Consider the following 71,075-nt stretch of genomic DNA (forward strand, 5'->3'; position numbering starts at 1 on the left):
CCTTCCGTCTCCTCCCCGGCCATCTCGTAGGTCCTCTTGTTCAGCCCAAGCAAGAAGGAGCCAAGCCCACCTGCCAATCCAAGGTTCTCCACAGACAAGAACGGAATATTCAATCGCAAAGCTCAGCACGCCTCTTACGGTCTTACCTCCGACGGCGATGCTGACATGCTGTAGCAGGCGACGACGCATGTCTGGACGACGGTGTTCTCCTGGCGGGTGAACGGGCGCGTGGCGACGCCAGAGCGGGCGAGCACCTGCGTCCAGCCGCGGAGGACGACGAAGGCGATGAGCGCGGCGGAGACGTTGAGCGTGGGCCGTGGGGACAAGCGCGGCGGAGACGTTCATATTTTACCAAGCAAAAATGATTTAATTTTTCTTGAGAAAATGAAGCTCCTAAGCTAGTCTTTAAAAGAAAAAAAAAACAACGACATCTCTAATTGTTGACAGGCCAATACCTCATAGGAAACATCAAAAGGTAAATTCCCTACCTGTTTATGCTCTTCAGTATGAAGTGCTCTTCATCATCAAGGGAGAGTACACGCAAGGCTATGTTTAGAAGTGAAATTGTTTTATTATGTCATCGAGTTAAGTCTAATCTTAAAGAAGATATTGCATCTTGGTTACTCAATTTAGGGTTGTAATTTTCCCCCTCTGCTCCTCTTTCTTTTATTTCTTTGTATTTTTCCTCTTTTCTCTCTAAACTCAGTTCTTTTGATTTAATAATATTACTGTAGTACCTTTTTACAGTACCTTGACTTAAAAAAAAAAGGAGAGTATACGCAGGCTGCAGGCATAGAACTAAGGGAGAAGAGCCATCGTCAGCACACAATGAGATGCAGGGTTCCGTGCAAGAAATACTTCGTCACCCCGTCTAGGACGAGCCGATGGGATTAAAATTGTGTTCGTAAAAAGAATAAATTGATGTCAACACGGATAACAGAGGTGAAATCCTCCCGCTATATCGAACGATGATGACCTCAAGGAATTTGTTTATTGCAGTCACGGTGCCGGCTGGCATGTTCGTAATGGCCTAATCTCTTCCTATCCTCCTTTGTAACTCATTGGGGACCAAAGAACGAACAAATGTAGGTGCCCAGGCCTCCTCCATCCACCGGCTTGCCAGTATCAATGAAAAATATTCAGGTCACCCTGCAGTGAAGTCTTCAGAATAATGGTATCAGTGAGGTCGCCGCCTCTCGCCCATCTAGGCGCTCCGGGGTCGCCACCGCTCGCTCGCCCTGGGCCCCGACGTCGCTCGCCCTCCGGATCGTGGAACCGCCACTGCCGCGCCTCTGAATCTAGGAACCGCAGCCTCCGGGGTCCGCCGCAACCGCGCGCGCTCGGGCAACCGCCGATGTCGCAAGCACGGGTGGGCGCCGTCGCTCGTGCATCGGGGTGATGTATCAAAAACTGAGCACTAGTGCTCTGTGGTTTATTTTATAGACGTTCGGACTTAATCCGGTTCAACCAAATGACACGTCTAATCACGACTTTCTCTAATTATTACAAGCACATGGCTTATAATATAAACTATATATATACTTATTGATTTTTAGAGGTGGGTCTTTGGAACTAGATTTTATCGTTGTTGGAGAATCTTTGCAGTATTGTACACATATGTTTTATTATTTTTAACCTGAATATTTTGATTGGTGGTGAAAGTTTCGAAAATTTTAGTTTTTTTAGTACGAGGGAGGAAACGGACAAAAGGCCTTGTAAAAAAGAAGAAACCTGACAATTGCATTTAGTGGGCTCGGCCCACAGACTTATAAACCAGCACGCTAAAATTGTTGCCAACTCGGTGTTTGCTCCGATGGCGATACAGTGGTGGTGAGGTGAGGATGGCCAATAAACACGTGGCCCGTCACGGCCCGTCAGGTCGACATGAAGCTCGCTATTTAGGCTCGATGACTCGATCTGAGCTTGGTCCGGCACATCTAGGCCTAGTCCAGTACGAGGTGACTTGTTTTCAACCTGTCGGGTTAGCTCTAATATGGCATGTTTCTAAACGGACTAGAACTTGGGTCGTCTAATAAGGAAACATTATACAAGTAGCTATATCTTTAATTTAATGTCTATCATTTATTTGTGATATGTGTATTATTTTTTATATATGTTATTGTATTTAGTTATATTATTAAAATATGATTTTATAAATAAGTTCATTTTTTATAGTGATCTAATTTTAAGTTTGATTTATACGCTGGCAGGTTCAGACTGACACGATGTTCATTTTTGGGTAAGGCTCACCGAGCCAGCCCGGTATGGTTGGGCTCTTCCATGCCGGGCTCGTTCAGCGGTTTGAACCCGTCGAGTAACCCGGTTCAATCTGAATAATTATTCGGATCTAGCCGTGTGTCGTGCTTAAATGGGTCGTGCTTCAATATATCCGTTTCGGGTGGTCCGTTTGGATATCACCCTCACGCACAGGACGGTGTCACGGTGACTCACGCATGTGGACGTGGAGTTGACAGACGGGGGAAAAATTCGTCGGTCCTGCTTAGCCAGCTCTCCTCCTCAGTCGCCGGTGCAGTTGGATTGGATACAGCAGCATCTAGATTATTCTGTTCCGTTATCATGATAGTGCAAAACGATGCGCGTATACAGAGTCCCGATCTATCCGATTGCTCAGTGAAGCCTATCCCGCTACGACCACCGAGTGTAGCACGACAGCAACCTTCACTACCGACGGGAGGTTGATGGTAACCGGAGAATGTCCGTGCCCTCTTGTTCAGAGCTCCACAGCACCACCGAAGCAACGAGAGGGGCAAAGCTTGGGGACGTCTGTCACCGAGAACAGAAGTGACGGCAGAGACGAGGCACGCCGGCCACCCTTTTTGATGCATGCATCCTTCATCGAGCATCGATTCATTCAATGTGTCGAATTGTCAGCGAGTTTGGAACCTCTAGCCGCCTGTAGCCTGTAGGTAGCCGCCTGTAGCCTGTAGGTGGAGGTGGAAGGAAGCATCATCGTTGATGCCGACGGGTTAGGCGGGCGCGTACCGACGACTGTGCCATGCACTGCGCACGGAGATGCCGTGCTCAGTTTTCTCTTTCAACTTCCAAACGGTGCCGCTGAGTGAAGAAGCTGCTCCACTGCAGCGGAAGAGGGCTGAGCGCACCAGGATCTGCTGAACAGCGTTGGGGCATTGCAGTTGCAGTAACACTTTGTGTAAGATAAAGAGTTTTATTAGAGCATCTCCAACAGCTCATGTATAACTATAATCTATGGCGCCGAGCTCGGTACCACGTCGGCGCCACGACAGCTGTTTGTGCCAACGCAGCACGTACCTCGGCGCCATAGCCTATGGCGCCGAGCTGTGTTACCTCGGCGCCACAGGCTACGGCGCCGAGTAAAGGGTCCAAAAATGACATTAAAATTTTTTAGGGTCCAAACGTGAATTTTTTTCCGATGAAGGACCAAAATGCAAAAAATTCGGGCGAGAGCATAAGTGCGCGGGAGCGGGAGGGCGTGCTCGTGGGAGATGGCGAGTCACAACAGCTCGGGAAATATGGCTAGCGACGGGGAGGTGATGCCGAGCACGATGGAGAAGTGAGGACGAAGGCGAGTCTCTTGGAATTTGTTTTCACGACGATTTTCATTTTTTTACCGAGCAGAGACTGTTTACCGAGTCTATTGGACTTGCTCTTAGTGCTATGCTATAATAATAATAATATGCGTGCTACTAGACAACAGGCAATTCATCCTGTCATCCTTCAGATTTCCATTTTTACATATATATACACCGTACATTAAGCTCATATGGACATTAGAACAGGCCTGGTTGGTATGTAATTCTACTACACGGATTCCACCCCACAAACGACGAACGATGCCCTCTGTTCTGTACGCATCGTCAGCGCGCCCTCTAGCTCCCTGGCGTGAACTTCATGCAGATGGGCGGCTTGACCTTGGCCAGCGCGAGCAGAGACGACGGGAACGTCCAGATCCCGTCGCCGCAGATGAGCCCCGAGGCGACGGCCGGCACCAGCAGCGCGGCCTTCTTGCCGTCGAGCTTGTGCCACGCGAACACCACGAGGCTCCCCACGCACATGTCGACGGCGAAGCTGGCGCCCACGAGGAACGGCACGGCCATGGCCATGGGCAGCGGCACGAGCCGCGCGAGCCGGCGCGGCAGCAGGTCCCGCGCCAGGTTCGCCAGCACCGCGAACGCGAAGAACCCCGCGCACAGCTGCAGGCAGTGCCTGGGCAGCGCCGAGAAGCCCTCCACGCCGAGGATGGCCATGTTGCGGTAGATGAGCGCGTAGGGGGCCTTCCAGTACCCGTCCGGCTCGCCCACGTCGAACGCCCTGTAGAAGAGCATGAAGGTGAGCGGCGCCAGGACGCACCCCATCAGCGTGCCCACGGCCTGCCCCACCAGCATCGACCGCGGCGACGTCAGCGTCAGGTGCCCCGTCTTGAAGTCGTGCATCAGGTCGGCCGACACGAGCACCAGCTGCTTCACCAGCCCGCACCCCACCAGCCCGGCCACCACGCCGCTGTCCTTCCCCGCCCACGCCGCCAGCACGAACAGCGCGACCTTCCCGTAGTTGTACCCCATGTTCATGTCCGTCAGCCCGGTCCCGTACGCGTTGCAGAACCCCAGCGCCGGCGCCAGCGCGTACGCCACCACCACGTAGTACCACCTCACCTCCCGGAACATGATCGGGATGGCGATCACCGCGATCAGGCTCAGCGCCGCGTACCCCGCGTAGGACAGCCACGTCGGGATGTTGTCCCTGTTGAACACCTCGTCGCGCTGCATGTCGTCCAGCGCCATCGTGTCCGCGTCCGCCACTGCGCAGTATAAATTCCAACTCCCGATATAGTAAGGGCTTGGTTGGAAGAAGGGGAAGGGTAATTTCCCAATTACCTCTGTTCAGGTTCTTGCGACGTGATCTCTCGCGTATGTTCTTGACAGTGATAGCTATGACTTTGACGAAGTTGTAGAGACCGTCTCCCACGAGAAGGGCAATGCAAAGGAAGGCCTGATCGAATGGGGATCGGGGTTGAGAATTGAAGCTACGCTAGCTGTAGTAAGCACTGGTGAACCCACCAGTTTACCTTGTACCCGTAGATGCCTGTCATGCTATTCTGAGATGCATCTGCCGGATACCAGTTGCCCTTCTGCTTGCCGATGAGTGGCCACATGACGCCCCAGGAAACGACGGCACCGAACAGCAACGAGAGGTTGACGAGGTGCGAGCAGATCATCCCAGCACCAACGTACGTCAGGCTGAAGTCGAAGGAAAACCTGACGGTTCAAAGGGCCCAGAAAGGTGAACCTTTTTGCTGCCTTTGTACTACGCTGAAACATAAAGAAGAAAAAAACAACAACAACGAGAAAGGCAACAATGACTACGTCTGGTTAAAAGCCTGGAGCCCGAAAGTAGGGAACTGGGCGAATCCGCAGTGGTCGCCGGCGGTGTAGAACCACTGGAAGAAGCTCCACAGGAAGCTGATCCCGAAGTACTTGAGGAATCCACGGACCTGAATTCTGACATCACGGTGATGAAAGTGGTAAATAGTTCAGGTTTTGCCATTTTATTTTATGGTATATTGGCATGTTGGGGAGGGAGATTTCGGCAGAATGGCTGAAATAAAATAGCGTACTTTGCATTCTTATCTCCTTGAGGTGTGTGGAATCCGTTTATGAGAACCGCGGTGGCTGTTCCACTTGGATAAGTGAGTTTGTAGTCGATGACGAGCACCTGAAAAGTGTTTAGTTTGGAGCTCGATCTTTAGAAAAGGTGAGAAGTAGAGAAAACACCCAGGTTGCGTAGAAGTAGAACGGATAGAATTGACAAGTACGGCGAGCAACAGCAACCACAGAAAATTCAGATAGCGCGGTTCAAACAGTGAGTAAACGCTCGAAAAGGTCGGGCATGGAAAGATCAGAGAGAAGAGAGGACCGCGGGAGGGACAGGACCTTTCTGAGTGGAAGCAAGGTGAGGAGCCCCACGAAGCTGACGGCGAGGAGGAATCCGGTCATCCAGCCGATGGCAGGCTCCCTGTAGCTCCCCGGCACGTTGCCCGGCGTGCTCACCCCGGAGAGCTCGTACGTCTTCTTGTCCAGGCCCAGCAGGAACGACCCGAACCCACCTGCGGATTGGCAAGATGGTCAATAGCGACGGCGGGCGGACTCGTGACTGGGACAGGGCTCGTCGATTGGCAAGCAAGGCGTGACGGACTGGCTTACCGCCGAACCCTATGGTGTAGCAGGCGACGACGCAGGTCTGCACGACGGTGTTCTCCTGGCGGGTGAAGGGGCGGCATGCAATGCCTAGGCGGCCGAGGGCGCGCGTCCATCCGCGGAGCGCCAGGAAGGCGAGCAGCGCGGCGGAGACGTTCATGGTGGGGGTGAGCCCCGTGGTGAGGCTCAGCTTCATGACGATCACCGTGTAGACGAAGCCGATGAGCAGCGCCGCCACCATCCCGCGCGCGGTGACCTGCTCGCGCCACGGCGGCACGCGCTCCGGCTCCGGCACCGCCGCCGCGGGCTCCGACTCCACGTCCGGCGCCGCCGTCTTCTCGATCTCGTGCGCGCCCGCGGCCGGCTCGGGCCGGAGCTGGTCCATGGCGCCGGCGCCTCGGCCCCGGGGGACTAGGAGCTCGAGCTCCGAGACGGCGGCGGCGGCGGCTGCTGCTGCAGTATGGAGGCGTAGATGTGAGTTCATTTGTTTGTTCACACAAAAAAAAAAGAACCAGACCATGCCACTACGCCATCCATGTGCTCGTGCATTGGACTTGGACAGATGCAGAGGCGCGTGAGTTGTCGGATGGATCTCGGATTATTAAAAATCCATAACCTTTGGCCTTCTTTCTTCTCTTGGATATATTTTTTATTCAGTTTTGCAATGGAAACCGAAATTTCCCAAATGGGGATCCTCAAACGCTAACGTATATGTCACCAGAATCCGATTGGCGGAAAATATCCAATCCTGAATTGAAAACCACGCAAACGATGCCATAAATCACTCCAGCAGGACAGGAACAGGAACACAGGTGTGGGAAACAGAAGGAAAAAAAAAACAGAACGGACTATGACGATAACAGACACGGAAACGCAGAACTGACGCACAGGACAGCCAGAACCGAGCCAAAAAGGATCGAATTTCTCGACGCGGGCTGGAGAGCGGAGACCACGCATGGCACGCAGAGGCCGATCTGGATCCCTCACCTGGCTGGCTTGCCGGAACAGCAGCGCCTGGTGGACTGGACGAGCACGAGCGCTGGTCACCGCTGGCACACGAGCCGCGAGAGCGTGGAATGGCACGCACGCCGGTCACCCCTGGCACTGGAAGGCAGGGAGGGAGTATATGCAGCGGCGGCAGCCGCTCAAACCAGGCGGTGCTGTCTGTACTGCCTGCGCTTCGTAGCCAGGTCCGGGCCGCGCGCGCGTGTGGACGCGTGGGCGTGCAGTACAAAAGGCGAGCGAGGCTCCGCCCTGCAGTACAACGGGACGGGGTGCGGGCAGCGGACGCGCGCCGGTGCGCGAGTGTGAGAAAGGATGGCAGTGGCAGGTGAGGTTGAGGTGGGTGCGGGCCGGTCGTCAGATATGCGTGCGCGATCTTTTTAGGGTACCAGCCGGGGGCGGGCCGGGACGTGGACGGATGCACGCCTCGCTGCCTCCCTCTGACTTTGACTTTTGGGTCTTTGTAATTTGGTTTGGCGTGCGACGGCAACAACTGGGACTAATAACAGTGCAGTGGCTTGGAGTTTTTCTATCTCGATTGGGGTTCGCCGTTCACATGTTGACGGCCTTGGCTCGGCGTTGGCGATGACATGGTTTCGGTGTTGATCTTTTGTGCCGTCGTAGTCGTGTACGGTCACGCTAGCATCCCAGTAGCTCCAAAAACGAGTTATGAAAGTAATGTATTTTATATTTTAGTAAAAAGAAAGAAACAATTTCTCAATCAGGGTTGATTTGGTGACAAAGGGATCCCGGGAGGATCGGAGGGGATTGAGAGGAAATTTCCCGGATCGGAGGGGATTGAGGGGGAAATTAGTTCATTTCCCCCTCAATCCTCTTGAGGGTTGATTTGGTGACCCGAGATCCCGGGAGGATCGGAGGGGATTGAGGGGAAATTTCCCGGATCGGAGGGGATTGAGGGGGAAATTAGTTCATTTCCCCCTCAATCCCCTCCGATCCTCCCGGGATCCCGGGTCACCAAATCAACCCTCAAGAGATAATCTCATAGATCACTTCAGGCTATCACGTAGGTATAATCATACGATAAACTATTGCTAAAAGTTAATATCATTCGTGATGTCACGAAGGCGGTGTCACATTACTTACGCCGACGCTAATGATAGCGGAAGTTTATGCATAAGCATATGTTTGGTTCCAGAATAATGTGAGGAATAATGTGAGGCTTGAACCCGTCCTAATTTTATGATATGAGATTTGAACCTGTTTCCTATTTGATTTGAGAGAGAGTCGTTCCAGTTTCTTGTTTGGTTAGAGGGGTTGAGTGGGATAGAGCAATGTCATCGTATAACAACACCATGGTACCTTAGATATCCAAGGAGATTGATAGGTAAGGGATAGAGCGAGGGATATAGCCTCGAGACATGTTGATCTCGGGTAGTGCTACGGCCACCGACACATGAAAAAATTATAGAGTTTCGAGCCGTTGAATGTGTAACACTCTATATCGTCTTTTGTGTATGATGGATTGATGAATGCAGAGGAGAAGAACATTACATGCTCATATATTCCCTTAGCCTCATAGACGACTAGCCCTCCCTTTTTTTTGTTCTGTGAGAGTTATATGATTTCTGGTATCTAGTTCACCTTGGTCTTATGGAACACTATGTTCTTCTAGATCATGTTTCTTTCTACGCCATCTCTTTTATAGCTCGTGGGAGGAGAGAGTTACATGCATGTTAGACAGTGGATCCTGTATAACAAAGGCTCAACCTCTCCTATCTTATCTCTAACATGGAGTCGTACATGATTTGTGTCTTGAATGTGCTATAGTGTTGAGCATGTCTCATTGTAGTGGCAATATGTCTTATTGTAGTGGCAAGTACCAGAAGCCACACTATTAGTTGTAATGTAGTTGGCAAATAGTGTAACTGCTTTTACTTTATAATCCTTATAGGTATGCCAACATGTTCATGCATGGCCGTAGGAACCGTGGCAACACACCACACAGTGATAGTGGCCTCAAGTACACCTAGTACCCTTTGTTGTGGCTATAATGCACTTACTTGACCACAAACATCGTTCATTGCATTTAATGTGATGGACGAAATCCTTATCTAGATTACATCATGTCATGTGGTCGTCGTGAGCGAAGGTGCTCATGGCACTGGGGCCATATTGTTCGGGTCATTCTTCCCAAAGGCATTTTTATCCAAGGTTGTCTTGTCTCGGAGACATCTTGAAGGAAGTAAGAATGAAAGTATATATCTGAATCATTAGGACAAATTCTTTTTGTGTTTGGTAAATGGTACTTCATTCACATCCATTGTTCAAAGCATAACAATTTAGGGTTTTGGAAAGCCAAGACAAACAATAATGTTTACATCTTCCGCATATAAGTACAAGTGTTGTTAAACAATTTTAGAAGTGTGTCACAAGCTTAATGCGGGAGGGTATCTGACAAGTTATGCTCACTCCTATGATTGTTGAAACAAGCAGAATGATCCTTGACATCCATGCCAAACTTTAAGAACAAGTGTCAACGAAGCCATATCTTTATTCTTGCTTGCACCTTGTAGCTAATGTGCAGTGAAGATGGTGCGACAATTATGGATCCTAAGGATGACGGAGCCTCCTTTGTTGTTATTACCAGCCCACCATTTTCCCCTATTCAGTTGTCATAGCCAAAACAAATTGTCATCGGTGTACATGTTATGTTATATTCAAGGTATAAAAGGTGCATTACTTTGCAACAGGTAACAACTCTATTGTTTGAAACTAGTGAGTGTAAGTTTTCATCCAACATCACTAGAGATGAATTCTCTAAAGGAGGGACCAAAATTCTCTATACATTTGGAAACAAAACACAAGTTATATATGAAACAACAACAATTATAAAACTAGTTAGGTGCACGTATGTTGCTACGATTTTTTATAATTATTGTAAAGCTATTGATGAGGTGGGCATTTTGTTGAACAACATACCACACAATTGTCGTCGCAATGTGGCCTCGCCCACACCCCGACTGCGGTGCCCATGCGGCCATGTCGTACCCGTCCCAGCGCTCATCTAGGAGGTTGCGGTAAAGGTCGAGGACTCAAGGTGAGGAATTAGGTGTTGGTGGTCAAAGAGGAGCGCACAACATGGGAACGACGAGTGTGTGCCTAAAGCAACGCAGGGGAGGTGTTGGAGGCAGCGGACGGGGACAATGCTAATAAATACCTTGTCATTGTTAAGTACCGACATGCTTTTGGCATGCCTTGACCCGAATCTTCAGTTGCAACCCCATTAACAACGTGACCTAACCGTTTTTTGGGATTCAAAACAGAAATAACTAGATTCTAGTGTCTATGAAACAATAGTTGTTGCAGGGTAGACATGCCATTGTTGTCTTATAATGAGAGAATGGAACTCAATTGAAACTTGAAACTTGTAAGGCGCTAAATTATATCCATGATCTTAGATAACTACTAATGACATTCACATACATTAAAGAACAAAATGTTTCAAATTTGTTACTTCTTAACTATGGTGCTCCACTTAAGTTAAAAGGTAGAAAAGTACACAATGTTTTTTTGAAATAGATGCATTTGCATGCTAAGTAAATATAAAATGCATGTAGATTTACCATCTGAATGTCATGGGGATCTAGGTAGAGTGCCCTGTCATCCTGATGTCTTAGGGTTTCCACCTAAAATGCCTAAGCTTTGTGAGAATGTAAACGTCTCCTTTTGTAATGAGATGTACCTGATAGAAAGGAAACATGTAGTAATTAATTACATATCCATATATCAACAGAAACATCATTCACTGATTTTAAGTTCCAGCTTAAGGAAATTAAAATGGACTTTTGCTGGTAAGTAATGCAACTATAAGGAAGCATCCTTGTGTTTGGACAGTTCACTTTGCACATAACTCATTTCCCTCGGTAGTGATGACACCAGAGCTTTAAATTCTGAGATAACCTGGTTCCGACCTAACAGATGAAAAAGTATAAAACAATATGATAACTGCAGTACAAGACCTAACAAAAAATTACAAAGGAAGAGTTAACGAAGAATACAATAATTTTCCCTACTATCGTATCAACTTTTCTCTTAACATCCAATAATGTAAAGCATCCATGAAAAGTAACACTGACCAGAGTGGGTTTACATGATTGAGGAGAACAATGAACACCAATATGGCAAAACAATGTAAATCATTCATACAGTATTACTGTCTAAAGTCTCAACAAAACATGCAACAGAAATGGTGTATACTCCACACACAAATTAAGCCAACTAATGACTCAATACCAAACCACATTTAATGAAAATTTTGAAAATAAAAAAGGCCTATTTTTTTCCAGAAATCAATAATGAGGCCTACTGTTGCGGATCTAATCTGGATAGAAATCATATCTATTTCAGCTTCTTCTATCCAAACAGGTCCAGCTCGACGAGCTCTAGCTTCAAACAACTGAAACTAGAGGCCAGTTTCATGAAATTTTTGAAGCTCCTCAAAGGGTGCTTCAAAAACACCGTTTACGTGCCTCCCCATGAAGTTGCACAAAAATTACCCACCATGTCATTGGTTACATGACTTACCGATTCATATATCTTTCTCCACCCGCTAATCATCAAGAGTAATTAAGAAAAGTCACACAAGTTAATTGTATTACAGAAACTGGAGTCTATGTGGAAGCCAAACACTCTTGAACACTACCTTACCAATTTAAAATCGAAGTTGTAATTATTTGAAATGAAGCCCTCCCAAATAGGGCCTTAATTGAAGACATCCAAACACCCCTAACTTATAGTCTTTTTTAAAGAAGGGGCGAAGCCCCCTAGGCGCATGGAGGAGAACACCAAGCATTCTCTAAGCATTCCTAAGCACCAAGACTTCAATTCCGCGCATTCGATTCTTTGTGATAGCAACTAGAGCTCCATTTGAGTAGAGAACTCTTTGAGTTGTGTTGAGAGCTCGTGTTGTGACTTGTGTGCGTATTGTCGCTCTGATTTTGTGTCTTCTGTGCGTTGCTCATCCCTCCTTTACTCCGTGCTTCTTTGTGAACATCAAAGTGTAAGGGCGAGAGGCTCCAAGTTGTGGAGATTCCTCGCGAGCGGGATAAAGTAAACAAATCAAAACACCGTGGTATTCAAGTGGGTCTTTGGACCGCTTGAGAGGGGTTGATTGCAACCCTCGTCCATTGGGACGCCACAACGTGGAGTAGGCAAGTGTTGAACTTGGCCGAACCACGGGATGAACCACTGTGTCTATCTGTGATTGATCTTCTTGTGGTTATCGTGTCTTGCAAGGATTCTTCTCTAGCCACTTGGCTTTATTGTGCTAACTCCTAATCAAGTTTTGTGGTATTAAAGTTCAAGTTTTACAGGATCACCTATTCACCCCCCTCTAGGTGCTCTCAATTGGTATCAGAGCCGTTCTGTTCAAGAAAGGGACTAATCGCCCGAAGAGATGGATCCTAGGGGCAAGGGGATGGTGGTCAATGATAAGGAGAAGGAGTCCTTCGTCAATGATCCAAAATACGACAAGCCTACTGACTCGGGCTCAAGCCACAAAAGAAAAGACGGGAAGAAGAAGAAAACAAGGCGCATCAAGGAGATCGTCTACTACGACGACAACGACGAGTCCTCTTCTTCCCAAAAGGACGACGACAACTACGAGAAAAAGAAAACGGTCAATTCAAACTTTTCTTTTGATTATTCTCGTATTCCACGAAATACAAATGCTCATTTACTCTCCATTCCACTTGGTAAACCTCCTCACTTTGATGGAGAGGACTACGGATTTTGGAGTCACAAAATGTGTAGTCACTTGTTCTCTCTCCATCCAAGCATATGGGAGATAGTAGAGAGTGGAATGCAATTTGATAGTACTGATAGTCCCAGATTTATCAATGAGCAAATTCACAAAAATGCACAAGCTACTACTGTTCTTCTAGCATCTTTGTGCAGGGATGAATACCATAAGGTGAGCGGCTTGGATAACGCCAAGAAGATTTGGGACACCCTCAAGATCTCTCATGAGGGAAATGACGTCACCATGCTCACCAAGATGGAGTTATTGGAGGGCGAACTTGGGAGATTCGCAATGATCAGGGGCGAGGAGCCAACCCAAACGTACAACCGGCTCAAGACCCTCGTCAACAAAATAAGGAGCTATGGAAGCACGCGATGGACGGACCACGACGTTATCCGCCTAATGCTAAGGTCCTTTACTATCCTTGATCCACATCTTGTGAACAATATTCGTGAGAATCCTAGGTACACCAAGATGACGCCCGAGGAGATACTTGGAAAATTCGTAAGCGGGCGAATGATGATCAAGGAGGCTAGATACGTTGATGAGGCGTTAAATGGCCCAATCCATGAGCCTCAAACCGTAGCTCTCAAAGCAACAAGGAGCAAGGAGGCGCTACCTAGCAAGGTGGCACAAGTCAAGGCGGCGGGGCTCAATGAGGAAGAGATGGCCCTCATCATCAAGCACTTCAAGACGGCGCTAAGGGGTCTGAAAGGGAATTAGGCTTACACCTAGTTCCTATATAATTTTGGTGGTTGAATTGCCCAACACAAATCTTTGGACTAACTAGTTTGTTCCAGTGTATAAGCTATACAGGTGTCAAAGGTTCACAACATAGCCAATAAAATGACCAAGTGTTGGGTTCAACAAAAGGGCAAAGAGCCAACCGTAGGCCCTCTGGTCTGGGCGCACCGGACTGTCCGGTGTGCCACCGGACAGTGTCCGGTGCACCAGGGGACTCCAGCTCGAACTCGTCACCTTCGGAAATTTCCAGGGGCTCTCGCGCTATAATTCACCGGACTGTCCGGTGTACACCGGACAGTGTCCGGTGCGCCATGGAGAAGCGGCCTCAGGAACTCTTCAGCTTCGGGAAAAGCCAACGGCTCGTCCGCTATAATTCACCGGACATGTCCGGTGTGCACCGGACTGTCCGGTGTGACTCCAGCGCAACGGCTATCCCGCGCCAACGGCTACCTGCAGAGGCATTAAATGCGCCGCAGCGCGCGCAGACGTCAGGTTTGCCCATACTGGCGCACCGGACAATGAACAGGAGCTGTCCGGTGCGCCACCGGACATCAAGGGTGGCCCACAAGTCAGAACTCCAACGGTCAGATTCCAACGGCACTGATGACGTGGCAGGGGCACCGGACATGTCCGGTGTGCACCGGACTGTCCGGTGCGCCATCGAGCAGACTGGCTCCCCAACGGCCACATTTGGTGGTTGGGGCTATAAATACCCCAACCACCCCACATTCATTGCCATCCAAGTTTTCCACTTCTCAACCACTTACAAGAGCTAGGCATTCAATTCTAGACACATTCAAAGAGATCAAATCCTCTCCAATTCCACACAAAACCCTAGTGACTAGAGAGAGTGATTTGCCGTGTTCTTTTGAGCTCTTGCGCTTGGATCGCATTCTTTCTTTCTCTTTCGCTCTTGTGATCAACACTCAATTGTAACCAAGGCAAGAGGCACCGATTGTGTGGTGGCCCTTGCGGGGAAGTTTTGTTCCCGGTTGATTGAGAGGAAGGAAAGCTCACTCGGTCCGAGGGACCGTTTGAGAGAGGGAAGGGTTGAAAGAGACCCGGCCTTTGTGGCCTCCTCAACGGGGAGTAGGTTTGCAAGAACCGAACCTCGGTAAAACAAATCCACGTGTCACTCTCCTTATTTGCTTGCGATTTGTTTTGCGCCCTCTCTCGCGGACTCATTTATTATTACTAACGCTAACCCCGACTTGTAGTTGTGATTATTTTTGTAAATTTCAGTTTCGCCCTATTCACCCCCCCTCTAGGCGACTATCAATTGGTATCGGAGCCCGGTGCTTCATTAGAGCCTAACCGCTCGAAGTGATGTCGGGAGATCACGCCAAGAAGGAGATGGAGACCGGCGAAAAGCCCACTACAAGCTACGGGAGCACTTCATCGGAAGAGTCCCGCACCAAAAGGAGGGAGAAGAAGAAGAGCTCCTCCAACAAAGGGAAGGAGAAGAAATCTTCTTCTCACCACAAAGAGAAGAAGGAAAAATCCTCTTCCCACAAGCCGCATCGGAAAGGCGATAAGCATAAGAGGATGAGGAAGGTGGTCTACTACGAGACCGACACTTCATCAACTTCTACCTCCGACTCCGATGCGCCCTCCGTCACTTCTAAGCGCCAAGAGCGCAAGAAGTATAGTAAGATCCCCCTACGCTACCCTCACATTCCTAAACATACACCTTTACTTTCCGTCCCATTAGGCAAACCACCAACTTTTAATGGTGAAGATTATGCTATGTGGAGTAATTTGATGCGATTTCATCTAACCTCTCTCCACAAAAGAATATGGGATGTTGTTGAGTATGGTGTACAGGTACCATCAATAGGGGATGAGGACTATGACACGGACGAAGTGGCCCAAATCGAGCACTTCAACTCCCAAGCCGCAACCATCCTCCTTGCCTCCCTAAGCAAGGAGGAATACAACAAAGTACAAGGATTGAAGAACGCCAAGGAGATTTGGGACCTACTCAAGACGGCGCACGAGGGTGATGAACTCACCAAGATCACCAAGCGGGAAACGATCGAGGGGGAGCTCGGTCGCTTCCGTCTTCGCCAAGGGGAGGAGCCACAAGACATGTACAACCGGCTCAAGACCTTGGTGAACCAAGTGCGCAACCTCGGGAGCACAAAATGGGATGACCACGAAGTGGTTAAGGTTATTCTGAGAGCCCTTATTTTCCTTAACCCTACTCAAGTACAATTAATTCGTGGCAATCCTAGATATACACAAATGACCCCCGAGGAAGTCATCGGGAATTTCGTTAGTTTTGAATGCATGATTAAGGGCTCCAAGAAGATCAACGAGCTTGATGAGCCTTCCACATCCGAGGCGCAACCCGTGGCCTTCAAGGCAACCGAGGAGAAGAAGGAGTCTACCCCAAGTAGACAACCAATTGACGCCTCCAAGCTCGACAACGAGGAGATGGCCCTAATCATCAAAAGCTTCCGGCAAATCCTCAAGCAACGGAATGGGAAGGACTACAAATCCCGTTCCAAGAAGGTTTGCTACAAGTGTGGTAAGCCCGGTCACTTTATTGCTAAATGTCCATTATCAAGTGATAGTGACAGGGACAACGACAAGAAGGGCAAGAGGAAGGAGAAGAAGAAGTACTACAAGAAGAAGGGCGGCGATGCCCATGTTTGTCGGGAGTGGGACTCCGACGAAAGCTCAAGCGACTCCTCCGACGACGAGGACGCCGCCAACATCGCCGTCACCAAAGGCCTCCTCTTCCCCAACGTCGGCCACAAGTGCCTCATGGCCAAGGACGGCAAAAAGAAGGTAAGATCAAAGTCCTCCACTAAATATGAAACATCTAGTGATGAGGATGATAAAAATGAGGAGGATAACTTGCGTATTCTTTTTGCCAACCTTAACATGGAACAAAAAGAAAAATTAAATGAGCTAATTAGTGCTATCCATGAAAAGGATGATCTCTTGGACTCCCAAGAGGACTTCCTAATCAAGGAAAACAAGAAACATGTTAAGGTTAAAAATGCTTATGCTCTAGAAAGAGAAAAATGTGAAAAATTATCTAGTGAGCTAAGCACTTGCCATGAGATTTTAGACAACCTTAGAAATGAAAATGCTAATTTGTTGGCTAAGGTTGATTCTCATGTTTGCATTGATCCTAGAAATAATGATGTTGATTTGCTTGCTAGGATTGATGAATTGAATGCTTCCATCGCTAGCCTTAGAAATGAGAATGAGAAATTAATTGCTAAGGCTAAGGATTTTGATGTTTGCAATACTACTATTTCTGACCTTAGAACTAAGAATGACTTGTTGCATGCTAAGGTTATTGAATTAAAATCTTGCAAACCCTCTACATCTACTATTGAGCATGTGTCCATTTGCACTAGATGTAGAGATATTAATGTTGATGCTATCCATGATCACCTTGCCTTAATTAAAAAACAAAATGATCACATAGCACAACTTAATGCTAAAATTAGAGAGCATGACATAGAAAATGAAAAATTTAAATTGGCTAGAAGCATGCTCTATAATGGGAGACGCCCGGGCATTAAGGACGGCATTGGCTTTCAAAGGGGAGACAATGTCAAAATTAATGCCCCTCCTAAGAACTTGTCTAACTTTGTTAAGGGCAAGGCTCCCATGCCTCAGGATAACGAGGGTTACATTTTGTACCCTGCCGGGTATCCTGAGAATAAGATTAAGAAAATTCATTCTAGGAAGTCTCACTCTGGCCCTAATTATGCTTTTATGTATAAGGGTGAGATATCTAGATCTAGGCAACCAATCCATGCCAAGTTGCCTAGAAAGAAAACTATTAATGCGTCAAATGATCATGCCATTTCATTTAAAACTTTTGATGCATCTTATGTGTTGACTAGCAAATCTGGCAAGGTAGTTGCCAAAATTGTTGGGGGCAAACACAAGGGCTCCAAGACTTGTGTTTGGGTACCCAAAGTTCTTGTATCTAATGCCAAAGGACCCAAAACCGTTTGGGTACCTAAAACAAAGAACTAAACTTGTTTTGTAGGTTTATGCATCCGGGGGCACAAGTTGGATACTCGACAGCGGGTGCACAAACCACATGACCGGGGAGAAAAGGATGTTCTCCTCATATGAGAAAAACAAAGACCCCCAACGAGCTATCACATTTGGGGATGGAAATCAAGGGTTGGTCAAAGGTTTGGGTAAAATTGCTATTTCACCTGACCATTCCATTTCCAATGTTTTTCTTGTTGATTCATTAGATTACAACTTGCTTTCTGTTTCCCAATTATGTCAAATGGGCTACAACTGTCTTTTTACTGATATAGGTGTCACTGTCTTTAGAAGAAGTGATGATTCAATAGCATTTAAGGGTGTGTTAGAGGGTCAGCTATACTTAGTAGATTTTGATAGAGCTGAGCTCGACACATGTTTAATTGCTAAGACTAACATGGGTTGGCTCTGGCACCGCCGACTAGCCCATGTTGGGATGAAGAATCTTCATAAGCTTCTAAAGGGAGAGCACATTTTAGGACTAACCAATGTTCATTTTGAGAAAGACAGGATTTGTAGCGCATGCCAAGCAGGGAAGCAAGTTGGCACTCATCATCCACACAAGAACATAATGACGACTGACAGGCCACTGGAGCTCCTACACATGGATCTATTCGGCCCGATCGCTTACAAAAGCATCGGCGGGAGTAAGTACTGCCTAGTTATTGTGGATGATTATTCTCGCTTCACTTGGGTATTCTTTTTACAGGAAAAATCTCAAACCCAAGAGACTTTAAAAGGATTCTTGAGACGGGCTCAAAATGAGTTCGGCTTAAGGATCAAGAAAATAAGAAGCGACAATGGGACGGAGTTCAAGAACTCTCAAATTGAAAGATTCCTTGAGGAGGAGGGGATCAAGCATGAGTTCTCTTCTCCCTACACGCCACAACAAAATGGTGTAGTGGAGAGGAAGAATCGAACTCTATTGGACATGGCAAGAACCATGCTTGATGAGTACAAGACACCGGACCGGTTTTGGGCCGAAGCAGTCAACACCGCCTGCTACGCCATCAACCGGTTATATCTTCACCGAATCCTCAAGAAGACATCATATGAACTCCTAACCGGTAAAAAGCCCAACATTTCATATTTTAGAGTTTTTGGTAGCAAATGCTTCATTCTTATTAAAAAAGGTAGAAAATCTAAATTTGCTCCTAAAACTGTAGAAGGCTTTTTACTTGGTTATGACTCAAACACAAGGGCATATAGGGTCTTTAACAAGTCCACTGGACTAGTTGAAGTCTCTTGTGACGTTGTGTTTGATGAAACTAACGGCTCTCAAGTAGAGCAAGTTGATCTTGATGAGATAGGTGAAGAACAGGCTCCATGCATCGCGCTAAGGAACATGTCCATCGGGGATGTATGTCTTAAGGAATCCGAAGAGCCTCCAAGTACACAAGATCAACCATCCTCCTCCATGCAAGCATCTCCACCAACTCAAAATGAGGATGAGGCTCAAAATGATGAAGAGCAAAATCAAGAAGACGAGCCACCTCAAAATGATAGCAATGATCAAGGGGGAGATACAAATGATCAAGAAAAGGAGGATGAGGAAGAACCAAGACCGCCACACCCAAGAGTCCACCAAGCAATCCAACGAGATCACCCCGTCGACACCATCCTCGGCGACATTCATAAGGGGGTAACTACTCGATCTCGGGTTGCTCATTTTTGTGAACATTACTCTTTTGTTTCCTCTATTGAGCCACACAGGGTAGAGGAAGCTCTCCAAGATTCGGATTGGGTGGTGGCAATGCAAGAGGAGCTCAACAATTTCACGAGGAATGAGGTATGGCATTTAGTTCCACGTCCTAACCAAAATGTTGTAGGAACCAAATGGGTCTTCCGCAACAAGCAAGATGAGCATGGTGTGGTGACAAGGAACAAAGCTCGACTCGTGGCCAAAGGGTATTCACAAGTCGAAGGTTTGGATTTTGGTGAAACCTATGCACCCGTAGCTAGGCTTGAGTCAATTCGCATATTATTGGCCTATGCTACTTACCATGGCTTCAAGCTTTATCAAATGGACGTGAAGAGTGCCTTCCTCAATGGACCAATCAAGGAAGAGGTCTATGTTGAGCAACCTCCCGGCTTTGAAGACAGTGAGTATCCTAATCACGTCTATAGGCTCTCTAAGGCGCTTTATGGGCTCAAGCAAGCCCCAAGAGCATGGTATGAATGCCTTAGAGATTTCCTTATTACCAATGGCTTCAAAGTCGGCAAGGCCGATCCTACACTCTTTACTAAAACTCTTGAAAATGACTTGTTTGTATGCCAAATTTATGTTGATGATATTATATTTGGGTCTACTAACGAGTCTACATGTGAAGAGTTTAGTAGGATCATGACACAGAAATTCGAGATGTCGATGATGGGGGAGTTGAAGTATTTTCTAGGATTCCAAGTCAAGCAACTCCGAGAGGGCACCTTCATTAGCCAAACGAAGTACACTCAAGACATTCTTGCTAAGTTTGGGATGAAGGATGCCAAACCCATCAAGACACCCATGGGAACTAATGGGCATCTCGACCTCGACACGGGAGGTAAGTCCGTGGATCAAAAGGTATACCGGTCGATGATTGGTTCATTGCTTTATTTATGTGCATCTCGACCGGACATTATGCTTTCCGTTTGCATGTGTGCAAGATTCCAATCCGACCCTAAGGAATCACACCTTACGGCCGTAAAACGAATTTTGAGATATTTGGCTTATACACCTAAGTTTGGGCTTTGGTACCCTCGGGGATCCACGTTTGATTTAATTGGTTATTCGGATGCCGATTGGGCGGGGTGCAAAATCAATAGGAAGAGCACATCGGGGACTTGCCAGTTCTTGGGAAGATCCTTGGTGTCTTGGGCTTCAAAGAAGCAAAATTCGGTCGCTCTTTCCACCGCCGAAGCCGAGTACATTGCCGCAGGACATTGTTGCGCGCAATTGCTTTGGATGAGGCAAACCCTGCGGGACTACGGTTACAAATTAACCAAAGTCCCTTTGCTATGTGATAATGAGAGTGCAATCAAAATGGCCGACAATCCCGTCGAGCATAGCCGCACTAAGCACATAGCCATTCGGTATCATTTTCTTAGGGATCACCAACAAAAGGGGGATATCGAGATTTCTTACATTAATACTAAAGATCAATTAGCCGATATCTTTACCAAGCCACTTGATGAACAATCTTTTACCAGACTTAGGCATGAGCTCAATATTCTTGATTCTAGAAATTTCTTTTGCTAAGCTTGCACACATAGCTCATTTGAATACCTTTGATCATATCTCTTTTATATGCTATGACTAATGTGTTTTCAAGTTTATTTCAAACCAAGTCATAGGTATATTGAAAGGGAATTGGAGTCTTCGGCGAAGACAAAGGCTTCCACTCCGTAACTCATACTTCGCCACCACTCCGAGCAACTCTCTCTTCTTTGGGGAAGAAATGAGCATCAAGGAAAAGGACTTCATCCTTGGGGGAGAGAGTAAAAGCTCAAACGCAAAAGGCCTTCGTCTTTGGTATAATCTTAACTCACTTATTTATGACCAAAGGGGAAGATTGCACTTCCAGGGCTCTAATGATTCCGTTTTTGGCGATTCATGCCAAAAAGGGGGAGAAATGAGCCCAAAGCAAAAGGACCGCACCACCACCACCAAATTCAAAAACTTAGTGCTTTCCAAAAGTCTTTATCATTTGGTATCCTATTGTGTTAAAAAGGGGGAGAAAATAGTATTTCAAAAATAGTATATCAAAACCCTCTTGAACACTAAGAGGTGGATCTGTTTTAGGGGGAGTTTTGTTTAGTCAAAGGAAAAGCATTTGAAATAGGGGGAGACAATTTCAAATCTTGAAAAATGCTTTGCAAACTCTTATTCATGTACCTTTGACTATTTGCAAAAGATCTTTAAAATGGATTTACAAAAAGAATTTGCAAAAACAAAACATGTGGTGCAAACGTGGTCCAAAATGTTATATAAGAAAGAAACATTCCTTGCATATCTTGTAAGTAGTTATATTGGCTCAATTCCAAGTAACCTTTTCACTTACATTATGCAAACTAGTTCAATTATGCACTTTCATATTTGCTTTGGTTTGTGTTGGCATCAATCACCAAAAAGGGGGAGATTGAAAGGGAATTAGGCTTACACCTAGTTCCTATATAATTTTGGTGGTTGAATTGCCCAACACAAATCTTTGGACTAACTAGTTTGTTCCAGTGTATAAGCTATACAGGTGTCAAAGGTTCACAACATAGCCAATAAAATGACCAAGTGTTGGGTTCAACAAAAGGGCAAAGAGCCAACCGTAGGCCCTCTGGTCTGGGCGCACCGGACTGTCCGGTGTGCCACCGGACAGTGTCCGGTGCACCAGGGGACTCCAGCTCGAACTCGTCACCTTCGGAAATTTCCAGGGGCTCTCGCGCTATAATTCACCGGACTGTCCGGTGTACACCGGACAGTGTCCGGTGCGCCATGGAGAAGCGGCCTCAGGAACTCTTCAGCTTCGGGAAAAGCCAACGGCTCGTCCGCTATAATTCACCGGACATGTCCGGTGTGCACCGGACTGTCCGGTGTGACTCCAGCGCAACGGCTATCCCGCGCCAACGGCTACCTGCAGAGGCATTAAATGCGCCGCAGCGCGCGCAGACGTCAGGTTTGCCCATACTGGCGCACCGGACAATGAACAGGAGCTGTCCGGTGCGCCACCGGACATCAAGGGTGGCCCACAAGTCAGAACTCCAACGGTCAGATTCCAACGGCACTGATGACGTGGCAGGGGCACCGGACATGTCCGGTGTGCACCGGACTGTCCGGTGCGCCATCGAGCAGACTGGCTCCCCAACGGCCACATTTGGTGGTTGGGGCTATAAATACCCCAACCACCCCACATTCATTGCCATCCAAGTTTTCCACTTCTCAACCACTTACAAGAGCTAGGCATTCAATTCTAGACACATTCAAAGAGATCAAATCCTCTCCAATTCCACACAAAACCCTAGTGACTAGAGAGAGTGATTTGCCGTGTTCTTTTGAGCTCTTGCGCTTGGATCGCATTCTTTCTTTCTCTTTCGCTCTTGTGATCAACACTCAATTGTAACCAAGGCAAGAGGCACCGATTGTGTGGTGGCCCTTGCGGGGAAGTTTTGTTCCCGGTTGATTGAGAGGAAGGAAAGCTCACTCGGTCCGAGGGACCGTTTGAGAGAGGGAAGGGTTGAAAGAGACCCGGCCTTTGTGGCCTCCTCAACGGGGAGTAGGTTTGCAAGAACCGAACCTCGGTAAAACAAATCCACGTGTCACTCTCCTTATTTGCTTGCGATTTGTTTTGCGCCCTCTCTCGCGGACTCATTTATTATTACTAACGCTAACCCCGGCTTGTAGTTGTGATTATTTTTGTAAATTTCAGTTTCGCCCTATTCACCCCCCCTCTAGGCGACTATCAGGGTCGCAAGGAGCATCCCAACAAGACCAAAACAAAGGGGAAGCGCTCTGAAGCGTCCCGATCCTTTGGGACCCAAATGTGATACAATTACTAGTCCCAGGAGGCTAGTAACCACATTCATTACTTCAAATAGTTACAGAGTCTGAATAATGTTATTACAATACCGGGGATACAAGCTCGGAAGTGAGACGAAAATCATAAAGCGTAGTGGAAGATAAAATAGCCCAGGCCACAGGCAGAACTCGATGAAGACACAGCCCCATCAATCAAGCATAGCAGAAAAGAAGTCTTCAGCTGCTGAAAAGCATAAATAAATCTGGGTGAATACACTAGGTATTCCGCAAGCCCACCCGGCTCCCATAAAGAGAAAGTGACATATATTGTACATGCTTTATACGGTGGAGTTGAATTCACTCATACTTTTGCAGAGAAAGGCAGTACTCATTGTTTGAGGTTTTCCCAAGACAATAGAAGTAACACTTGCTTAACCACCACTGAGCTTCCCGCTCTCGTGGTACCACTTTCTTTCCAGAACATACACACACATTTCCTTGTGCCCAGTTGTAGTAGAAACACTAATTGTCATACCATACCAGACTCGTCCATACCAGTGGACACGGACTATTCGAAGGTTTAGACTCTGCGCAGAGGGGTACACTTTACCCACTAGTCCGGCTCTGCGATTTCATGGCCAATGAGATCTGAATCCGAAACTCTTTCCTTCCTTGCACGTCCTAACCTTAACGGTTATACCGGAAGGAGTCAGGCCACCACCATGCCCAAACCGGACAAAACTTCCCCCCTACTTATCCTCCCGGTGCTCCCTAGCCTTCATAACCCTAGGGTTGGACCGTACGAGTTTAGATTGAGTGACTGCCCACACAGTCTCGAGTGGTTGTACTTTTTGTGAGTACAGGTAATGAAAGATGACAAACCAGTCCTTATATGAGAGGACAATCCTTCTGCTCATGCCTAAACCAGCTGAGCCAACACCTTAGGCCCTCCCCTAAACCAGGGAGTCCCTGATCATCCTACTCACCAGGTGATGAGGGTGAATACCCTTCATCGCACACTTTTGGAAAACATGCCACTTGTACCCTTTTTACTTGCCCCATATCTTTTAATCAAAGTAATAGTTAATGCGGGCTCTCTCATGCTCACCATGCAATTTGATTCCCAACCCATAATCCAGGCTTAGGCAGTGGTAGAGAGAAATAGGTAAATAATGCATCAAGGGAAGGATGGACTTGCCTTCGTCGAAGCTTTCCTGGCACAAGAGGTTTAACTCGGAGGGGTCGGGTTCTTGCCCTTCTTCCGGAGCTATAAGTTCCGGGGGATCGGATCCCTCTTCCGCTAATCAAACACAGATAATAACAATACATCAAACATAGTGACCTTTGTGGGGGTGTGCAAGTTCTTATACTTTATTATTTTTGTGCCCTATAATTTATTTAGACTATTTTTGGTGCATAAAATATTAGCATCTAAATATATATGTGAAAATGGGAAAAAGAAAAAGAGAAAGGAATTTCTAGCCAGCTGGGCCGGGGGGGGGGGGGTTCAGCCCAGTTAGCGCAAGCGCGCGCGGGCGGGCGCGCTTTCGGCCCACTTGGCCCAGCCGCGCGGGGCGACGGCGGGGAACGGCGCTGCAGCGTGGGCCCACATGCCAGAGGGGGGGAGGGCGGACGGCGTTAACAACACGGAGGGAGGGGCGGGAGCTCGACCGGGGTTCGGTCGGCGGCGAGCCCTGCGGCGGTTCTCCGCTGTCGGTCCGGTTTTGCGGTGGGGAAACGGTGGCGAAGCATGGGCGGTTGATGGGGGTCACGGGGGTGGGGCGAATTTTGCCTGCGGGGGCCTATGGCGGCCGGTCCGCGGCACGGTGGCGGGTTCCCGCGGCGATGATGCCGCCGGTGAGGTTGTCGGCCACAATAGAGGGGGAGGAGTGGCGCCCTGTGACCGTGAGAGTGTGGCGGAGCTTCTGGCATAGCTTAATTGGACAGAGGATCGCTAGAGAGGGGGAGGGGAGCTCACCGGAGCGATGAAGGGAGCACGACGGCGCTAGCTCGAACGACTCGAGGAAGAGGGCAGTGGGGGTGGTCGGAGCTGTGTGGCGAAGACGGGGCTCGGGCGGGTCCTTTTATAGGCGCTCGGGGGAGGGAGGGGGATGGAGGAGACGGCGAGCACCGGCGAGCTTGCCATGATGGCGGGAATGGCGCTAACGCCGATGCGATGGCTCGGGCAGGCGGGGGGGTGAGGGGACGCTCAAGCACAGTGGCGGGGTTGTCGCGGAGGCTGGGCGAGCATTAATGGCGAGGCGACGAGGCGAGGGGGGGCTCGGCGGTGGATGCGCCGGTGAGGGATGGGCGAGAGGGACGAAACTGATAGGTGGGCCCTGGCTGCCAGCGAGAGGAAACGACGCGAGAGGGAGGGGGATGAGGTGCTGACGGGCGGGGCCCGGGTGTCAGCGAGAGGGAGCCGCGCGCGGGGTTGGGCCGCCTGGGCCGGGGAGATAGGAGGGGAAGCGCGGGCGCGTGGGGTGGGTTGGGCCGGAATTCGGCCCAGCCGAGGGAGGGGGGAAGTTTCCTTTTTCTTTTATTTTTCTAATTCTAATTCCTTTCTTCTCCTTTTTCTATTTTTGTTTCTTTTTGTTTCTTTTTCTTTGGAGACCAAAAATATTTTCTAGGTGATCTTGAGTGAGAAGTATAGTCTATGTGAGGTGCTCTAATTATTTCAAGTGTATGCACATGAGAAGGGGTTCTAAGGGTAGGGTTAAGGGAGAAAGGTAAAATAAGGGGGGGAATTAGGAGGTTAGGGTTTCAAACCTTAGATGGGATTTTGGGATGTTACAAACCTACCCCACTTAAAGGAATCTCGCCCTCGAGATTTAGACTGGATTTGAGAAAAGATAAGGGTATTCCCTCCTCAAGGAGTCCTCACTCTCCCAGGTAGCTTCCTCTTCTCCTTCTCTGCTCCACTGAACTTTACAGAGCTTCACCACTGAGGTGCGGGTCTTTCTGACTGGTGAATCAAGAATCTTCACTGGTTTTTCACGGTACTGAAGGTCTTTCTGGATCTGAACTGTCTCTTCTTCGATGTGACTTTCTGGTGCTTGCAGGCATTTGCGGAGCTGGGATACGTGAAACACATTGTGGATGTCGGACATGGATTCCGGTAACTCCAGACGGTATGCTGCGGGTCCTACCCTGCCAATGATGGGATAGGGACCTACGAAACGCGGGGCTAGCTTCCCTTTTACTTGGAACCTCCTGACACCACGCATTGGAGAAACCTTGAGGTAGACGAAGTCTCCTTCCTCAAATCGGAGTTCCCTCCGCCTGTTGTCTGCATAACTCTTCTGCCGACTCTGAGCTTCAAGTAACCTTCTGCGGATCAGTGCAACTTTCTCTTCCGCCTCTTTGACAAAGGCAGGTCCTTCTAGTGCTTTTCCCCCACGTTGGACCACATGAGAGGGGTCTGGCATTTCCGTCCATACAGTGCTTCGAATGGCGACATCTTGATGCTGGCCTGATAGCTATTATTGTATGAGAACTCTGCGTAGGGTAGACTGGATTCCCAACTTCTATCAAAAGCTAGCACACATGCTCTTAACAGATCTTCAAGGACTTTGTTGACTCTTTCTGTCTGCCCATCTGTTTGAGGGTGATAAGCGGTACTGAAATCTAGCTTGGTGCCCATAGCTTTCTGAAGGCTTGTCCAGAATTTGGATGTAAACTGGGTTCCCCTGTCTGACACTATCTTCCTTGGGATGCCATGGAGTCTGACTATCTCCTTGAGATAAATCCGGGCAAGGGTGGCTCCTCCAAAGGTAGTTTTCACTGGGATGAAATGGGCTACCTTGGTGAGGCGATCTATTATTACCCAGATGGAATCATTCCCTTTTTGCGTCCGGGGCAGTCCGGTTACGAAGTCCTTGCCTATTTCTTCCCACTTCCATTCAGGTATCGGGAGGGGTTGTAATAGGCCTGCAGGTTTTTGGTGTTCGGCCTTCGTTCGTTGGCAGATGTCACATTGGGCCACATACTGAGCTATTTCTTTCTTCATCCCTTTCCACCAGTATCTGGTTTTGAGGTCTAGGTACATCTTGGTAGTTCCTGGGTGGATGGAGTAGGCCGAGTTGTGAGCTTCCTTGAGTAGGACTTCTCGGGCCTCCCCTTTTGGTACACACAGACGGTATTTGAACCAAAGGACTCCTTGGTCATCTGTCTTGAGGTCCGAGAGTTGTTCCTTGCGGGCTTTCTCCACAAGTCTTGTTGTCTCTGAGTCTAGACGTTGAGCTTTGCATATGAGGTCTTCTAGCATTGGTTTGACTTCGAGACTGACGCTGTTTCCCAGACATGCATTTAGTTGCGCTGATTCTTTCTTCCAATCCTCTAAAAAGTTGGTTCCTTTTATTCCGAATGGTTTTCGACTGAGGGCGTCTGCTACCACGTTGGCCTTCCCGGGGTGATAGTGAATTTCTAGGTCATAATCCTTGATCAGCTCTAACCATCTTCGCTGACGGAGGTTGAGATCTGGTTGAGTGAATATATACTTCAGACTCTTGTGATCGGTGAAAATGTGGCATTTGTTTTCGATTAGGTAATGCCTCCATATCTTCAAGGCATGTACTATGGCTGCCAATTCCAAATCATGGGTGGGGTAATTCTGTTCGTGCGGCTTGAGTAGGCGCGATGCGTAAGCAATGACTTTCTCGTTTTGCATTAGCACACACCCTAAGCCTTGCCTCGAGGCGTCACAGAAGACGACAAAATCTTGATGAATATCTGGTAGTGACAGAACAGGTGCTGTTGTGAGTTTCTCCTTTATGACCTGGAAACTCCCTTCACATTTTGGGGTCCACACAAATTTATGGTCTTTCTTGAGAAGTTCTGTCATTGGTCTTGCTATGCTGGAGAATCCTTTGATGAAGCGGCGGTAATACCCTGCCATTCCTAGGAAGCTTCGAACTTCACTGACGTTGGTCGGCTGCCTCCATTTTGATACTGCTTCCACCTTGGAAGGGTCCACTTCTATTCCTTATGTGGTTAAGATATGCCCAAGGAAGGCTATCTTTTCCAACCAGAATTCACATTTACTGAGTTTAGCATAAAGTTGGTGTGCTCTGAGTTTTCCGAGGACGATCTGAAGGTGACGCTTATGGTCTTCGCGGTTCTTGGAGTAGATAAGGATGTCGTCAATGAAGACTACGACAAACTTATCTAGCTCTTCCATAAACACTTTATTCATGAGGTTCATGAAAAAGGCGGGTGCGTTTGTCAGTCCGAACGGCATCACTGTGAATTCATATTGCCCGTACCGGGTGACAAATGCAGTCTTTTGGATGTCTGCTTCCTTGATCCTCAATTGGTGGTAACCAGACCTTAGGTCTATCTTGGAGAAGTACTTGGCTCCTTGAAGCTGATCGAAGAGGTCGTCAATCCGAGGAAGTGGATACATGTTCTTAATGGTGACTTCATTTAGCGATCGGTAATCAATACACATTCTCATGCTTCCATCTTTCTTAGAGACGAACAGGACTGGTGCTCCCCAAGGTGATGAGCTGGGACGAATGTATCCCTTTTGCTGAAGATCTGCGATTTGAACTTCAGTTCTGCTAACTCGGTGGGAGCCATCCGGTATGGTCTCTTCGTGATGGGTGCCGTTCCAGGGATCAGATCTATGTAGAACTCCACTTCTCTTTCTGGTGGCATTCCTGGTAATTCTTCTAGAAACACATCCATGAATTCTTCTACTACTGATATACTTTCTGTTGCTAGATTGAACATCATTGGGTCACTGGCGGGTGGTTGTGCCTGACAAGAGACTGACTTTCCCTGCTGGTCGGTGAGGAGGACTGTCTTGTCTGCGCAACTGATGATGCCTTTGTGTTTAGTTAGCCAATCCATCCCTAGGATCACATCAATTCTTTGTCTGCGCAACTGACGGTTAAGTCTGCTAGGAATACTACCCCACTTAAAAGGATTCTGACTTGGGAGCATTTGAGCTGGCATAGAAGGTCGGACCTTGGGGTTCGGGTGACCAAGGGAATCTCTAGAGGAGTAGAGGGAATGCCATACTTTTCCACAAAACTAGTGGCTATGAAGGAGTGGGATGCTCCAGAATCGAAAAGTACGGTAGCGGGAGTAAATTCAACAAGGAGCTCACCGAGCACTACTCCCGGAGCTTGCTGAGCCTCCTGGACATCGACGTGATTCACTCGTGCCCTTCCTTGGTACGGAGCCTTGTTCTGCTGGCTGACGGAGGAGGGCGCCTTGGGGGCGGATGCCGAGGTATTCTTGGGGCCATTCACTGAGTTGGAGTAGGCGGGTCCTGGTGGCTTCAGCTGCGGACAGTTGTTCTTGAAGCGACTGGGATCACCGCAGTGCTAACATGCATTCGCCGGGGGTTGGTTGCTTGCCACTGAGGGGGAATGGAAAGAGCTCTGACTCTGCTGGTTGAACCGTGATGGGGCGGGTCCAGCTGGTCTACTGAAGTTTGGCCCCTTGGGTGGAAACCCAAATGATCGAGTCTTCTGGTGCCGGTCCTGCTGCTGTGCCCGGAGAACCTGGAACTTTCTTTTGAGATGCCCTTTTTCTTCCTCCTTTGCCCTTTAAACTTGCATGGCCTTGTTGGAAAGGTGAGAGAAACTGAGGAAGTCTTGGCTAGCCAGAATTGTCTTGAGTTCTGGCCTGAGTCCCTTCAGGAAACGGGCCATCTTCTTGCCCTCGGTGCTGACATCATCTGGCGCGTAGCGGGCTAACTCTGTGAACTTGTGCACATATTCGCTGACAGATCTTCCGTCTTGGGTCAATTCTCGAAACTCGTCCTCCTTAAGCTGTACAAGTCCTTGGGGCACATGGTGCTCCCGGAAAGCCGCTTCAAATTCTGCCCAGGTAGCATCTCTGATGGTGACGTTGAAGGTGTCCCACCAGGCTAAGGCCATCCCTTAAAGTTGGTGGGCAGCCAGTTGAACACGCTGATTTTCTGGGCAACCAATGGCTTCCAGTTTTTCTTTTGATCGTGCGCATCCAATCGTCTGCATCGAGGGGGTTGCTTGATTCGGCGAACGTGGGAGGTTTGAGTCTCAGGAAATCCCCCATTCTGTCTTGCGGTCTTCCACCATTTGGCCGTTGATTTTCCAGATTTCGAGTGAGGACCTCGATGAGTCGGGTTTGATTGGCTAGAACTTGGGCTAGGTCTAAGGGTAGTTGTAACGCCCCGAATTTCGAGTTGATTTTTTTTCTTTTTTCTATCGCTCGCTAAATTCGGGCGTTACCTCTCTTTCCCATTTCTTTTCGCTAAAACCTCAACTGTCTTCAAAACTTTAGGTTATGTGATAATAGTAAACCCTAGAGTTAATTTCTTTGATTTGCTGCATCATGCCGAACCATGTATTTTTTGGTTGTTTGAAAGTGTGAAAGCATTCATATAGAAAAATAGATATAAAAAGGAAAACCTTTTCTTTTTCTCTCTCCCCCCTTCTTCCCTTTTGGCCCAGCCGCCCCCTCCCCCTTCGCGCCGGCCCAGCTGGGCGGCCCAGCCGCCCCCCCTTCCCCCCTTCCCTCCCCCGGCGTGGGCCATCCCGGCCGGCCCAACCGCGCCCGCCCCTCCCCCTTTGGGCCCAAGCGGCCTAGCCGCCCCCTCCCCCCTTTCCCCAAAATTTCCCTCCCCGCGGGCCCCGCCCGTCATTCTCCCTCTCTCTCTCCCTCTCCCTAACCCTAGCGCCGCCGCCGCCGCTCCCTCCCCCGCCGCGGTGAGACCCCCCCTCTCCTCCCCTCTCCTTCCCCCTTCTCCCTCCTCCTTCCTCGCCCATCCGACCGCTCGGCGAGCCGCCCGGCTCGGCCGCCCTCGGCGTCCCCCGTCCAGCCTCGCCCGGCCGCCCCGCGTCGTCCTCGGCCGGCCCCGCCTCGCCGTGCCCCGGCTCGGCCGTCCCCATCCCCGGCCCCGCCGCGCCCGGCCTCGGCTTGGCTGCCCCGCGCCGCCCCGCCCCTTCCCCGCCCCCGTGCCCGGCTCGGTCGCCCCCTGGCGACCCGCCCGCCCCCGTGCCCGGCTCGGCCCCCCCCCCCCGGCGAGGCCGCCCGCCCCGTGCCTGGCTCGGCCGCCTCCCGGCGAGCCTGCCCGGCCGCCTCCCGGTGAGGCTGCCCGGCCGCACCCAGCCTCGCCGCGGTCGCGCCGGCCGCGCCCGGCCTCGCCCCTCGCTCGCCGCGGCCTCGCCCGGCCGCGCCTGCCGGCTCCGGCCGTCCCGGCCATGGCGGCTCGACGCGCTCCCCTGTCCGCGACGTCGCCGTCGCCCGTGTTCGCCCGCCCGTCCCGGCGTGCCCTGCTCGCGTCGTGATGGCCTCGGTGCGGCCTCGAGCTTGGCCCGGCGTACCTTTGGCGCGCGGCCTCGAGCTCGGCCAGCGCGCGGCCCCGGCGCGTGCGCGACTCGTTCGCGACACGATCGTCTACCCCGAGCCACCCGTCTACCCCCCCTTGCATTCCGTGCGTAGTGATCGTGTTATGTAATCAATAAATGGAAACCCAAATTAGAAATTGTTTACGTTAGTTAATACATGTAAGTAATTATCTACCTCATCCAATGTCGATCAACTGAAAATGGTCATGATTCAAGTTATGCATGTAGCTAATCCTTTTGTTAGAACTAATTGGAGCTAAGTAGAACTAAAGCACGTAGCGTCTAGTTATTCGTTTACCCGTAATGCGCCTCGAGCATAAGCCTTGACCCTCGCGAGACCCTTTCCCTGCCTCTTTCTAACCATGGTAAATTCATTATCGTATGTGATATTCTATGCATATTTACTTTATTTGTTCTTTTGTATGGTGTACTGTTTGTTTCCTAATTTGAATGGATGAATGTATGTATGCTTGCAATCGTATAGAGAACGATTCGGTCGAGGAGCCCGAAGAACTCGCAGGAGAAGCCCCTGAGCAGCAGTCGGTTGGTGGAGGCAAGTGTCCCTTGACCTATCTCTGTCCTCTTCATTCTTTAATTCACCTCCCGCATTACACATTTATGCCTAAGGATTGACTAGTTTTGTTATCCATGTCCTTGTTTACCTATTTGGGTTGGATTATTATTGTTTAGCTTTATGCTATTGCCCAACTATAATCAATGAACATGATGAGATTATCTATGATACGCTGTTTTCCCCTCCTTTATTATGATGTTATACTTGTGGCCTTTAAGGGGGCTCGAGCGGTTTCTCGAGTGCCTCTCCGTAAGGACCTGTTCTTTGGATGACCGCCCGGGAAAACAGTGCAACCATGAGGGTGGAATGGGGTGCCCTTAGCTGAATAATTAGAGGATCCGGGGTGTAGTTCGCTTAGCCGTTGTGCCGTCAATGGGGCTCGGTGTATGCGGCTCGCTCTGCCAAGTTTGGGTTCGCCCCTTGGGGAGGAGTGTGGTGCATTTAAGAAACCTAACGGGCGGCTACAGCCTCGGGGAATCTTTGTAAAGGCTACGTAGTGATGCCCTGCTGGGTCACCTTGGTAGTGATCAATGGAGAGTCATGATCTCCGGGCAGAAAGGGAATCACGGCTTGTGGGTAAAGTGTACAACCTCTGCAGAGTGTTTGAAAAACTGATATATCAGCCGTGCTCGCGGTTATGAGCGGCCAAGGGAGCTCCAGTGATTAGTGGTACTTGATAAGAGACATTTTGGGTTACAGGTGGCAATGAGACTGATGGTTTTGGTTATGACTATGGTGCTGGTAAGTGGTATTCTTTCCGTTTGGAAAGTGTACATCGGGCTAATAACTTGGGTTAATACTAAAACCTGGCTTTCTACTAGTAAATAATAACCTAACCAACTAAAAGCAACTGCTTGACTTACCCCCACATAAAGCTAGTCCACTACAGCCAAACGGGATACTTGCTGAGTATGTTGATGTGTACTCACCCTTGCTCTACACACCAAACCCCCCATCCCCAGGTTGTCAGCATTGCAACCACTGCTCAGGCGAAGATGAAGCTTTGGAAGGAGACTTCCAGGAGTTCCAAGACTACGATGAGTTCTAGGCGTGGGTTAGCGGCAACCCCCAGTCGGCTGCCTGTGAAGGCCGCGGTTATCTACATTTCTTTTTCGCACTTTGATTTATTGTAAAGACTATGTGGATGTCTCAGACATCATGATGTAATCGACTATTATTTCCCTTTTTTAATACTATTTGAGCACTGTGTGATGATGTCCATGTTATGTAACTACTGTGTACGTGAATTGCTGATCCTGGCACATACATGGTTAGCATTCGGTTTGCCTTCTAAAACCGAGTGTGACATAAGTGGTATCAAAGCCGTGCTGACTGTAGGACCGCTAACCTAGAGTAGAATGGTCGTTCTAAGGACTATAGACCTCTGTCCCTGCCTTGACTTTGATATCCCTTCAAAAGTTGGTCATACCGACCAAACCTATGTTCTACTATATGTTATACCTTGCTGAAAATTATGTTTATTTCTAATCCTTCATTTATTTATGGTTCATTACTTGCTGGTCATATTAATTCTGTTCTCAGTCTTTTGCTTGCGGTGTCTTTTGTAGATGGCTCGTCTTAGACACACTGCATGAAAGTCTGTCATCCCCTTCTTACCCTCCCGCCTTGCTGAGCGTCCGCTTCGCCGTCCCGTGGCCGGACAGTCCAGCCACTTGGAGAGACTGCACCACCGCCTGCATGAGGAGCAGCAGGGCTCTTCTTTCTCGCTCCAGCATGAGATAGAGTCCGTGAGGAGCTGCTCCCCTGTGCTTCCTCTGGAGGCGCCCCCTGCACCACCACTAGGCGCCCCAGCCTCTGGAGTAGTGAGAGCACCTAGAGGGGGGTGAATAGGTGATCCTGTAAAACTTGAAAACTTAAGCCACAAAAACTTGGTTAAGCGTTAGCACAGTAAATGCCAAGTGGCTAGAGAGGAGTCTCAACAAAACACAATAACCACAAGAAATCAATCACAGAGATGGCACGGTGGTTATCCCGTGGTTCGGCCAAGACCAACGCTTGCCTACTCCACGTTGTGGCGTCCCAACGGACGAGGGTTGCAATCAACCCCTCTCAAGCGGTCCAAAGACCCACTTAAATACCACGATGTTTTGCTTGCTTTTCTCAATCCCGTTTGCGAGGAATCTCCACAACTTGGAGCCTCTCGCCCTTACACTTGAAGTTCACAAAGAAGCACGGAGTAAGGGAGGATTAGCAACGCACACAAGACACAAGAATCAGAGTGTCAAGACACACACAAGTCGCAACAAGAGCTCGCAACACAACTCAATGAGTTCACAACTCCACTAGAGCTCTATATGCTATCACAATGAAACAAATGCGTGGAATCGAGCTCTTGGTGCTTAGGAATGTTGTGGGAATGCTTGGTGTTCTCCTCCATGCGCCTAGGGGTCCCTTTTATAGCCCCAAGGCAGCTAGGAGCCGTTGAGAGCAATCTAGGAAGGCTGATCTTGCCTTCTGTCGACTGGAGCACCGGACAGTCCGGTGCACACCGGACATTGTTCGGTGCCCGATTTCCTTCCAAAAATGGCACAGTCGACCGTTGGCAGCCTGAGAGTCGTTGGCGCACCGGACATGTCCGGTGCACACCGGACAGTCCGGTGTCCCCTTCTAGCCGTTGGCTCGGCCACGTGTCCCGCGCAGATTACGCGGCCGACCATTGGCCCGGCCGACCGTTGGCTCACCGGACAGTCCGGTGCACACCGGACAGTCTGGTGAATTATAGTCGTACGTCGCCGGTGAATTCCCGAGAGCGGCCACTTCGCTCGAGCCAGCCTGGCGCACCGGACACTGTCCGGTGCACCACCGGACAGTCCGGTGTTCCCAGACTAAGCAGAGTCTTGGCTACTCGAGCCAAGACATTTCCAATTGGATTTTTCCTGTTTCCAGCACTTAGACACAATACATTAGTCCATAAAACAATGTACTAAGTCTGAGAAACATACCTTTATCCTTGATTTGTACTTTGTCCACCTTTTTACACTTAGGCACTTGTGTTGGACACTAAATCACCAAAATACTTAGAAATGGCCCAAGGGCACATTTCCCTTTCAATCTCCCCCTTTTTGGTGATTTATGCCAACACAACATAAAGCAAGTACAAAATCAATTCAAATAAGAACTCAGAATTGTTTTGATTAAATTTTGACATATATGGATCATCCTTTGCCACCACTTGGTTTATTTTTGCAAATCAAACACAAATTTCTATCTCTAAGTCAAACATACTTGTTAAAACATAAAGAGAGTCATTACAAGAGAAATTGATTCAAGATTTCAAAAACTCCCCCTTTTTCCCATAATCAACATTTCTCCCCACAAGAAGCCAACTTTTGACAAGAGAGACAATAAAAGAGTTTTGACAATCCAAAAGCTCTATTTTACTATTTTCAAAATCTCTCAAGTGGTAGCTGATCCATTTATCGCTTTGGCCTTTATTTTCTCCCCCTTTGGCATCAAGCACCAAAACGGGATCAATCTTGGCCCTTTAACCCCATTGCCTCACCAAAACCTTCAAATGAGAATATAAAGGCAATAAGAGTACATGAGATGAACTTGGAATAATTACCCTCTCATCGGAGTGTAGTGGAAGTCTTTCATGGTCCAAGTCCACCTTTCCTTTTCAAACCTCCTTTGAGACTAAATCAAGCAAACTCAATCAAACGGTTAGTCTCAAAGGGTCAAGTTGTAGCACAGCTCCCCCTAAATATGTGCATCACTTGCAAAAAAAGGACTTGTGAGGTCCAGGGAGTGTTTGTACAACTTGAGCACCACAAGTAAGCAACAAAATGCATAAGGAACATGATCAAAGGCATAAATACATGTATGCTATAAATCAATCCAAGTTCCGCGAATCTAGGACATTTAGCTCACTACGCAGCCTGCAAAAGGTCTTTTCATCTAAAGGCTTAGTGAAGATATCGGCTAGCTGGTTCTCGGTGCTAACATGAAACACTTCGATATCTCCCTTTTGCTAGTGGTCTCTCAAAAAGTGATGTCGGATGTCAATGTGCTTTGTGCGGCTGTGCTCAACAGGATTTTCCGCTATTCGGATAGCACTCTCATTATCACATAGGAGTGGGACTTTGCTCAGATTGTAGCCAAAGTCCCGGAGGGTTTGCCTCATCTAAAGTAGTTGCGCGCAACACTGTCCTGCGGCAACATACTCGGCCTCAGCGGTGGATAGGGCAACGGAAGTTTGTTTCTTAGAGTTCCACGACACCAGGGACCTTCCTAAGAATTGGCACGTCCCCGATGTACTCTTCCTTTCGACCTTACATCCAACATAGTCGGAATCTGAATATCCAATCAAGTCAAAGTTGGACCCCTTTGGATACCAGATCCCGAAGCAAGGCGTAGCCACTAAATATCGAAGAATTCGCTTCACAGCCACTAAGTGACACTCCTTAGGATCGGATTGAAATCTAGCACACATGCATACGCTAAGCATAATATCCGGTCTACTAGCACACAAATAAAGTAAAGACCCTATCATAGACCGGTATGCTTTTTGATCAACGGACTTACCTCCTTTGTTGAGGTCGGTGTGTCCGTCGGTTCCCATCGGAGTCTTTGCGGGCTTGGCGTCCTTCATCCCAAACCGCTTTAGCAAGTCTTGCGTGTACTTTGTTTGGGAGATGAAAGTGTCGTCCTTGAGTTGCTTCACTTGGAACCCAAGGAAGTAGTTCAACTCGCCCATCATCGACATCTCGAATTTTTGTGTCATCACCCTGCTAAACTCTTCACAAGACTTTTGGTTAGTAGAACCAAATATTATGTCATCGACATAAATTTGGCACACAAAAAGATCGCCATCGCAAGTCTTAGTGAAAAGAGTTGGATCGGCTTTCCCAACCTTGAAAGCATTAGCAATTAAAAAGTCTCTAAGGCATTCGTACCATGCTCTTGGGGCTTGCTTAAGTCCATAGAGCGCCTTAGAGAGCTTACACACGTGGTCGGGGTATCGTTCATCCTCGAAGCCAGGGGGTTGCTCCACGTACACCTCCTCTTTGATCGACCCGTTGAGGAAAGCGCTCTTCACATCCATTTGGTACAACCTGAAAGAATGGTGAGCGGCATATGCTAGCAAAATACGAATTAATTCTAGCCTAGCCATAGGAGCGAATGTCTCCTCAAAGTCCAAACCTGCGACTTGGGCATAACCTTTTGCCACAAGTCGAGCCTTGTTCCTTGTCACCACCCCGTGCTCGTCCTGTTTGTTGTGGAACACCCACTTGGTTCCCACAACATTTTGCTTGGGACGAGGCACCAGTGTCCAAACTTCATTGCGCTTGAAGTTGTTGAGTTCCTCCTGCATGGCCAACACCCAGTCCGGATCTAGCAAGGCCTCTTCTACCCTGAAAGGCTCAATAGAAGAAACAAAGGAGTAATGCTCACAAAAATTAACTAATCTAGAGCGAGTAGTTACTCCCTTGCTAATATCACCCAATATTTGGTCGACGGGATGACCCCTTTGGATCGTCGCTCGAACTTGGGTTGGAGGTGCCTGAGGTGCTTCTTCCTCTTCAACTTGATCATCCTGTGCTCCCCCTTGATCATGCGCCTCCACTTGAGGTACCTGTTCGTCATCTTGGGTTGGGGGTTGCACCATAGTTGAGGAAGACAATTGATCTTGCTCCAATTGTTCCTGAGGCCGCACATCTCCAATCGCCATGGTGCGTATCGCGGTCGTTGGAATATCTTCTTCATCTACATCATCAAGATCAACAACTTGCTCTCTTGGAGAGCCATTAGTCTCATCAAATACAACGTCGCTAGAGACTTCAACCAAACCCGACGATTTGTTGAAGACCCTATACGCCTTTGTATTTGAGTCATAACCTAATAAAAACCCTTCTACAGCTTTGGGAGCAAATTTAGAAGTTCTACCTCTCTTCACAAGAATATAACACTTGCTCCCAAATACACGAAAATACGACACATTGGGTTTGTTACCAGTTAGCAGCTCATATGAAGTCTTTTTGAGGAGGCGATGAAGGTAGACCCTGTTGATGGCGTGGCAAGCCGTGTTCACGGCTTCCGACCAAAAATGCTCAGGGGTCTTGAACTCTCCAAGCATAGTCCTCACCATATCAATGAGCGTCCTGTTCTTCCTTTCTACCACACCATTTTGCTGAGGTGTGTAGGGAGCGGAGAACTCGTGCTTGATCCCCTCCTCCTCAAGGAACTCCTCCACTTGAAGGTTCTTGAACTCGGACCCATTGTCGCTTCTTATCTTCTTCACCTTGAGCTCAAACTCATTTTGAGCTCTCCTTAGGAAGCGCTTGAGGGTCCCTTGGGTTTCAGACTTATCCTGCAAAAAGAACACCCAAGTGAAGTGGGAAAAGTCATCAACAATAACTAGACCATAGTTACTTCCTCCTATGCTCAGATAGGCGACGGGTCCGAAGAGGTCCATATGCAGCAGCTCTAGAGGTCTTGAAGTGGTCATCACATTCTTGCTGTGATGTGCTCCTCCCACTTGTATACCTGCTTGACAAGCTGCACAAGGTCTATCTTTTTCGAATTGCACGTTAGTAAAACCTATCACGTGTTCTCCCTTTAGAAGCTTGTGAAGGTTCTTCATCCCCACATGTGCTAAGCGGCGATGCCACAGCCAGCCCATGCTCGTCTTAGCAATTAAGCATGCATCTAGACCGGCCTCTTCTTTTGCAAAATCAACCAAATAAAGTTTGTCGTCTAGTACACCCTTAAAAGCTAGTGAACCATCACATCTTCTAAAGACAGACACATCTACATTTGTAAATAAACAATTATATCCCATATTACATAATTGACTAACAGATAGTAAATTATATCCAAGAGACTCAACTAAAAACACATTAGAGATAGAGTGTTCATTTGATATTGCAATCTTGCCTAAGCCTTTCACCTTGCCTTGGTTCCCATCACCGAATATGATTGAATCGTGGGAATCCTTATTCTTGACGTAGGAGGTGAACATCTTCTTCTCCCCCGTCATATGGTTTGTGCATCCGCTGTCGATAATCCAGCTTGAACCCCCGGATGCATAAACCTGCAAGGCAAATTTAGGCTTGGGTCTTAGGTACCCAACTCTTGTTGGGTCCTACAAGGTTAGTCACAATTGTCTTAGGGACCCAAATGCAAGTTTTATCACCCTTGCATTTTGCCCCTAATTTCCTAGCAACTATCTTCCTATCCTTTCTACAAATAGCAAAGGAAGCATTTAAAGCATGATAAATTGTAGAGGGACCATTCATAACTTTTCTAGGAACATGAACAATATTATTTCTAGGCACATGATGAATATTTTTCCTAGGCATATCTCTACCATGCATATAGGAAGAACTGGGAGCAAACATAGCATAAGAATCATAGGCATGTGAATCAAAAGCATTACAACTCCTATGAGACTGTCTTCTATCATTGTACATAAAAGCATGGTTCTTTTTAGTACTACTTGCCATAGGGGCCTTCCCTTTCTCCTTGGCGGAGATGGGAGCCTTATGGCTTGTTAAGTTCTTGGCTTCCCTCTTGAAGCCAAGCCCATCCTTAATTGAGGGGTGTCTACCAATCGTGTAGGCATCCCTAGCAAATTTTAGTTTATCAAAATCACTTTTGCTAGCCTTAAGTTGGGCATTAAGACTAGCCATTTCATCATTTAACTTTGCAATAGAAGCTATGTGTTCACTACAAGCATCAATATCAAAATCTTTACATCTATTGCAAATAACAACATTTTCTACACAAGTTGTTGATTTACTAGCTATTTCTAACTTAGCATTCAAATCATCATTAATGCTTCTTAAGCTAGAAATTGTCTCATGGCAAGAAGATAATTCACAAGAAAGCATTTCATTTCTCTTAACTTCTAAGGCATGAAATTTTTGTGCTTCTATAAATTTGTCATGTTCTTCATACAACAAGTCCTCTTGTTTTTCTAAAAGCCTATTCTTATCATTCAAGGCATCAATCAATTCATTAATTTTATCTACCTTGGTTCTATCTAGTCCCTTAAATAAACATGAATAATCTATTTCATCCTCATCACTAGATTCGTCCTCACTTGAAGAAGCATAAGTAGAGTTTCGAGTACATACCTTCTTCTCCCTTGCCATAAGGCATGTGTGACGCTCGTTGGGGAAGAGGGATGACTTGTTGAAGGCGGTGGCGGCGAGTCCTTCATTGTCGGAGTCGGACGAGGAGCAATCCGAATCCCACTCCTTGCCAAGATGTGCCTCGCCCTTTGCCTTCTTATAGTTCTTCTTCTTCTCCCTCTTATTCCCTTGATCCTGATCACTATCATTGTCGGGACAGTTAGCAATAAAATGACCAAGCTTACCACATTTGAAGCATGAGCGCTTCCCCTTTGTCTTGGTCTTGCTTGGCTGCCCCTTGCGACCCTTTAGCGCCGTCTTGAATCTTTTGATGATGAGGGCCATCTCTTCATCATTAAGTCCGGCCACCTCAATTTGTGCCACCTTGCTAGGTAGCGCCTCCTTGCTTCTTGTTGCCTTGAGAGCAAGGGGTTGAGGCTCGTTGACGAAGGACTCCTTCTCTTTGTCGTTGATCACGATTCCCTTCCCCTTAGGATCCATCTCTTCGGGCGATTAGTCCCTTTGAGAAGAGAACGGCTCCGATACCAATTGAGAGCACCTAGAGGGGGGGGGGGGTGAATAGGTGATTCTGTAAAACTTGAAAACTTAAGCCACAAAAACTTGGTTAAGCGTTAGCACAGTAAATGCCAAGTGGCTAGAGAGGAGTCTCAACAAAACACAATAACCACAAGAAATCAATCACAGAGATGGCACGGTGGTTATCCCGTGGTTCGGCCAAGACCAACGCTTGCCTACTCCACGTTGTGGCGTCCCAACGGACGAGGGTTGCAATCAACCCCTCTCAAGCGGTCCAAAGACCCACTTGAATACCACGATGTTTTGCTTGCTTTTCTCAATCCCGTTTGTGAGGAATCTCCACAACTTGGAGCCTCTCGCCCTTACACTTGAAGTTCACAAAGAAGCACAGAGTAAGGGAGGATTAGCAACGCACACAAGACACAAGAATCAGAGTGTCAACACGCACACAAGTCGCAACAAGAGCTCGCAACACAACTCAATGAGTTCACAACTCCACTAGAGCTCTATATGCTATCACAATGAAACAAATGCGTGGAATCGAGGTCTTGGTGCTTAGGAATGTTGTGGGAATGCTTGGTGTTCTCCTTCATGCGCCTAGGGGTCCCTTTTATAGCCCCAAGGCAGCTAGGAGCCGTTGAGAGCAATCTAGGAAGGCTGATCTTGCCTTCTGTCAACTGGAGCACCGGACAGTCCGGTGCACACCAGACATTGTCCGGTGCCCGATTTCCTTCCAAAAATGGCACAGTCGACCGTTGGCAGCCTGAGAGCCGTTGGCGCACCAGACATGTCCGGTGCACACCGGACAGTCTGGTGCCCCCTTCTAGCCGTTGGCTCGGCCACGTGTCCCGCGCAGATTGCGCGGCCGACCGTTGGCTCACCGGACAGTCCGGTGCACACCGGACAGTCCGGTGAATTATAGTCGTACGTCGCCGGTGAATTCCCGAGAGCGGCCACTTCGCTCGAGCCAGCCTGGCGCACCGGACACTGTCCGGTGCACCACCGGACAGTCCGGTGTTCCCAGACTAAGCAGAGTCTTGGCTGCTCGAGCCAAGACATTTCCAATTGGATTTTTCCTGTTTCCAGCACTTAGACACAATACATTAGTCCATAAAACAATGTACTAAGTCTGAGAAACATACCTTTATCCTTGATTTGTACTTTGTCCACCTTTTTACACTTAGGCACCTGTGTTGGACACTAAATCACCAAAATACTTAGAAATGGCCCAAGGGCACATTTCCCTTTCAAGTAGCTGCTGGAGGAGACCCAGACGACGGAGGTGGCGACGATAGCTCGAGCCACGACACCGACTTCTCTGCTGACCAGGAGCCGGAAGGATGGGTTGCTCGACCCATCACTCGCGACGCTGCTCGCAGGTGTCACTTCCACGATGCGCTCGACACCCTGCTATGTCGAGCACTTAACCGGCGTACTTGGTCCATCGAGTATCGCTGTGTGGTCTACCAGCACAGTCGCAGGGTCTACCCGGACCGCTGGGAGGCGACCTGCTTGGTGCGCCGTCCAGAGAACAGTCTCCAAGGTGCTAAGGTCTGCTCAGAGCACTATTCTATCTCTGAGCGGGACTCAGCTGAGGCGGCCATGCAAGATGCTGCACGGCGTGCGCTTTCGCACTACTGCTCGGTTCTCGGTGGGGTAGCTGATGGTCTCAACCTGAAGTACTACCCTCGCCGTCCATCTGGCAGCACAGAAGGCGTGATTGTTTCACCTATCGGTGAGGACAATCCTAGGTTGAGCAGCACAGTCAACCTAGCCGCCGTGCTAAACACGGAGCTGGACCATGCACTAGACGAGCTGAGTAGGGCTCGTGCTGAGATCGCCCTGCTGCGGGCTGAGCGCGCGGAGCATCGTCACCTGGATGATGGTTCCCCCGCTCCCGTCGGGACTCAGCACCCGTACCGCTCACCTCGGCGTGGACACCAGTCTTATGGCAATCCCGACTGCAAGACCAAGATAAATCTAGAACCATAGATCGTTAGAGTTGAATCTTGTAATTAATACAAAATATATATGTAGAAGTTACAGTCTTAGCGTTAGTCTCGCCCTTAGTTAGTCTTAGTTAGACATGATAGTTTGCTATATCCTGTGCATTTATGTTTGTCATGATGAACTATGTTTGGTTTGGATCTTTGTAATGACTGTCACCAGAGTGTGGGTATCCCCTGCATTTTGGTTTACCTATTATGTTAATGGAGTTAGTTATATAGTTGGGAAACCTTTTATTCCACTTTCCTCTTTATCTGAGAAGCTGTGTGGTCTGTGTTGGAGATCAGTGAAGATGCTCATCTGTTTAGTGCTGTTGAAGGATTCTATACTCTTTTCTTATGCTGCAAGATTTGCCAGATCAGTTCTGATGTGTGGTTGTATTCTGCAGATGTCAGAGAACAGGCGTAGAGGAGGAAGGCGTGCTCAGCAGGAGCGAGCCGCTCAGCAGGATGAGGTGCCCCAGCAACAGTACCTGCCGCCCCCGCCCCCGATGTCCATCGAGCAGATGTTTCTGATGCAGACTCAGGCAGTTCAAGCCATCGGTCAGACTCTGGCCGCCATTCAGCAGCAGCAACAACAACAACAGCAGCAGGCACCACCTCAGCCTCAGATGCCTCAGATGCCCAGAGACAAGCGTGCTGAATTCATGAGAGGTCATCCCCCAACGTTCGCTCATTCTTCTGACCCCATGGATGCTGAAGACTGGCTGCGCACTGTGGAGCGGGAGTTGCATACCGCTTAGTGTGACGACAGGGAGAAAGTCATGTATGGTCCCCGTCTGTTGAGAGGAGCATCTCAGTCATGGTGGGAGTCTTATCTCGCCACCCATGCCAACCCCGACGCCATCACCTGGGAAGAGTTCAGAGGTAGCTTTCGTCAGTACCATGTTCCTGCAGGTCTGATGACAGTGAAGAAGGAGGAGTTCCTGGCCCTTAAGCAAGGGTCGATGTCAGTCAGTGAGTATCGAGACAGGTTTCTGCAATTGTCTTGCTATGCTCCTGAAGATGTCAACACCGACGCCAAGAGACAATACCGTTTCCTGAAAGGCTTGGTTGACCCTCTGCACTATCAGCTGATGAATCATACATTTCCGACGTTCTAGCACTTGATTGACAAAGCAATCATGACAGAGAGGAAGCGTAAGGAGATGGAGGATCGTAAGCGCAAGATCGGTGGACCCCAACCTGGAAGCAGCAACCGTCCTCGTTTCTCAGGCAATCAACCTCAGCAGTTCAGGCAGAACCAGCATCCACCTCAGCAACATCAACAGTTCCAAAGGCAGTATCCTCAGCACCAGTATCAGAATCGTCAGAGCAATCAGTCAGGAGGTCAGTTCCAGAGGCAGAATCAGCAAGCACCTCGTCTTCCTGCCCCAGCAAACCAGCAGAACAATCAGGCAGCACCAGCTCAAGATGGAAACAGGGCATGTTTCCACTGTGGAGAGCAAGGCCATTGGGTGATGCAATGTCCGAAGAAGGCAGCCCAGCAGCAGTCAGGCCCCAATGCCCCAGCGAAGCAGAATGTGTCTCAGCCTAGAGCAGGCAACCGCTCTCAACCGCGTTATAATCATGGGAGACTCAACCACTTGGAGGCTGAAGCAGTTCAGAAGACCCCCGGCATGATAGTAGGTATGTTCCCAGTCGACTCCCATATTGTAGAAGTGTTATTTGATACTGGAGCAACGCATTCTTTCATTACTGCATCATGGGTAGAAGCACATAATCTTCCAATTACTACCATGTCAACCCCCATTCAAATTGACTCAGCCGGTGGTAGAATCCGAGCCGATAGCATATGTTTGAATATAAGTGTGGAAATAAGGGGGATAGCGTTTCCCGCCAACCTCATAGTAATGGGTACTCAGGGAATAGATGTCATCCTAGGGATGAATTGGCTAGATAAGTACCAGGCAGTCATCAGTTGTGATACAAGGACAATCAAGTTGGTGTCCCCACTAGGAGAGGAAGTGGTGACCGAGTTAGTCCCGCCGGAGCCAAAGAAAGGAAGTTGTTATCAGATGGCTGTCGATAGCAGTGAAGCAGACCCAATTGAGAGGATCAAGATTGTGTCTGAGTTTCCAGATGTGTTTCCTAAGGACTTACCGGGTATGCCACCAGAGCGGAAAGTGGAGTTTGCCATAGAGCTTCTTCCTGGAACCGCCCCCATCTTTAAGAGAGCTTACAGAATATCCGGACCAGAGTTGGTTGAACTTAAGAAGCAGATTGATGAGCTGTCAGAGAAAGGTTACATTCGGCCAAGCACCTCGCCTTGGGCCGCCCCTGTCCTATTTGTGGAAAAGAAAGATGGCACCAAAAGGATGTGTATCGATTATCGAGCTCTGAATGAAGTCACAATCAAGAACAAGTACTCTTTGCCCAGAATAGAAGATCTGTTCGACCAGTTGAGAGGAGCCAGTGTGTTCTCCAAGATTGATCTGAGGTCAGGTTATCATTAGCTCAGGATCCAACCTTCGGACATTCCGAAGACGACATTCATTACCAAGTATGGTTTGTATGAGTTCACTGTGATGTCTTTTGGTTTGACCAATGCGCCAGCCTTTTTGATGAACTTGATGGACAGTGTATTCATGGATTATCTCGATAAGTTTGTGGTGGTATTCATTGATGACATTCTGATTTATTCTCAAAGCGAAGGAGAGCATGCAGATCATTTGAGGATGGTATTGCAGAGATTGCGAGAGCACCAGTTGTATGCAAAGTTAAGCAAGTGTGAATTCTGGATCAATGAAGTCCTATTCTTGGGTCACATAATCAACAAAGAAGGATTGGCTGTGGATCCGAAGAAAGTGGCAGACATTCTGAACTGGAAAGCGCCAACAGATGCTCGAGGAATCAAGAGCTTCATTGGAATGGTCGGATATTTTCGGCGATTCATTGAAGGGTTTTCGAAGATTGCGAAACCAATGACAGCATTGCTAGGCAACAAGGTTGAGTTTAATTGGACCTAAAAATGCCAGGAGGCCTTCGAAGCGCTGAAAGAGAAGTTGACAACAACGCCTGTCCTAGTCTTGCCTGATGTGCACAAGCCCTTCTCGGTGTATTGTGATGCTTGCTACACAGGTTTGGGATGTGTGTTGATGCAAGAGGGAAGAGTTGTGGCTTACTCGTCCCGACAGTTGAAGGTTCATGAGAAGAATTACCCAATCCATGATCTAGAGTTGGCAGCAGTGGTTCACGCACTAAAGGCATGGAGGCATTATCTGTATGGATAGAAATGTGATGTTTACACAGACCACAAGAGTCTGAAGTACATATTCACTCAGTCAGAGTTGAATATGAGGCAGCGAAGATGGTTAGAGTTGATCAAAGACTATGAGTTGGAGATTCACTACCATCCAGGCAAAGCGAACGTAGTGGCAGATGCTTTGAGCAGGAAGAGTCAGATCAATCTGATGGTCGCTCGTCCGATGCCTAATGAGTTGGCCAAAGAGTTTGACAGGTTGAGTCTCGAATTTCTAAATAATTCGCGAGGAGTCACAGTTGAGTTGGAACCTACCCTACATCGGGAAATCAAAGAAGCACAGAAGAATGATGAGAAGATCAGTGAGATCCGGCGACTGATTCTAGATGGCAGAGGCAAAGATTTTCGGGAAGATACAGAGGGTGTGATATGGTTCAAAGACCGCTTGTGCGTTCCCAATGTCCAATCCATTCGGGAGTTGATCCTCAAGGAAGCTAATGAGACAGCCTATTCGATTCACCCTGGTAGTGAGAAGATGTATCAGGATCCGAAGAAGAAATACTGGTGGTACGGAATGAAGAGGGAAATCGCAGAGCATGTGGCTATGTGTGATAGTTGTCGATGGATCAAGGCAGAGCACCAGAGACCTGCTGGATTGTTGCAACCGTTGCAAATTCCTCAGTGGAAATGGGATGAAATCGGTATGGACTTCATAGTCGGATTGCCTCGCACTCGAGCCGGCTACGATTCCATTTGGGTAGTAGTGGACCGCTTGACCAAGTCAGCCCACTTCATACCTGTCAAGACCAACTACAGCAGTGCAGTATTGGCAGAGTTGTATATGTCTCGGATCGTTTGCCTTCATGGTGTGCCAAAGAAGATAGTGTCAGACAGAGGAACACAGTTCACCTCTCATTTCTGGAAGCAGTTGCATGAAGCCTTGGGCACGCATCTGAATTTCAGTTCAGCCTATCATCCGCAGACAGATGGTCAGACCGAAAGAACCAATCAAATTCTGGAAGACATGTTGAGAGCCTGTGCGTTGCAAGATCAGTCCGGATGGGATAAGAGATTGCCTTATGCAGAGTTTTCCTATAACAACAGTTACCAGGCCAGTTTGAAGATGTCACCATTTCAGGCGTTTTATGGAAGGAGTTGTAGAACTCCGTTGCAATGGGATCAGCCTGGAGAAAAGCAAGTGTTCGGGTCAGACATTCTGCTTGAAGCCGAAGAGAACATCAAGATGGTTCGAGAGAATCTAAAGATAGCGCAATCAAGGCAGCGAAGCTATGCAGACACAAGAAGAAGAGAGCTGAGTTTCGAAGTCGGAGACTTCGTCTATCTGAAAGTGTCACCGATCAGAGGAGTCAGAAGATTCAGAGTCAAAGGCAAGCTAGCACCCCGCTACATTGGTCCGTACCAAATTCTCTCAAGGCGTGGAGAAGTGGCCTATCAGCTCAGTTTGCCAGAGAATTTGTCTGTCGTGCATGATGTTTTTCATGTGTCTCAGTTGAAGAAGTGTCTGCGAGTGCCAGAAGAGCAGTTGCCAGTTGAAGGTCTTGAAGTCCAGGAGGACTTGACCTACGTTGAGAAGCCAACGCAAATCCTTGAGACCGCAGACAGAGTCACTCGAAGGAAGACCATCAGAATGTGCAAAGTCAGATGGAGTCATCATTCAGAGGAAGAAGCAACCTGGGAGCGTGAAGATGATCTGATGGCTAAATACCCTGAGCTCTTTGCTAGCCAACCCTGAATCTCGAGGGCGAGATTCTTTTAAGGGGGATAGGTTTGTAACGCCCCGAATTTCGAGTTGAATTTTTCTTTTCTTTTTTCTATCGCTCGCTAAATTCGGGCGTTACCTCTCTTTCCCATTTCTTTTCGCTAAAACCTCAACCGTCTTCAAAACTTTAGGTTATGTGATGATAGTAAACCCTAGAGTTAATTTCTTTGATTTGCTGCATCATGCCGAACCATGCATTTTTTGGTTGTTTGAAAGTGTGAAAGCATTCATATAGAAAAATAGATATAAAAAAGGAAAACCTTTTCTTTTTCTCTCTCCCCCCTTCTTCCCTTTTGGCCTAGCCGCCCCCTCCCCCTTCGCGCCGGCCTAGCTGGGCGGCCCAGCCGCCCCCCTTCCCTCCCCCGTCGTGGGCCGTCCCGGCCGGCCCAACCGCGTCCGCCCCCTCCCTCTTTGGGCCCAAGCGGCCCAGCCGCCCCCTCCCCCCTTTCCCCAAAATTTCCCTCCCTGCGGGCCTCGCCCGTCATTCTCCCTCTCTCTCCCTCTCCCTAACCCTAGCGCCACCGCCGCCCTCTCCCTGCCCTAGCGCCACCGCCACCGCTCCCTCCCCAGCGCCGCCGCCGCGGCGGCCTCCCCCGCCGCGGTGAGACTCCCCTCTCCTCCCCTCTCCTTCCCCCTTCTCCCTCCTCCTTCCTCGCCCGTCCGACCGCTCGGCGAGCCGCCCGGCTCGGCCGCCCCCGGCGTCCCCCGTCCGGCCTCGCCCGGCCGCCCCGCGCCGTCCTCGGCCGGCCCCGCCTCGTCGTGCCACGGCTCGGCCGTCCCCGGCCCCGCCGCGCTCGGCCTCGGCTCGGCCGCCCCGCGCCGCCCCGCCCCTTCCCCGCCCCCGTGCCTGGCTCGGCCGCCCCCCGGCGACCCGCCCGCCCCCGTGCCTGGCTCGGCCACCCCCCCGGCGAGCCCACCCGCCCCGTGCCCGGCTCGGCCGCCTCCCGGCGAGCCTGCCCGGCCGCGCCCGGCCCCGCCGCGGTCGCCCCGGCCGCACCCGGCCTCGCCCCGCGCTCGCCGCGGCCTCGCCCGGCCGCGCACGCCGGCCCCGGCCGTCCTCGCCCCTGTCCGCGACGTCGTCGTCGCCCGTGTTCGCCCGCCCATCCCGGCGTGCCGCCGGCGTGCCCTGCTCGCGTCGTGATGGCCTCGGCGCGGCCTCGAGCTCGGCCCAGCGTACCTTTGGCGCGCGGCCTCGAGCTCGGCCAGCGCACGGCCCCGACGCGTGCGCGACTCGTTCGCGACACGATCGTCTACCCCGAGCCACCCGTCTACCCCCCCTGTGCATTCCGTGCGTAGTGATCGTGTTATGTAATCAATAAATGGAAACCCAAATTAGAAATTGTTTACGTTAGTTAATACATGTAAGTAATTATCTACCTCATCCAATGTCGATCAACTGAAAATGGTCATGATTCGAGTTATGCATGTAGCTAATCCTTTTGTTAGAACTAATTGGAGCTAAGTAGAACTAAAGCACGTAGCGTCTAGTTATTCGTTTACCCGTAATGCGCCTCGAGCATAAGCCTTGACCCTCGCGAGACCTTTCCCCGCCTCTTTCTAACCATGGTAAATTCATTATCGTATGTGATATTCTATGCATATTTACTTTATTTGTTCTCTTGTATGGTGTATTGTTTGTTTCCTAATTTGAATGGATGGATGTATGTATGCTTGCAATCGCATAGAGAACGATTCGGTCGAGGAGCCCGAAGAACTCGCAGGAGAAGCCCCTGAGCAGCAGTCGGTTGGTGGAGGCAAGTGTCCCTTGACCTATCTCTGTCCTCTTCATTCTTTAATTCACCTCCCGCATTACACATTTATGCCTAAGGATTGACTAGTTTTGTTATCCATGTCCTTGTTTACCTATTTGGGTTGGATTATTATTGTTTAGCTTTATGCTATTGCCCAACTATAATCAATGAACATGATGAGATTATCTATGATACGCTGTTTTCCCCTCCTTTATTATGATGTTATACTTGTGGCCTTTAAGGGGGCTCGAGCGGTTTCTCAAGTGCCTCTCCGTAAGGACCTGTTCTTTGGATGACCGCCTGGGAAAACAGTGCAACCATGAGGGTGGAATGGGGTGCCCTTAGCTGAATAATTAGAGGATCCGGGGTGTAGTTCGCTTAGACGTTGTGCCGTCAATGGGGCTCGGTGTATGCGGCTCGCTCTGCCAAGTTTGGGTTCACCCCTTGGGGAGGAGTGCGGTGCATTTAGGAAACCTAACGGGCGGCTATAGCCCCGGGGAATCTTTGTAAAGGCTACGTAGTGATGCCCTGCTGGGTCACCTTGGTAGTGATCAATGGAGAGTCATGATCTCTGGGCAGAAAGGGAATCACGGCTTGTGTTAATGTGCACAACCTCTGCAGAGTGTTTGAAAAACTGATATATCAGCCGTGCTCGCGGTTATGAGCGGCCAAGGGAGCTCCAGTGATTAGTGGTACTTGATCAGAGACATTTTGGGTTACAGGTGGCAATGAGACTGATGGTTTTGGTTATGACTATGGTGCTGGTAAGTGGTATTCTTTCCGTTTGGAAAGTGTACATCGGGCTAATAACTTGGGTTAATACTAAAACCTGGCTTTCTACTAGTAAATAATAACCTGACCAACTCAAAGCAACTGCTTGACTTACCCCCACATAAAGCTAGTCCACTACAGCCAAACGGGATACTTGCTGAGTATGTTGATGTGTACTCACCCTTGCTCTACACACCAAACCCCCCATCCCCAGGTTGTCAGCATTGCAACCACTGCTCAGGCGAAGATGAAGCTGTGGAAGGAGACTTTCAGGAGTTCCAAGACTACGACGAGTTCTAGGCGTGGGTTAGCGGCAACCCCCAATCGGCTGCCTGTGAAGGCCGCGATTATCTACGTTTCTTTTTCGCACTTTGATTTATTGTAAAGACTATGTGGATGTCTCAGACGTCATGATGTAATCGACTATTATTTCCCTTTTTTTAATACTATTTGAGCACTGTGTGTTGATGTCCATGTTATGTAACTGCTGTGTACGTGAATTGCTGATCCTGGCACGTACATGGTTTGCATTCGGTTTGCCTTCTAAAACCGGGTGTGACAGTAGTGGTGGAGGTGTGGGGAGGTGGGTTTCACTTTCCTCTCTAACGGCTTCCCCTTCAGCTCTCAGGGGAAACTCTGCTCCAATCCCGGAGGCGGTAGGCGTGGTTTTATCTAAAGCCATCTGCCAGGGAAGAGAGTCACTATTATGCACATGCAAATTGTTTTCAACCAAGTTATTTTATTCATTACACCAGCACATTACAAGCATAAGACTACTACTGGTGGAACTACACGAGAGCGTTCCCCGAGGTACTACCGAACTCCTTCTCTAAGGTGTCCCCAAATTCCTTGAGAAGATCATCAAGGCTTGCTAGGGATATATCCTCGGCGTCGGACCAATCATCTATTCTGGGGGGAGGTGGGGCTGGAGGGGTCTTCTTCTTCTTCTCTGTTTGGCATCCTCGGTTGGTGGTCTTCTTCTGGATTTTCTTCTTGGGAGCGAGCTTCCTTAGCTTCTTGTCATAGTCCATCTTTAAGGTCCGATAGGCCTCACGGGTGTTGGCTTCCTCGCCTTCTGCTATGTCAAGACTCTCCTGGAGAGATGCCTTCTCTTGCTTAAGCTCTTTGACCTGCTGCTCTAGGCTTTCCACTCGGGAATTTAGGTGGGTACAGTGGGAGGAGAGCTCATCGTAGTGGTTGTCGAGGGTGTGGAGGTATCCGGCCATGTAGACGATAGTGGGGTCATCTTCTGTGGGATCTCCTCCTGACAGAGCCTGGAGTCTTTTCCTCCAGGTGGGGGTGTTTTTGTTGCTGGGTGGAAAGTATCGAAGGGGGTCTCGGAGATCTCTCGGCTGTAGTTTTGGCACAGTTGTTTAAGGGCTTTTCGGGCAACGCCCTGGCAAGGGTCTGGGAAGCGGTGCCCGATGAAGGTAATTTTGAAGGGAGGGTGGTTTGGGTAGTTCCGGCTTTCTCCCAAGTAGACTGCCATAGAGCACTTTTCTATTCCATTTTCACGGTACTCCTTCCAGACATATTCGGGCTTCTTGTGGATCCCCATGCGTAGCGCGCAACTCCGAAGAAGGTGAGGAAAGCCTTCCTCCTCTGAGCAATAGGATGTCCTAATCACCCAGGGGTTTTCCATCTGGTAGACGAAAAGAAAGGTATATTAATTTCGGGGAAAAGGGGAAAGAGTGTTTCTTGGGGGTAAGAGGTGTTTTCTTGTTTAAGGCAACTTTTAAGGTCAGGGCTGTGGTCTACGGCCAGTCCTATAGGCTCTGATACCACCTGAAGCGTCCTGATCATTTGGGACCCAAATGTGATACAATTACTAGTCCCAGGAGGCTAGTAACCACATTCATTACTTCAAATAGTTACAGAGTCTGAATAATGTTATTACAATACCGAGGATACAAGCTCGGAAGTGAGCCGAAAATCATAAAGCGTAGTGGAAGATAAAATAGCCCAGGCCACAGGCAGAACTGGGTGAAGACACAGCCCCATCAATCAAGCATAGCAGAAAAGAAGTCTTCAGATGCTGAAAAACATAAATAAATCTGGGTGAATACACTAGGTATTCTGCAAGCCCACCCGGCTCCCGTAAAGAGAAAGTGACCTATATTGTACATGCTTTATATGGTGGAGTTGAAGTCACTCATACTTTTGCAGAGAAAGGCAGTACTCATTGTTTGAGGTTTTCCCAAGACAATAGAAGTAACACTTGCTTGACCACCACTGAGCTTCCCGCTCCCGTGGTACCACTTTCTTTCCAGAACATACACACATTTCCTTGTGCCCGGTTGTAGTAGAAACACTAATTGTCATACCATACTAGACTCGTCCATACCAGTGGACACGGACTATTCGAAGGTTTAGACTCTGCGCAGAGGGGTACACTTTACCCACTAGTCCGGCTCTGCGATCTCATGGCCAATGAGATCCGAATCCGAAACTCTTTCCTTCCTTGCACGTCCTAACCTTAACGGTTATACTGGAAGGAGTCAGGCCACCACCATGTCCAAACCGGACAAAACTTTCCCCCTCCTTATCCTCCCGGTGCTCCCCAGCCTTCATAACCCTGGGGTTGGACCGTACGAGTTCAGATTGAGTGACTGCCCACACAGTCTCGAGTGGTTGTACTTTTTGTGAGTACAGGTAATGAAAGATGACAAACCGGTCCTTATATGAGAGGACAATCCTTCTGCTCACGCCTAAACCAGCTGAGCCAACACCTTAGGCCCTCCCCTAAACTAGGGAGTCCCTGATCATCCTACTCACCAGGTGATGAGGGTGAATACCCTTCATTGCACACTTTTGGAAAACATGCCACTTGTACCCTTTTTACTTGCCCCATATCTTTTAATCAAAGTAATAGTTAATGTGGGCTTTCTCATGCTCACCATGCAATTTGATTCCCAACCCATAATCCAGGCTTAGGCAGTGGTAGAGAGAAATAGGTAAATAATGCATCAAGGGAAGGATGGACTTGCCTTCGTCGAAGCTTTCCTGGCACAAGAGGTTTAACTCGGAGGGGTCGGGTTCTTGCCCTTCTTCCGGAGCTATAAGTTCCGGGGATCGGATCCCTCTTCCGCTAATCAAACACAGATAATAACAATACATCAAACATAGTGACCTTTGTGGGGGTGTGCAAGTTCTTATACTTTATTATTTTTGTGCCCTATAATTTATTTAGACTATTTTTGGTGCATAAAATATTAGCATCTAAATATATATGTGAAAATGGGAAAAAGAAAAGAGAAAAGAAAAAGAGAAAGGATTTTCCAGCCAGCTGGGCCGGGGGGGATTTCAGCCCAGTTGGCGCAAGCGCGCGCGGGCGGGCGCGCTTTCGGCCCACTTGGCCCAGCCGCGCGGGGCGACGGCGGGGAACGGCGCTGCGGCGCGGGCCCACACGCCAGAGAGGGGGAGGGCGGACGACGTTAACGGCACGGAGGGAGGGGCGGGAGCTCGACCGGGGTCCGGTCGGCGGCGAGCCCCACGGCGGTTCTCCGCCGTCGGTCCGGTTTTGCGGTGGGGAAACGGTGGCGAAGCATGGGCAGTTGATGGGGGTCACGTGGGTGGGGCGAATTTTGCCTGCGGGGGCCTATGGCGGCCGGTCCGCGGCACGGTGGCGGGTGCCCACGGCGGTGATGCCGCCGGTGAGGTTGCCGGCCACAATAGAGGGGGAGGAGTGGCGCCCTATGACCGTGAGAGTGTGGCGGAGCTTCTGGCATAGCTTAATTGGACAGAGGATCGCTAGAGAGGGGGAGGGGAGCTCACCGGAGCGATGAAGGGAGCACGGCGGCGCTAGCTCGAACGGCTCGGGGAAGAGGGCAGTGGGGGTGGTCGAAGCTGTGTGGCGAAGACGGGGCTCGGGCGGGTCCTTTTATAGGCGCTCGGGGGAGGGAGGGGGATGGAGGAGACGGCGAGCACCGGCGAGCTCGCCATGATGGCGGGAATGGCGCTAACGCGATGCGATGGCTCGGACAGGCGGGGGGGGGGGTGAGGGGACGGCTCAAGCACAGTGGCGGGGTTGTCGCGGAGGCTGGGCGAGCATTAATGGCGAGGCGACGAGGCGAGGGGGGGGCTCGGCGGCGGATGCGCCGGTGAGGGATGGGCGAGAGGGACGAAACTGACAAGTGGGCCCTGGCTGCCAGCGAGAGGAAACGACGCGAGAGGGAGGGGGATGAGGCGCTGACGGGCGGGGCTCGGGTGTCAGCGAGAGGGAGCCGCGCGCGGGGTTGGGCCGCCTGGGCCGGGGAGAGAGGAGGGGAAGCGCGAGCGCGTGGGGTGGGTTGGGCCAGAATTCGGCCCAGCCGAGGGAGGGGGGAAGTTTCCTTTTTCTTTTCTTTTTCTAATTCTAATTCCTTTTTTCTCCTTTTTCTATTTTTGTTTCTTTTTGTTTCTTTTTCTTTGGAGACCAAAAATATTTTCTAGGTGATCTTGAGTGAGAAGTATAGTCTATGTGAGGTGCTCTAATTATTTCTAGTGTATGCACATGAGAAGGGGTTCTAAGGGTAGGGTTAAGGGAGAAAGGTAAAATAAGGGGGGGAATTAGGAGGTTAGGGTTTCAAACCTTAGATGGGATTTTGGGATGTTACACGCTCATGCTTCAAATGTGGTAAGATTGGTCACTTTATCGCTAACTGTCCCGATAATGATAGTGACCAAGAACAAGGGAACAAGAGGGAAAAGAAGAAGGCTTACAAGAAGGCTAAGGGCGAGGCACACCTTGGAAAGGAGTGGGACTCGGATTGTTCGTCGTCCGACTCCGACAACGAAGGACTCGCCACCACCGCCTTCAACAAGTCGGCCCTCTTCCCCAATGAGCATCACACCTGCCTCATGGCAAGGGAAAAGAAGGTAAGCACTCGTGATACTAGTACTTACGCTTCCTCAAGTGATGAAGAATCTAGCGATGATGAGATAGACTATTCATGCTTATTCAAGGGCCTAGATAGAACTAAGGTTGATAAGATTAATGAATTAATTGATGCCTTGAATGATAAAAATAGGCTATTAGAAAAGTAAGAGGATCTTTTGTATGAAGAACATGATAAGTTTGTAGAGGCACAAAAATCCCTTGCTTTAGAAATTAAAAGGAATGAAATGCTTTCTTGTGAATTGTCTACATACCATGACTCCATTTCTAGCTTAAAGAGCATAAATGATGATTTGAATGCTAAGTTAGAAATAGCTAATAAATCAACATCTTGTGTAGAACATGTTGCAATTTGCAATAGGTGTAAAGATATTAATGTTGATACTTGTAGTGAACACCTAGTTTCAATTACTAAACTAAATGATGAAGTAGCTAGTCTTAATGCCCAACTTAGCAAGAGTGATTTTGATAAACTAAAATTTGCAAGGGATGCCTACACGGTTGGTAGACACCCCTCAATTAAGGATGGGCTTGGCTTCAAGAGGGAAGCCAAGAACTTGACAAGTCATAAGGCTCCCATCTCCATCAAGGAGAAAGGGAAGGCCCCTATGGCAAATAGCGTGCAAAAGAACCATGCCTTCTTATACCATGATAGGAGATATTCTAGGAAAGTTCATCATGATAGAAGTTGCAATGATATTGTTTCACATGCTTATGATTCAAATGCAATGTTTGCTTCAAGTTCTTCTATGATGTATGATAGAAGTGTGGCTAGGAAAAATGTCATTCATCATGTGCCTAGGAGAAATACTCATGTGCCTAGGAAAACAAGTAATGGACCTTCTACAATTTATCATGCTTTAAATGCTTCCTTTGCTATTTGTAGAAAGGATAAGAAGGTAGTTGCTAGAAAATTAGGGGCAAAATGCAAGGGAGATAAAACTTGCATTTGGGTCCCTAAGGCTATTTGTACTAACCTTGTAGGACCCAACAAGAGTTGGGTACCTAAGACCCAAGCCTAAATTGCCTTGCAGGTTTATGCATCCGGGGGCTCAAACTGGATTATCTACAGCGGATGCACAAACCACATGACGGGGTAGAAGAGGATGTTCTCTTCCTACGCCAAGAACAATGATCCCCAAGATTCAATCATATTCGGTGATGGGAACCAAGGCAAGGTGAAAGGGTTAGGTAAAATTGCTATCTCATCCGAGCACTCTATTTCTAATGTGTTCTTAGTTGAATCGCTTGGATATAACTTGTTGTCTGTGAGTCAACTGTGTAATATGGGATATAACTGTTCATTCACAAATGTAGATGTGTCTGTCTTTAGAAGAAGTGATGGTTCATTAGCTTTTAAGGGTGTACTAGACGGCAAACTGTATTTAGTCGATTTTGCAAAAGAGGAGGCCAGTCTAGATGCATGCTTAATTGCTAAGACTAGCATGGGCTGGCTGTGGCATCGCCGTTTAGCACATGTGGGGATGAAGAACCTTCACAAGCTTCTAAAGGGAGAACACGTGATAGGTTTAACTAATGTAACCTTCGAAAAAGATAGACCTTGTGCAGCTTGTCAAGCAGGTAAACAGGTGGGAAGCTCTCATCATGCCAAAAATGTGATGACAACATCAAGACCCCTGGAGTTACTTCATATGGACCTCTTCGGACCCGTCGCCTATCTAAGTATAGGAGGAAGTAAGTATGGTCTTGTTATAGTTGATGATTTTTCCCGTTTCACTTGGGTATTCTTTTTGCAGGATAAATCTGAAACCCAAGGGACCCTCAAGCGCTTCCTAAGGAGAGCCCAAAACGAGTTTGAGCTCAAAGTGAAAAAGATAAGGAGCGACAATGGGCCCGAGTTCAAGAACCTTCAAGTGGAGGAGTATCTTGAGGAGGAAGGAATCAAGCACGAGTTCTCCGCTCCCTACACACCACAGCAAAATGGTGTGGTAGAAAGGAAGAACAGGACACTACTAGACATGGCGAGGACGATGTTTGGTGAATTCAAGACACCCGAACGATTTTGGACGGAAGCCGTGAGCACGGCTTGCCACGCCATAAACAGGGTCTATCTTCATCGCCTCCTCAAGAAGACTTCATATGAGCTTCTAACCGGTAACAAACCCAATGTGTCTTACTTTCGTGTATTTGGGAGCAAATGTTACATTCTAGTGAAGAAAGGTAGGAATTCTAAATTTGCTCCCAAAGCTGTAGAAGGGTTTTTGTTAGGTTATGACTCAAATACAAAGGCGTATAGAGTCTTCAACAAATCATCGGTTTGGTTGAAGTCTCTAGCGACGTTGTATTTGATGAGACTAATGGCTCTCCAAGAGAGCAAGTTGTTGATCTTGATGATGTAGATGAAGAAGACGTTCCAACGGCCGCAATGCGCACCATGGCGATCGGAGATGTGAGGCCACTGGAACAAAAGGAGCAAGATCAACCTTCTTCCTCAACAATGGTGCATCCCCCAACTCAAGAAGATGAACAGGTTCATCAAGAGGAGGCGTGTGATCAAGGGGGAGCACAAGATGATCATTTAATGGAGGAAGAAGCGCAACCGGCACCTCCAACCCAAGTTCGAGCGACGATTCAAAGGAATCATCTCGTCGACCAAATACTGGGTGACATAAGCAAGGGAGTGACTACTCGTTCTAGATTAGTTAATTTTTGTGAGCATTACTCCTTTGTCTCTTCTATTGAGCCTTTCAGGGTAGAAGAGGCCTTGCTAGATCCGAATTGGGTGTCGGCCATGCAAAAGGAGCTCAACAACTTCAAAAGAAATGAAGTTTGGACACTGGTGCCTCGTCCCAAGCAAAACGTTGTGGGAACCAAGTGGGTGTTCCGCAACAAACAAGACGAGCACGGGGTGGTGACAAGGAACAAGGCACGACTTGTGGCAAAAGGTTATGCCCAAGTCGCAGGTTTGGACTTTGAGGAGACTTTTGCTCCTGTGGCTAAGCTAGAGTCAATTCGCATATTGTTAGCCTATGCTACTCACCATTCTTTCAGGTTGTTCCAAATGGATGTGAAGAGTGCTTTCCTCAATGGGCCAATCAAGGAGGAGGTGTATGTGGAGCAACCCCCTGGTTTCGAGGATGAACGGTACCCCGACCACGTGTGTAAGCTCTCTAAGGCGCTCTATGGACTTAAGCAAGCCCCAAGAGCATGGTATGAATGCCTTAGAGACTTTTTAATTGCTAATGCTTTCAAGGTTGGGAAAGCCGATCCAACTCTTTTTACTAAGACTTGTGATGGTGATCTTTTTGTGTGCCAAATTTATGTCGATGACATAATATTTGGTTCTACTAACCAAAAGTCTTGTGAAGAGTTTAGCAGGGTGATGACTCAAAAGTTTGAGATGTCGATGATGGGCGAGTTAAGCTATTTCCTTGGGTTCCAAGTGAAGCAACTCAAGGATGGAACCTTCATCTCCCAAACAAAGTACACGCAAGACTTGATCAAGCGGTTTGGGATGAAGGACGCCAAGCCCGCAAAGACTCCAATGGGAACCGATGGACACACCGACCTCAACAAAGGAGTCTCAAAGGAGGTTTGAAAGGGAAAGGGTGGACTTGGACCATGCAAGACTTCCACTGCACTCCGATGAAAGAGTAACTAATTCCAAGTTCATCTTTGTACTCTTATTGCCTTTTTACTCTTAGTTGAAGATTTTGGTGAGGCAATGGGGTTAAAGGGCCAAAATTGATCCCGTTTCGGTGCTTGATGCCAAAGGGGGAGAAAATAAGGCCAAAGCAAGAAATGAATCAGCTACCACTTGAGAATTTTGAAAAGGTAGAGTTAGAGTTTTTTGTTTGTCAAAATACTCTTGTTTGTCTCTTATTGTCAAAAGTTGGTCTCTTGTGGGGAGAATATTTGATTATGGGAAATAGGGGGAGTTTTTGAAATCTTTGAATCAATTTGTTTTTGACAACTCTCTTTATGCCTCAACAAGTGTGTTTGACTTAGAGATAGGGAATTGAGTTTGATTTGCAAGAACAAAACCAAGTGGTGGCAAAGAATGATCCATATATGCCAAAATTGAATCAAAACAATTTTGAGTTCTCATTTGTATTGATGTTGCACTTCCTTTAGTTGCTTTTTATTGTGTTGGCATAAATCACCAAAAAGGGGGAGATTGAAAGGGAAATGTGCCCTTGGCCATTTCTAAGTATTTTGGTGATTGAGTGCCAACACAAGTGGACTAATGTTAATCTATGCAAAGTGATGGATAAAGTGCAAATCAAGTAAAAATGTACGATTCTAGACTTAGTACATTGGTTTTTATGTACTAACATGTTTGTCTAAGTGCTAGAATCAGAGAAAATTCAAATGGAAAAGCTTGGCTCGAAGCAGCCAAAAGTCTGCTCAGTCTGGGTGCACTGGACTGTCCGGTGGTGCACCGGACAGTGTCCGGTGCGCCAGGCCGGCGACTGTCAACTGGCTGCTCTCGGGAAGCAATTAACGACATACGACTATAAATCATCGGACTGTTCGGTGGTGCACCGGACTGTCCGGTGAGCCAACAGTCGGTCGGGCCAACGGTCGGCCGCATAATCCGCATGCGACGCGTGGCAAGAGCCAACGGTCAGAAGGGGCACCGGACTGTCCAGTGCGCCAAAGGCTCCAAAGTGTCAACGGTCGGCTTCGCCAAAGAAGGAAAGAAATCCGCACCGGACAGTGTCCGGTGGTGCACCGGACTGTCCGGTGCGCCAGGCGACAGAAGGCAAGAATTGCCTTCTTGGAATGCTCTCAACGGCTCCTAGCTGCCTTGGGGCTATAAAAGGGCCCCTAGGCGCATGGAGGAGAACACCAAGCATTCTCTAAGTATTCCTAAGCACCAAGACTTCAATTCCACGCATTCGATTCTTTGTGATAGCAACTAGAGCTCCATTTGAGTAGAGAACTCTTTGAGTTGTGTTGAGAGCTCGTGTTGTGACTTGTGTCCGTATTGTCGCTCTGATTTTGTGTCTTGTGTGCGTTGCTCATCCCTCCCTTACTCCGTGCTTCTTTGTGAACATCAAAGTGTAAGGGCGAGAGACTCCAAGTTGTGGAGATTCCTCGCGAGCGGGATAAAGTAAACAAAGCAAAACATCGTGGTATTCAAGTGGGTCTTTGGACCGCTTGAGAGGGGTTGATTGCAACCCTCGTCCGTTGGGACGCCACAACGTGGAGTAGGCAAGTGTTGAACTTGGCCGAACCACGGGATAAACCACTGTGTCTATCTGTGATTGATCTTCTTGTGGTTATCGTGTCTTGCAAGGATTCTTCTCTAGCCACTTGGCTTTATTGTGCTAACTCCTAATCAAGTTTTGTGGTATTAAAGTTCAAGTTTTACAGGATCACCTATTCACCCCCCTCTAGGTGCTCTCAGGAAGGAATAAGTTCTTCATCTTTGATGAATTCCTCCAGATCTTGGGAATCCAACAAATCATCCTCACTTTCATTATAATCATCTTCCTCATTACCCTGACTGTCTAGATATCCTTTGTCACCTTTAGAAATTTTCCCAGACTTCATACCTTCTGAATGTTCAGTATGAAAACCAACTTCATTACCATGTGCTGAGGGATCCTCCAAGGGAGTTTTTCCCTTATCATCCATGCCAGATTTTTCACCACCACTTTTGGCCTTTTTAACAGATTTCTCCAGAGAAGGGTCACCAAAACCCTGTCTATCAACCGGAGCCCTCTTGCCCAGATTTATGGAGTCATAATTCCACCCTTCATCATTTATATTGTCAATTTTAAAGTAGATGTCATACAGAAAAGGTTTGACACCTACTTCAATGATTGGAGGAATCATGGCAACACTTTTGACATGAACTTTGAATCTCACAATATCTTTAGAATCTAAGGACAAAATGTCCACTTCTTCTACAACCCCAATTGTGGAGCCCAACTCATAGATAGCCTGGTAGTTCTGAAGTTCTTCAGGCACATTTTCAGCAACAATCCATATAGAGTGGAGTTTGGATTTTGGCTTAGCCTGTGAACTCCAAGAAGAAACAGAATTTTTTGCTCCAGACAGTTTCATTTTCAATTCAGGAAAATTGATCATTTCATCAAGCCTCTCTTGAGAAGGAAATTGCATCAGGAAACCAGAGTGACACTTGGTGGCTTTCCAAGTACGGCCCCAGGGGAAATGAAATCCAAAATCCTTCTCAAGATCCTCAGCCGAAATCAAGCCCTCAACCACTTTAACCAAACCAATGAAACTGCGCTTAGGTTTTTTTGACATAGGTTTGGAAAAGTGAGACGAGTAAAACCCTAACCCATCCGCCACCATCCCAACAATAGGCATACATGGCTTGTTTTGTTTGGGGAGAACGCACCTCGCTGTGTTGTGAGTTTCCTTGCGACAGATCTCGCACCATAAAGATTTGAAACAGTCCCTAGCATGATGCCCATCCGTACCGCATTTTTGGCAGAAAAAACGATGCACCAGTTCATTCTCTTTTTTCAGAATAGGGGGAGGGGGGTTTTAAGGATACCTGACCGACCGCCATCACCGGAAGAAGAGGTAAGGATGTCACCCTTGTTCTCGGGTTTTCCAGAACCCGGCTTCAGGCGCCAGCTAAGACTCCGATTCTTTCCCCAAGACTGCGAACCCTGAGGGGCGTCTTTTGGACCCCATCGGTCCCAGTTAGGGTTACAATTCTTCGGATCCATTCGACGCGAAGCAGAAGAGCGACCCGGGAGGGACCACTCCTCGTCAACTTCAGGCGGATGAAACAGAGAAGAAAACCAACCACCGATGAAGCTAGAACGCGTCGAGAACGGGAGAGACCAGAGACGAGAGAGACGCGACGCGAAATGGGGAAATGAATGAGAACCAACAAAATCGGGCGAAAACCCTAGACGCTCACCAGGAGAAAACCCTCCACCACTCGCCGACTCGACTTGCGCGTCGCACTGGGCCTCGTTCGAAGGCGACCTCCCAGAAGACCGATCTGTGCGGGGGGGGGGGGGGGGGGGGAGAACAAAGGAAGCGGCCCATGGACCACGGGCGCAGCAACGCGGGCCGATGATGAACAGGAAGAAGACGCTTCTGGAGCCAGCCATCATCCTTTTTTTTCTCCTCATCCTTTTCCCCCACCCCTTTCCCCCTAACTTATAGTCTAGTTAACTATTCCCTTCGGTGTTCTATTATTTATCGTTTTGGACAAGATTTGAGTCAAACTTATACAATTTTGACTACACAATTGTTTTGTTATTTAGTTTTGAAACCTAATATTTATATGCATCGATTTGTCTTAAAAAATATTTTATATAAGTATAAATGCATTAAGAGTTTATTTATATTTTAACAAAAAAATTATTCAAACCTATATTTTAGAGATCGTGTCATTGTCCTAAACGACAAATAACATGATACCGGATGGAGTATTAGTTACACCCTCAACTATCCATTAGTTATTATCTAGTTCAACTCAGCTAAAATTAGCTAATAGTTAGTCTGTTATTTATTAAATAGCTAATTCTACTATCGACTTTTTAGCCAACTAACTATTAATTCTAACTCAGTGCATTCAAACCGTACCTTTCACTCATATAGTCGTATCCGATGTAGTGGTAGCACCTTACTAACAGTAGAAGCTGATAGCATCTTCCGGAGCGGTTTGCGCTTAAACCCTCAACCACTAATCTCCCATTGCTAATCCTGGCACCGGTGGTTAATCACCGCCCAGACCTTCACACGCGTCCCGGCCTTCCACTTGTCTCGCCTCCCCACCCACCAACACCTTTAGTTCCCTCCAAATTTCCCCCGGCCTTCTCGCCCTCGTCGCCCTGCCTCTCAAATTCGCTCTGCGACCCATTCCATTCCGCCTTCGCCGCACCGGCACTAAACCTAAAACCCGACCGTGTTTCCTGTCGCTGCTTGTCGTCGCCTGATCATGTACGACTCTCTGGGGTTTTTTTTCCCCGCTCGTTGGGCTCCATATTTCCTGCAATTTGGTTAATCTTAGTCGCATTCTAAAAATAAATTCATGGCGCCGATCCTTTCACCGCAAGGATTTTTTTTCGTTTTTTCTTTTCCTCAATATATTTTAAATTTTTTTGGTGGTGGCTTCGCTGCAATGTATTTAGAGAGAAATCTCAAAGTAGTATTAAGCGAGATTTTCCATGCACTTTTCAATCTTCTGTATGGTTATAGCTTAACGCCTTAAACCAATTGTTGATCCGAACCCATTGTGGGTACGAGCTTCAAACTTTTTTTCCCGGTGTCGCAGAGATCGAATTGAAGCGGGGATATATGTACAGGAACCAGTTTAGGTCGGATCGATTGAACGACCACGCCACCACTGCGCGGAGGCCCGGCCGCGGGAGCGGCAGTAGCTCGCATTGGGTCGTCTCCGGCGGCCGTGGAAGCACCGCTCCGGCTACGCGGCTGCGATCGCCGCCCTACCGGAGGTGAGACACGTGTTATTGTTTATTCATCGTGTCGGCGTGTATAACTGTATATTGATTGTTATGATGTTTATTGCATCTATTTGCAGCGGGAGGCCCGGGAGCGTGCAGCAGCAGTACAGGCCGAGATCGCCGGCGAGTGTCCCGATCCAGGGGAATGCCATTGGCTGCGCTCCTCCTTGTGGGAGTGGTGCCTCTGCTGAGCACACGGGACCAGTGAACCAAGGTGCAAATGCCTGTAGTATGTGAACTTTCGGAACCATCACTTTCTCTGATCGTACATGCATACTTGAGTGATTGACGTGCACATAAGAATGTGTGGATGTAGACCATGCCATTTTGTAGTGGTGCTACATGGAACTCTACTGTTTTTTTTTCTATATAACCCTTTCGCATGGCATCTTTGCCTTTATGGTAAGTTTCTAGCAAATATTGATGAGATCAGAATGTTTAGAAACCGATTTCATTGCTTTCCTGTTACCACTTTAGCTAGTATATATCACATCATAAACCACCTTGCTAAAGCTTTCTTCTTAGAGAAACTGTCTGATGATCTCTCTTTCGTAGAGACTTTCGGATCACTGGATAATGTGAAACCTTCCAATTTTCCTGCTCAGAGTGATGGTTTGAGTTGTGTCTCTGCTGAAGAAACCTGGCCAGCAGATTCCCCAACCCCAACACTACAGACAAAAGGTTATTCTGCTTGGCAAGAATTTTGAGCTTAACATGATAAGTAGCAACAAGTCCTGTAGTTATATTTTAAATTGATTGTCATTTTAATATCGGATAAGATTACCTTATGAATTCTGATGATGTTGGCCACCAGGATATTCATCCCCTTCATTTACTCTTCAGTTTGGAACTTTTAACTCAGGAGTTATTAACAAACAGGCATGGGATCCTTGTTCAACTATTTTTCTGTTGGCTTTTCGGTTTGCTACCCGCTAATGCCATGCTGATATTTTTGCAGGAAACTACTTCCTGCACATCCTCAGCCCCTCCTGATCTGAATGGGAGCAAACATGAAAAGGTCTACTCAATTCTCATGATTTATTTCACTGTTATTTCAGACACCTTTTTTGTTGAAAATATTGACCCATCCTTTTCGCTCATGCTGTTGGATCATTTCCTTGATTTTGAATATCTTTTCAGTGCTTAGACACGTGAACTCTCTAATCAACTAAACCAGTATGCTTGGATGTGCAAAATTTGAGCTAGAATTATTTCATAAAATAGAAATGATAAAATTCCATGCTTCTACACATCATACCATACAAACTTGTCAAATGATGGGTGACTCTCTTCTGCACACCATAATGTATATGCCTGTATCCTAATGTAAATCATAATACATTTTTTGTGGAGCCATTTAGTAATATGACTCATCTTAATTTTGATTATCATGCTTCTCTTGTTTGCATCAAATTTGTGCTTCTATTTTGCGCTTACCTATATATACGTGAAATTTCAGGCCTGCCATGGATTACATTATTGCAAGCCCAATACAGCTTCCTCACCTCCTATACAAGAGCTGCAAAAGCAGGAAGCAAGAGATGATTTAGTTATTGGTGGAGAAGCAGACTTAATTGGTAAATATGAGGTTCATGTTCCTGAATTGCATGAAACACACACAATGCTGAATTCTGTTTCTCCATCTAGCAAAGTTAGTACCTCAGCCAAACTCGCTCGGTTGCTTTACAACCTTTTATAACTTAATTAATTTATATTAAATGGTCTACAGGTGTGCACAGATTCACGCAAGGTGTTGCTCAGAACTATGTCTTCCCCAACTCAACAAAAGTGTGAAAATCAAGAAGAAACAAAAAACACTATCAGTGTTAACCAGACTGACACCGCATACAAATATCCTACAACCAAGCCCAAGATCAGTGTTCAAATTCCAGCTTCCTATACTCCCAACATGGCACCACCCCAATTTATGCTTCCAGTACCAGGGAGATCAATGCCTGTGGCATTTCAACAGAAACAACCTCAAGTGCCCATTGAATTCAGGGGCCCAGGTTTTCAAATGCACTCTATTGGCTCTGTATCTAGTTCCTTGCCCGTGAAGATGGCTGTCCCTCTGGGTAATGCACCTCACATACAACCGATGTTTGTTCATGGTGCTCAGCCTCATGCATTCCATCAGCAATCCTTTATTCACCATGGACAAGGCTTTGGATGTGCTCCTCCATCTAATTGTTACCTTCCTCAGTTTGGCAACATGAGAAATGTGCAAGAATTATCTCAGCAGTATCCTAGAAGCGGTGATGAACATAAGAGAACTATCAAGATAACACATCCAGAGACACACGAAGAACTGATGCTAGATAGACATGGGCATTCCTTTATAAATGTTCCTGCTTCTGGGCAGATGCCTTTAAACAATATAAACCAGCTACCTCACTCTGTTCAAACATTTTCTCCACTTCAGAAAGTGTATTATCCTAGACCAGGAACGTACAATTCAGCACATGTCTATCTTCCCAACTCCACTGATGTCCCTCTTGCAAGTAGGCAATTTTCCTCCAAAATTCAACCTTCGATGCATGGTTTTGATTCCACTAATAGCAACCAGCCATTTACTTCCATCAGACCTCCTATGCCGATATCTCGGCTTGATGCTACTTCCGGGCCATTAACAAATTTGCATACTGCTTCCGAAATCTCAAATTTCAAAGGGATGTTTCCATCAAGCCTACCTGCTCCAGTTCATGTTGAGCTAAAGCCGCCTATTACACTCCCTGCTGAAATGAATAGTGAATCTACCATATCAAATCAACAAAATTATTGCAAAATTGGGCTAGAAATGTCCCTTGAACCTGTAAATTTAGTTTATGAAGGAAATAACAAAGATTCTGTTGCAACTTGTGACATAAGTTGTAATTTAATACCTCAACCAGTTTCAACCCCGCAGACACAGACTCGGCCAACTTCAGTTGATCATGCCACACCAGTTGTAGACCCTCAAACTATCTTAACCAGTAGCCTGCCTCTGGAATCTACTACATGTTGTAAATCTTCAGTTAAAGCAAAACCTATTGAGGTGGAACAATCATTAGTGGTTCCAACAACTTTATCATCCCATACAAAACTCGAGTCATCGCATGCAACTACTAGTGTCATTTTGACTGCAACTTCATTAGTTTCCAAGATTGATGGGACGCCACCGACTAACAGGAACTATAGATATTATGGCAATAGCATTTTGGGGAAACCTCCGTTAATTTATGCACAAGAAATATTGCCATCAAAGTTTGTGGGGTCTAATACATCACCAGAAGGTCTTGGAAAGGCAAAGGTGAATCCAGTTCTCTTCCAAGAAAAGTTTCCTTCTGAACTTAATGGTTCAGTTCCATTGCGAAAGCATGACTTCATGATAGAAGAACATGTTCCAAACGAAAAAGGGATGTGCTCAGAGTCAAAGACCGAACAAGTAGATGTGACCATGCCAAGTACTGCCTTTGGATTGGAGGATGACACTAGTGTTGCTAAATCTGGAAGATTTCATGCATATCACCAGCCAGTTGATTTGCATCCTTCCATATACATTGGTGATATCCAGACATCAGATGACAGTCAGCAACCTTCACCAGATTTAGAAATCATAACATCTCAATCAGAGAACAAGCAGAATAACAGTAGAGTAGACTCTGCAAGGGATGTCAAGAATGCAGCCCCTATTTCTACTTCAGCTATCTCCCAGGGGAAAACAGAACAAGAGAGGATTGGTTTAGAAATATCTAATCCTTGCTCTATAACTGCTGCTTTAGTGGCACAACCAAAAAAAGTTGTTTTGGAGTCAACAAAGGCCAAAAGTACCAATGGACGAAGAAAGAAACGAAAAGAGACACTTCCTAAGGGTAGTGGACACAAGTATTATGATCTTGATAGTGCACACAGTTCTCTCAATGAGAATGTCGAGAGTTTTGTTACTTCAGAGGATGTTCAGTGTTCCTTGGCAACTGATTTAAAGCTGAATTTTACATGCGAGGCTGCAAAGGACAATTCAACTGGTGGGAATGATTGCCAGAACAGAAGTGACTTGTTCAGCTGGGAAAATACAACGGAAAACTCTGCGGACAAGTTGAAACTTTTTGGGGGTACCCATTCTAAAAGTGGAGCAGAAGTAAACAAGGATAAATCTGAGTTTGACCATAAAAGGTATTCCCGGGATTTTCTTTTAACGTTTGCACAAAGTTGCATCGAACTTCCTGCAGGTTTCATGATTGGATTCGATATTTCTGAAGCAGTAATGAGTGTACATGTTGGTGCTCCATTTATAGACAATACTCAACTTAATTCAAACCATGCAAGGATAAAAGATCGAGGTTCCCGAGGTAGTCGTCATATGACTGGTAAATTTGATGATGATAAGTGGAGAAAACAGTTTTTTTCTACTGTTTCTGGACGTAACCTGCTTTCTGACAATTTTTATCAACCTGCCTTTTCTAATCGGGATGCAGTACAACATGTTGGGAACGGATCTGTAAGAAGTTTATCACAAAGTCAGCCATTAAGTCAATATAGTGGCGAGGTGCTCTCCGGAGCTATGAAAGTAGTATCTCGGCGCAGCATGTCACGTGGATCTGTTGATGAGAGATGGCAACATAGAACTAATGTTCAGGGTATTTCATCGCCTTCTCAGGTATCTATGCCAATTATGCACAAAGCTGAGAAAAAATATGAAATAGGTAAGGGGATTGATGAGGAAGGGTCAAAACAAAGGCAGTTGAAAGCTATTCTGAATAAGTTAACCCCCCAAAATTTCGAAAAACTTTTTGCGCAGTTCAAGGAGTTGAATATTGATAACGTGGTCACACTTACTGGTGTCATATCTCAGATATTTGACAAAGCTTTGATGGAACCCACTTTTTGTGAGATGTATGCTAGTTTCTGTTTCCGATTAGCTGGTGACCTACCAAACTTTGTCAAAGATGATGAGAAAATCACTTTCAAACGACTGCTTTTAAATAAATGCCAAGAAGAATTTGAAAGAGGAGAAAGAGAGCAGGCTGAAGCAAATAAAGCAGAAGAAGAGGGTGGAGCTAAACAATCTGAAGGCGAGAGAGAGGAAAAACGGATTCGAGCACGGAGACGCATGCTAGGAAATATTCGGTTAATTGGTGAATTGTACAAAAAGAAAATGCTGACCGAGAGAATAATGCATGAATGCATAAATAAACTGCTAGGTGAGTATCAAAACCCAGATGAGGAAGACCTAGAGGCTTTGTGCAAATTAATGAGCACGATCGGGGAGATGATAGATCATCCCAGGACAAAGGTCCATATGGATTTTTATTTTGGCCTTATACATAAGCTATCAGAAAATGTGAAGTTATCATCGCGTATAAGATTTATGCTAGAAGATGTGATTGACCTTAGAAAAAACAAGTGGAGGCAGAGAAGGAAAGTAGAAGGGCCAAAAAAGATAGAGGAGGTCCGCAGGGATGCAGTAAAACATAAGTTTGGCCAATCAACAAGGTTTGGCTCTTCTCCTAATTATAATTCATCTGTTACTTGCATTAGCTCTGGATTGAGACCAGGGCCTCCAGATGCTAGATATCAGTCTTCAAATAGAGTCTTGCATGTTCCACTCCATCAAAGGCGTGCTCATAAATCCATTCGCCTTGGTCCTCAAGGTGACTTAGGAAGAGGAATCTCGATTTGTGGGAAGCAACACGTTTCAAATGATATTTTGCCAGAAGTTACTTTGAATAGTCATCATGGTCAAACATCAGAAAACTCAAGAGACAGTTCATTTACAGGAGTGACAAGTAATCCAACAGGCTTCAAAGCCGGTAATACATCTTGGGGAATGGTGGATCTTTCTTCACCAGTACCGTCAACTATAGGTCAAACACATACATCCTCCACAGTCAGAAAGGAGATGTGTGCTGAAGCGCATACATTCCCTGAAGAGGTTCTTCAAGAGAAATCGATACTAACCATAAAAGAATTTTACAGGTAAGTTCCTATTTGTCATGCTTTATTTAATATTCTGCAAATGATATATTTGTGTGTTTCTCATTTATTACGAAATATATGCTGAGAGATAGGTGTTTATTATTAGCACTTTAGGATGTTTTATTTAAAAGTATTTCCCTAAGCTATCAAATTTGATTAATCTGCTATTTTGTAGGGTTTAATAACCATTTTAAGCCCTTCAATTGTCGTACAATTCCAATTTGTCACCTCCAAATTTATTTTCCTCCGATCCAAATTATAGTTTGCTTTAGTTTTGCCCTAAGTCCAACCTCTCTAGTTCTGACCAAGTTTACAGAAAAATGCATCAACATCTACAACATCACGTTAGTTTTATTAATCTCTAATATATTAAAGCACCAGTTTTTCTGGTTCCACGTTTTCTAGCTACCGTTATCGTGCCCTCCACATTTAAATTGTGAAAATGCTAAAAATATGTACAAATGGGGATTCAAACCAGGGCTGTTGGCACCAGTTTTCCTGGTTCCACGGTTTCTACCGTCGTCGTGCCCTCCACATTTAAATTGTGAAAATGCTAATAATATGTGTACAAATCGGGCATTCGAACCATGGCTGTTGGCTCTAAACTCACATTTGCATCCACCTAGCCAATTGAACACACATGTTTTTATGTTTTATATTTTATACTTAAGCATAAATGTAAACCGTAATAATGTACGGGTACTTTGCTAGTTATCCATGAAATATGACTTGACAGTGCATTTATTTGAACTTGCATATGTTGATATATGTTTCTAAAAACTTAGTAAAAACTAGAGATGTTTGACTTAGGACAAAACTAAAATGAACTATAATTTGAAATGGATGGAGTAGTAGACAACTTACACCCTTGAACTACTATTATTCGAACACAGTACACCCCTTCACCGATGGGAAGGTGGTTTTCATCCAACATGGCACACGTGTTGCAGTGGCTTTGCCACATGGACTTTTAGGATGATTTAACAGGCCAATCAACATTGTCATGAAATAAATAGGTCAAGTACCACCGAAAATGAAAGAGGTAAAATATGAAATGTAATTGAGGCTTTCTGTTAGAGCTCACCAAGTCACCAATATGTTTTTCTTAAAACTTATTCCATGATACTGCTAACTTACTACTGAATCAATCTAACCTAAAATGGTGTTATGGGGTGAAAGCAGTGCCACCGCAGTTCAAGGGTGTAATTTTTCTGGTTTTGAAATCAAAGGTTAAAAATCAAACTCCAACTAGGGTGTAAAATGGACTTTATGTCTTTACCCTTTTTTAATCCACAGATGGTACAAGTGAATCCCATGTAATTATGAGCTCATTTTACGAAAAGAAAACTATGAGCTTACATTGTATGGTGTCTAGAATGTTTTGTTTATATCAACCTTTTGATAGCTACATATTTAATTAGGTAAAGAATCTAATCTGCTACTATGAATTTATAAGAAAGAAACGATCTGCTTCTTTGTGTTATCTTTGTTGGTGACTCTTTCCAGTCATATGTAGCCTTTTTTTATACCGTATGTTCATTATACAAGCA

At 47.5% G+C, this 71,075-nt stretch overlaps 2 protein-coding genes and 1 long non-coding RNA gene across 8 annotated transcripts in view; 1 reads left to right on the top strand and 2 right to left on the bottom strand.

Moving 5' to 3' along the window:
- Positions 1-3,656: 3,656 nt before the first annotated feature.
- Positions 3,657-7,543, bottom strand: LOC100273385 (uncharacterized). 4 transcript variants are annotated; one of them, XM_035962957.1, is made up of 9 exons: positions 7,182-7,543; positions 6,811-6,942; positions 6,201-6,647; positions 5,931-6,103; positions 5,615-5,712; positions 5,364-5,498; positions 5,066-5,255; positions 4,875-4,989; positions 3,657-4,798 (listed from the first exon to the last, which is right to left on the bottom strand). In XM_035962957.1, exons 3-9 carry the CDS (start codon positions 6,577-6,579, stop codon positions 3,870-3,872), a joined length of 2,019 nt encoding a protein of 672 aa, XP_035818850.1. In that variant the 5' UTR covers positions 6,580-6,647; positions 6,811-6,942; positions 7,182-7,543; the 3' UTR covers positions 3,657-3,869. The 4 variants fall into 4 exon arrangements, with proteins under 4 accessions (XP_035818850.1, XP_035818849.1, XP_035818851.1 ...); XM_035962956.1 differs by having other exon boundaries at positions 6,712-6,942; XM_035962958.1 differs by lacking the exon at positions 6,811-6,942 and having other exon boundaries at positions 6,201-6,644.
- Positions 7,544-9,440: 1,897 nt separating this feature from the next.
- Positions 9,441-10,340, bottom strand: LOC103641898 (uncharacterized). Its single transcript, XR_560558.1, has 2 exons — positions 10,137-10,340; positions 9,441-9,818 (listed from the first exon to the last, which is right to left on the bottom strand). It is a non-coding gene; the product is annotated as an uncharacterized lncRNA (long non-coding RNA).
- A 52,469-nt stretch (positions 10,341-62,809) lies between these two features.
- Positions 62,810-71,075, top strand: part of LOC103641899 (eukaryotic translation initiation factor 4G) — a 9,314-nt gene continuing 1,048 nt past the window's right edge. Inside the window, exons 1-9 of one of the 3 annotated variants that reach the window (XM_008665204.4) lie at positions 62,810-63,046; positions 63,381-63,561; positions 63,648-63,784; positions 64,126-64,251; positions 64,385-64,449; positions 64,529-64,588; positions 65,030-65,221; positions 65,300-67,916; positions 68,025-69,525. In XM_008665204.4, the coding sequence (XP_008663426.1) occupies positions 63,404-63,561; positions 63,648-63,784; positions 64,126-64,251; positions 64,385-64,449; positions 64,529-64,588; positions 65,030-65,221; positions 65,300-67,916; positions 68,025-69,525 (4,856 nt within the window). In that variant the 5' untranslated portion in view covers positions 62,810-63,046; positions 63,381-63,403. Of the gene's footprint in view, positions 63,047-63,380; positions 63,562-63,647; positions 63,785-64,125; positions 64,252-64,384; positions 64,450-64,528; positions 64,589-65,029; positions 65,222-65,299; positions 69,526-71,075 lie in introns of all 3 variants that reach the window. The other 2 variants (XM_008665202.3, XM_035963515.1) reach the window with 2 other exon arrangements.

The sequence above is a fragment of the Zea mays genome, chromosome 10, assembly GCF_902167145.1.
Source record: "Zea mays cultivar B73 chromosome 10, Zm-B73-REFERENCE-NAM-5.0, whole genome shotgun sequence".
Lineage (NCBI taxonomy): Eukaryota > Viridiplantae > Streptophyta > Magnoliopsida > Poales > Poaceae > Zea > Zea mays.

Bases quoted from the DNA above. Each gene is read 5' to 3' on its own strand.
- LOC100273385 (XM_035962958.1), bottom strand. From the start codon at position 6,579: ATGGACCAGCTCCGGCCCGAGCCGGCCGCGGGCGCGCACGAGATCGAG. The intron at 6,104-6,200 runs GTAAGCCAGTCC...GCCAATCCGCAG, and splicing joins CTACACCATAGGGTTCGGCG to GTGGGTTCGGGTCGTTCCTG. The intron at 5,499-5,614 runs GTACGCTATTTT...CCGTGATGTCAG, and splicing joins CAAGGAGATAAGAATGCAAA to AATTCAGGTCCGTGGATTCC.